This window comes from Leptodactylus fuscus (assembly GCF_031893055.1).
Source record: "Leptodactylus fuscus isolate aLepFus1 chromosome 10 unlocalized genomic scaffold, aLepFus1.hap2 SUPER_10_unloc_1, whole genome shotgun sequence".
NCBI classification, from domain to species: domain Eukaryota; kingdom Metazoa; phylum Chordata; class Amphibia; order Anura; family Leptodactylidae; genus Leptodactylus; species Leptodactylus fuscus.
Window position 1 is genome coordinate 499,543 of NW_027439814.1, and position 70,062 is coordinate 569,604.

The following is a 70,062-nucleotide window of genomic DNA, read 5'->3' on the forward strand; positions in this document are numbered from 1 at the left end:
TTCATGCGGCTAAACTACTTTGCCTTCGATCTGGCTTTTATGCCTCTCGCACATGCCTCAGATTGGAGCTAAGTGCAGATCTTGGCGATACCTGAGACTTTCTTGATTTGGATAAACTTATGGCTTGTCCATCTTGGTGTTACAGTTTCACTGTTGAGTGTATTTCCATTATGGCTTCACCATCCTGAGTTAGCGGCTTCAAGACCGAATATTACTACCTCATCAGATGACTTATGGATCTTCCCCAATAATATGATGTATGACAGCTACATACTGTATGGAAGGAGCCTGTTACCCTATAACACTTACACCTTCTAATGGGAAACTGTAAGAGACCTACCTCTTGCCATAGAGTCTACAGGTGTGTGTACTTTCCCACCTCCTCCTCTCTACCTCTTTAGCTAGTCTTTGACCCTCGTAGTTGTAACACCAGTGACTTAGTTTAAATCATACAACAAAAACCCACTTGAGATACCCTAGTAGGGCTTCTGCTCGCATCCATCTGACATTATACCCAAGTCTAAACGTACTTTTATACTTAGTTACTCATGTAAAGGCTTGTTTTTTAGCAGAAACTGGTGTCATATCCGATATGTAACTCCAACAGTTATAAACACTAGTAAACTTATCTGTTTCTCATTCGTTGTAACCTACAAAACCAAGAAATACCGTATATACTCGAGTATAAGCCGACCCGAATATAAGCCGAGGCCCCTAATTTTACCACAAAAAACTGGGAAAACTTATTGACTCGAGTATAAGCCATGGGGGGGGGGGGGGAATGCAGCAGCTACTGGACAATTTCAAAAATTAAAATGGTCGGAGTTTTTGGGTGCAGTAGATGCTGGGGAAGGGGAGGGGGTGTTTTGGTTGTCTGTCTGCCCCTTCCCTGAGCTTGAGGACTGTTTTTTTTTCCCCGCACTGGGAATTCAGCCTGGCCGAATATAGGGGATCTGCAGTGCTCCTATTAACCCCTTCTCGACTATACTCAGTAGACCGGGCACTGTCAGACACAGGGATACCTAATCTGTTTGTATTTCATAGTAAATTTCGGCTTATACTCGAGTATATACGGTACATGAAAAACTATCAAGTGATATAATGTTGAAAATGTGTACATTGAAAATGAATCTTAAAAAAATCGATATGTGCAAAAATAGGAAAAGTAGGTAAAGAGTAGTTACATAGTCCAGCCAGACATGTGCATGAGAAAAATGCCATGAAATCCTTCTGTCACATAATAACTAGGTAGTAAGGCAATGACAAGCTCCATAAAGTGAAGTGTAATACTCATTGCCGAATCCTGCAATAGGGGCTGATGGCACCATCTGTAACCCGGGGGTCATTTACATCCAACACTTGCCCAAGTGAATGTGATGTTTGAGGCCTTATTTTTGCAGGAAAAGTTGTAGAATTTTATTTTCTAAATTTTGGGGTAAAATAAATAAGTTCAGGTGCAATGTATAGTATTGGGCTAAAGTTGTAGGCAGGTGTAGAAGAATGCTGCAAAATAAGTATACTTTCAGAATCAGAGGGGTTAAGGCAGGGTTCACACTACCGTCGGATTTCGTTATGAAGGTAAGGTGACAATAGCTACAGACACTTCTGACACCAACAGTAGTGTGAACGCCCCCCTAGAGAAATGTAAATCCTATCAATATTTAGTGTGACCTTTGCCCTTTGGAGGAGGAGTCCTGGAAGTGATGATATGGCCCCCATAAAAATAGCCCTAATCTCAACATCATCCAGTCTGTCTGGGATGACATGAAGAGACAGAGGTATTGGAGCAGGCCTTCCCTTCCTTCCTTCAAAAATAAGTTTGCAAGTACCAAGAAGAACTGAAGAAAGGCAAAGGTCATGCCAAATATTTGTAGACAAAAATATATTAAAGGGTTTTCCTATGTAGATAACCATATTTAACTTTGTAGACAAGTAAAAGTTAAACGTTATTGCAAAGCAATTAAAATTTTTGCAGAATTTTATAGATTTCTCTGACCATCTTAGGCCCGATTCACATATGTTTGGGTTTCTGTTTGGGAAGTCCGCTTGGGGACCACCCCGGAATGGAAACCTATATGCATGAAAAAGCGCTTGCCTAAGGAAACCCGCGGACCACACAGACTATAGTGGGTATTAATATACCCTAATATATACCCTAATATACTTACCGTCTTGCCTAGGGAGACGTGTTTAAGTCGTCCCCTGTTTGGCTGCTGTCTAGGAAAACTTGTGTTCTAGCCTGTACCGATTATCTCGATTTACCTATTTTTTAAATCTGTAAAATCTTGTTATATTCGGTCATATAAAACACCTCGGTCATTGACACATCTTCTTTTGTGAAATGTAGCCCCTTGTTAAGAGACAAAGACCATGTGATCTAATTAAGATGGGGAATTGAGCTTCTTTAGGCGTGGGGTCTGAACTTGAAATTGTATTTTAAGTTTAGGTTTGGTTTCAATGTATTGAGCGCTATATATTGTAACTTAGACAATACAGTTTTGTGCGTGTATATCAAACTATACTTACCGTCATGCCTGGGGGGAGGTATTTGAGCCGTTCCATCTTAGCTATTGCATAGAAAACTCATGTCCAGGTTCGTATTGATGGTCTTGATTCTTAATTCGGCCATATTTGACTATGCAATACATCCCGGTTATGGATACATCGTCTCTAGATAGTTGTAGTTCCTTATTGGTGGATAAAGGCCACGTGACCGAATGAAGTTTGTGAATGGAGATTCGCTACACAGTCCCTTATTGTTAGATGGAGGTCACGTGACCTAGTGGAAGTTATGAATGGAGCTCCGCTATTCAGGTCTAAGCCGGGTATAAGATGTACTACATCTCCAGGCTATGTATTACATATCAGTGAAACCATTTCTATGTTCCGTATATATTTCTCCGTATCTCTTTCTATTTTATATTATATGTTTATAGTTTTATTTATATATTTATTCATCAATGTATTTTGATGTTTATAAGAGCACGGAAGCACTTGAGTTTGGGAGGATACTTTTGAAAGGAAGTGTAATTAGAAGCAGCTGTGACGATCTGTGGATAAGAGTTTAAAAACCAAGGCGAAGTTATTTGTATAGAAATGACAGAGAGGCTATGATTAAGAGACTTAGTGTCTTGAAACGCGTCAGCCAGATATGTAAACAACTAGCGTTTTTTTAACCACGTTTATGTTTTCTTCACTTTTTCACTTGTTCGTCATGGTTTCTGTACCGTACTTTTAACATGAAGAAATAAAGGACATTTTTTAGTCTGAAAAAGAGCTGCGGATCTCATCTGTATTTATACTTGAGACTATAGTGGGGTCCGTGTGGTTTCCGCATGGAAAATGCGTAGAGAAATGTCTTGCAAGCAGCACTTTTCTTTCCGCATGTTTCGAGCGGAAAGCACACGGACCCCATTATAGTCTGAGGTCTGCGGGTTACCTCAGGTCAGGGGTGAACCTGCCTTTTTTCACCACCCGGGAAAGATGACAGAAAACCGCCCCCCCCCCCCCTTCCCCCCAGGAGGAGGGGGCGGGGCAGAGCGAAGGGGGCATGGCGTTAGCAGGCACGGAGAGGACCTGCTCTCTGCCTGAACATGAGGGGAGGCCGCTGGAGCAGCGCTGCGTCCACAGGGCCTCCCCAATCCACCGCTCAGTGACGCCAAGCCAGTCCAGGACAGCTTGTCCTGGACTGGCTTAGGTAAGCAAAAATGCCGCCCTCCCCGTGGCTCTGGCATAGCGCCGCCTGACGCGGTCGCTTCAGGTCACCTCATGGGAGGTGCGGCGCTGCCTCAGGTAACCACTTTTTTATGTATACAGGTTTCTCTTCGGGGTGTCCATAAGCGGATTTCCTGAACGCAGATATGAACCGGGCCTTAATGGTGATATCTATTGTCTTGATCGATTGCCAATGGATACGACCATGAGTGCAGGAACTATATAGGATCTCGGCCATAATTTCCTTATAGTGTTCAGGTTATATTCTCATATCTGTAGTGTCCCTGCCCGATATCCTATCCACATTGAAGAAATCATGACCATAGAAAGTTCCTGCATATCTTATCCATTGGTAAGCTATTGAGATAAGATATCATCACTAAAACCTTTAAAAGTGTAAAATTTTTAATTCCTTAGATTTGCAAAAATGTTTAACAGTTATCTTTTTGCACTATAAATTACAATTTTTTTTTACTTTGGCATTAAAAACTCACTTCTGACATGGCTATTTTGAGTGAGTCTTATATGGCATTGACGTTAAGAGATTTCTTACGCTATGTAAATGAGTATGGGGGCGACTAATAGCTGTAGGGGTTTTTTACCGTCTAGAAATGTTTATTTAATAAACATTATTTATTTTAAAAAATTGTGTTTCTGACTTTTTAAGACTTTTGTATTCCACCTAGCAGATATAAGGCATATCCACGAGATGATACACGTGGTTGCCATTCGGACCCACATCGATCTCATGAATGAAGGTCCCGCGGTTAGAACAAAGAGATGGATGTGCATGTAACAATCTCTTCATTCACTTCTGTGGGGGTTGTAAAATTAGGCAAGATCACCTCATGTCTATCCACTGGAAGCAGAATTAGTGACACCAAGCAGAGATCTAGAAATCTGTGAGGAACTGACAAAGTATATTGGAAAATTGTACACAAGAGAATTCATCAAAGGATAAGAGCAACAGACATCAAGTGATTGATGCAGACAGAGCCAGTAAAAAAACATCATGGAAGCATTATTCCGACATGTTTTTTACTTTCCTGATGAAAGAAACGGTGGCTCATAGGAAAGATTGTCATGTTTTTGAGGCAGATGGAGAGGGCTCCATTGGTGTCCGTCACTCTACTACCGATAATGTCTGATATACACCTCCCATGGCACAAAAATCAGATGCCCTCAAACAAATTTCTATGTCCAAGTGGGGGCCGTCCTAGTCATAAACCCACAATCACGTACAGGTCCCCAAAATTGTTACATACCAACAATTTTGTGCGGCCCTCCAAAGAAATGCCACCCCACCCCATTACCCACAGCCAAACCGGTCATGCTGATGGATGTTGCAGGCAGCAGATCACTCTCCATAGTGTCTCCAGACTCTGTCACGTCTGTCACAAGTGCTCAGTGTGAACCTGCTTTCATCTGTGAAGAGCACAGGGCGCCGGTGGTGAAGTTGTGAATCCTGGTGTTCTGTGGCAAATGCCAAGCATCCTGCATGGTGTTGGGCTGTGAGCACAACCCCCATCGGTGGACATCGGGCCCTTCATACCATCCTCATGGAGTCTGTATCTAACCGTTTGTGTAGACACATGCACATTTGTGACCTGCTGGAGGTCATTTTGCAGGGTTCTGGCAGTGCTCCTCCTGTTCCTCCTTGCACAAAGGCGGAGGTAGCTGTCCTGCTGCTGGGTTGTTGCCCTCCTACAGCCCTCTCTACATCTCCTGGTGTACTGGCCTGTCTCCTAATAGCGCCTCCAGCCTCTGGACACTACGCTGACAGACACAGCAAACCTTGACACAGCTCGCATTGATGTGCTATCCTGGATGAGCTGCACTACCTGAGCCACTTGTGTATATAGAGTCCGTCTCATGCTACCACGAGTGTGAAAGCACAACCAACATTTAAAAGTGACCAAAACATCAGCCAGAAAGCATTGGTACTGAGAGGTGGTCTGTGGTCCCCGCATGCAGATCCCTCCTTTATTGTGTCTCCATAATTGCCAATAATTTCCATCTGTTGTCTATTCCATTTGCACAACAGCATGTGAAACTGATTGTCAATAAATGTTGCTTGGAGTTACATTGTGTTGCTTAAGTGTTCCCTTTATTCGCAGTGAGACAGCCGCTGGTCACTAAGTGACCTCATTTTCGGAAATTACACCCATTAGAGAGTCTACTACCACCAATATAGATTGTAAATCACTTATATGGTGTTGTAGGCACCATTTTCTTTTGAGGTTGCCACACCCTGATGCCTCTCAAACAGAAGACTGACAAGTCCCATGGAGTGAGCACAAAAGAAGATGGTGGTCCAGTAGGTGCGGCCCTGGGCTGTCGACACAAGTAATGTTTATTCACCATGTCACTAACCAGCCCTGTCACAGTATATAAGTGGTATATGAGCAGTTGTATTTGTGGTACACTCCCTTTAGGTGTGTAGGGAGGAATTTCAGTATTTTCACTTCTGTGATTTCATTGTCTTATTATGTTGTTCCCAGTTTGCACCAATAGAAATTTATCCAAGAAGATTCCCACATGATCTGTTGCAGAAGTGAATCTGCACCATGTTCTGTGCCACAATTTGTTATGTTGGTGCGCCTGGGTAGAGCAAAACTCCACCAAAGTCATATTGTGCGGCCTGGGCAAATGGAAGAGCTGAGGAGGAAAGAAGCGAAATGTCACTAAACTGTAGAGGACATCAGGGGAAATCATGAAGAGGGACCGACTTTGTAATGGCAATAAGATTCCACAGTGAACAGGCAGGGTCACACGACGTCTTAGTAAATTGACCCCCATCTCAGATATCTCTAGGAAGTCTTCAGAAGATACTAGACAATGTTTCTGAAATATCTGAATGTTAAAAGATCATGTCCTGCAACGCTCCACCCCACCAATAGAATGATATGTTATATGACATTAGACATTAGTATGTTACGACAGGCCATGAATAGTAGATCAGTCCGGTCTGACTCCACATCCCTGCTGGATAACTGTTTATACAGGCTGTGGTGAATCCCTTTACCAGGCACCGATCCACTTTAGTAGTGAATGATGGAGCAGTGTATGGTGAACAATATAGCAGAGGAGACTCATGATCGGTGATGTGCCAAGTCCCAGGTTCACAATATAGTAATATAGAGTTTACCCTTAGAGTACACTATCCTATGAATATTATAAAGGTGAAAGTTGTGAGTTTGGATGTTTGTGGGTTTGTGTGTTTGGATGTTTGTTCCTCAATCACACCCGAACAGCTGAATGGATTTCCTAGAAATTACACACACACCTGCATATTGGCCAGGAAGGAAAAATGGGCTACTTTAAAAGTGTCTCACTCACCCCCAAAACGCCACCGCGATCCTCAAAAGTTGTCTCCTGCTCCGCTGTCGGCCCGGGCATGACGTCACCTCAGAGAGTTACACGCAACTGCTATTGGTGCATGCCGGTGTGTGGGCGGGACAGGGAGACAGCACAGCGGCCCATAAGTTGGCACTGAATTGTGGGCATGGCTAGCGCATGGGGACCCGTCGCTGAACATGGCTGCCCGCATGGTTCCGAACACCGCTGACATGCCAGCCAGCCACACATTGCCTCAGGCCGGCGTAGCATGCAGCAGCGCACCCGGCCCGAACAAGCCCAGCCGCACCTACCCGCAAACTGTGCGACCGGGAACACACACAGCACGGAAAGGACCGCACATGCTCGCTGAAGCTGCGGCAACGAGACACACACCTCCCCAGTATGTAAATGGTGAGTACTGTGGGAACAGGGATCGGCGGGTTGCTTAAGGGAGGGGGCGGTACAACAGGTGATGGGTAGGGGCTGGGGGAGTTGCTGATTTGGAGGAGGTGCTGGTGGTAGGGGTTAGGGAGGGGGCCAGTGGGAGTGGGTTTGGCACCAGAGGGAAGAAGGTAAGTAGGGGGGAGGGGGGTCAGATTGCAAATGTGGAAAGGGGGGAGGGGGAGATGTAGGAGGTGACTGTAATCTCTAAAGGGGGGAAGGGGGCCGAGAGCACGGGTGGGGGGAAAGGGGAGGGCCGGAGGTGCAGCAGCAGGGCCATGGGGTCCCGGCCCAAGATGCTGTGGGAGGGGCCCGCGCCGGCCGCAAGGAAAGGACCGTGGGGGGCACTGCAGGTGGTTCGCGCAATGGTGAGGGGACAGTGGATGAAGTGGCGGGTTATAGCTAGTTTATTAAAAAATCCCAATGACCTCTCTTTACCTTTTATAGCCACATACCTCCTACCCAGTGTGGGCAACTCAGTAGGATGAGACAAGTCTCATTTCTTCAACCTTGTACTCAGATGGTACAAAAACAGTACATGCTAGTCATCTGGGGATCTGGCTTTATATTCCCCATCCTGGATACTTATCTTATCCATATTATAACCATAAGCTTCTGGTACATTTATGAGGAATAGTCTGAACTCAAGTGATTTTTAAATGTGAGAAGAATGAAGGAATTCCACTTCAAACTGCCCCGTGGTTGGGAACCCTCCTCTCTGACTCCTCCTATTATCCTATCTTGGAGAACCCTAGGTTTTCACCAGAACTTCTTGATCGGGTATTCCTTCACTGGCGCCGCCAGGGGATCTATCTTCGGGATGACTCAGGGTGGCGTACAACATTGGGCCCTTAACCCCCCGACTGTCTTGCCCCCATTGGACGCTTGGCTTGAGATGCAACTCCGCCATTTTTTGAACTCTCTCCCAGCCTCAACAGAGTTTAGGTCTGAGCCCATGCCTTTGGAGAAGATTTGTGTAAGGGATGGCCTCCTCCGCCATTCTCTTCCATTAATCTATAAGCTTCTGATAGACCCCTCAGAGGGGTGTGTACCTCCTTTCATGCAGAAGTGGGAGACAGACTTATCTCTTTCCCAGGACCAGAGGAGGAGTATTTTTTGTCTCTCTTATGAAACCTCTGTCAGTTGGTAAGGTCCCTACAAAATTACACGTTCTTCCCAAAGGTCTCCCCGCTGTGCTGGAGATGTGGGCAGGTAGAGGAGGATATGCTCCGTATTTTCTGGTCCTGCCCTGCATTGTCCTCGTTCTGGGATCATGTTAACCGGATCATTTTGCAACTAACTGATACTCCTCATCACCTAGGCCCGGCTTTGTTCCTGCTCAATCACTGTGAGTTTTCGGTGAAAGTCTACCAGTGCTGTCTGCTTCAATTTTTGGTCCTCGCTGCCTGTGCTTGCATTCCACTCTACTGGAAGCGAGTTGAACCCCCTCTTCTCTCCCTCTGGATTTCGAAGGTCAATGAGATCACACTTATGGAAAAACTCACCTCTTTTCTACATGGTACGACTGAAACCTACATTAAAACCTGGTTTTATTGGTTTGAATTTCAACGCTCTGGGGACTGTCAGATGCTCCTGGGCTCTGGACCTTCCTCCTAGACCTGTGTGGTGCATTCTGTTCGTGGTTATCATGGGTGGATGTATCCTTCCTTCCACCATTTTGTTGACTGGTTGTCTTTGCAATGGATTTACGGTCCACCGAATATGAGTCTAGACGGTTTTTGTTTTTCTCTTGCCCCCTCTATTCGCACTCCCCTAATTACCCTCCCTCCTCCCACCCCTCTCTTCTTTTCTCCTTTTACCCCTCCCCCTTGCTGCGTCTCCTCTTTTTCTTCCGCCTCTTCCATTTCTTCTCCATTATTCTTCTGCCCTTCAGCACCTTCCATGGCCGAGCATCCTGGGACCTCCTGGCGGTCTGAAACCATTTTGTTTTGTTGGTATTGTTTGTATATTTGTGTAACCCTTTTTTGTTTCTTTGTGTTTTAGGTCTATTTCAGACCCTGTTATATTGTTAAACATTTGCAATAAACATTTGAATTTAAAAAAAAAAAAAGAAAAAGAATAGGCATATGTGCAGGTACCTACATGGGAGACTTATAGCTGGCATGTCTTTCTTATGGATACTTCATTTAAAGGGGCTCTATCAGCAAAATCATGCTGCTAGAGCCCCACATATGCGTGAATAGCCTTTAAAAAGGCCATTCATGCACTGTAAAAGTTAAATTAAACAACCCCCCCGTTTTAAAATAATAACCTAAAAAAGAATGTGCTTTCAGGGTGTGCCTTCATCTTCTTCCCCGCCTCTTCTTCCTCCGATGTCTTCGGTCCCATCCTCCAACGGCGCTTGCTCACGGACACTGATAAAAAAAATAGCTTGGGCGCATGCGCAGTAGCACGCGGCTTCTACTACGGCTACTGCGCATGCGCCCAGGCTATTTTTTTTTTATCAGTGTCCGCGAGCGAGCGCCGGAGGAGGACGGGACCGAAGACATCGGAGGAAGAAGAGGCGGGGAAGAAGATGAAGACACACCCTGAAAGCCCACCCAGGGTGCACGATCCGTAAGTAGAGCACATTCTTTTTTAGGTTATTATTTTAAAACGGGGGGGTAGTGTAATATAACATTTACGGTGCCTGAATAGCCTTTTTAAAGGCTATTCACGCATATGTGGGGCTCTATCAGCATGATTTTGCTAATAGAGCCCCTTTAAAGGTATTATGTGGGGATAGAACTTTTTTTTTTACAATGCATTTATTGGAAGAGGAGGGGCGACCATCAATCATCAAGTACAATGCACAGACAGGGGAAATACATCCTGTGTGGGGCACTAATGGGGTGTTTTACTATATGAGGGGGTAAATACAGAAACTAATGGGCACTAATCAGGCATTGTCCTGTATAGGAGCAAAAGTGGAGAACTATACTTCAGGGGGGGGGGGGGGACCTGGAGAATTATCCAGTGTATAGGGGGCGCTGAGGAACATTATATAGTATATAAGTGAGCAGATGAGTGTTATGCAGTGTGTGTAGGGGATGTTGAGGAGCATTATTCAGCATATAGGGGCACTAAGAAGCATTATACATAGTACCTCATTCTTGTTTTTTTATTTAGATCGGCACACCATACAAAAAAGGTTGCCTACCTCTGGTATAGCAGATGGTTCCCCGGCACACAATTATTAGCTCTGCAGCAGGGAATGGGGAAAGTCTTATTCCGCGGCCTCCACCGCTGTCAGTCTATGTCTCTTTATGACGTCACTATTTCTGCAGGTCCATAGAGTTTTGCTAATTTCAACTGTGTGTCCAAGAGCCAGAGCATCAGCAGGAGAGGCAGAGGAATGAGACTGCATTCTGTACAGATAACCATCGGGGCACCCGGGAACCATCTTTAATAGTCACCGCGTATATACAGTGTAGGAAAAGCATTGTAAAAAATTTCTATCCTCTTCCTTTAAAATCCTCCACAGGGGTATGGGTCTACTAGATATCAAAACATAATGTCATGCAGCACAACTTGCAAGGACCCTTGATTGGTTTCAGAGGAAGAATCTGAAGCTGCATGTGCCAGTGGAACAGGCCACTATAGACCTCCCCCTTACAGCAAATTTATGGCTCCCCCACCCCTAATATATTAACATCAGCAGTCTATGACTCGTGGCAGTTGGTTCGGCGACTACTCTCTACCGCCAGGCCTCTCCCCTCTCATGTCCGTTAAAGACTTAATCCTTATAGCAATGCAGCGTAAACAATTAGAGGAATAAGGTCACATAGCAGGCAAACAAAGCAGAATTTCTAAAGCAATATAATGTATTTAGAAAAAGGCTTCAATTTACATAAGCTACCAGTATAGACAGGATCCTTGAGATGTGACAACCCCTTTAATTTCCAATTATCTACAAATGTATGTATGATTATAGGAAAACCCATTATAAGTAAGAAGAATCCACAAAGACCAGCGGGGACTGCCTAAGCACCTGTGCTGGATCCACAGAGGATTGGTGAGAGTGTGTTGCACTGGATCTACAGAGGATTGGTGAGAGTGTATCGGACTGGATCCACAGATGATTGGAGAGAGTGAGTTGCACTGGATCCACAGAGGATTGGAGAATGTGTATTGCACTGGATCCACAGAGGATTGGAGAGAGTGAGTTGCACTGGATCCACAGAGGATTGGAGAATATGTATTGTACTGGATCCACAGAGGATTGGAAAGAGTGTGTGTTGCACTGGATCCACAGAGGATTGGAAAGAGTGTGTTGCACTGGATCCACAGATGATTGGAGAGAGTGTGTTTCACTGGATCCACAGAGGATTGGAGTGAGTGTGTTGCACTGGATCCACAGAGGATTGGAAAGAGTGTGTTGCACTGGATCCACAGAGGATTGGAGAATGTGTATTGCACTGGATCCACAGAGGATTGGAAAGAGTGTGTTGCACTGGATCCACAGACGATTGGAGAGAGTGTGTTTCACTGGATCCACAGAGGATTGGAGTGAGTGTGTTGCACTGGATCCACAGAGGATTGGAGAGAGTGTGTTGCACTGGATCCACAGAGGATTGGAGAGAGTGTGTTGCACTGGATCCACAGAGGATTGGTGAGAGTGTGTTGCACTGGATCTACAGAGGATTGGTGAGAGTGTATTGCACTGGATCCACAGAGGACTGGAGAGAGTGTGTTGCACTGGATCCACAGAGGATTGGTGAGAGTGTATCGGACTGGATCCACAGAAGATTGGTGAGAGTGTATTGTACTGGATCCACAGAGGATTGGAGAGAGTGTGTTGCACTGGATCCACAAAGGATTGGTGAGAGTGTGCTGCACTGGATCCACAGAGGATTGGAGAGAGTGTGTTGCACTGGATCCACAGAGGATTGGTGAGAGTGTATTGCACTGGATCCTCAGAGGATTGGAGAGAGTGTGTTGCACTGGATCCACAGAGGATTGGTGAGAGTGTATCGGACTGGATCCACAGAGGATTGGTGAGAGTGTATTGTACTGGATCCACAGAGGATTGGAGAGAGTGTGTTGCACTGGATCCACAAAGGATTGGTGAGAGTGTGTTGCACTGGATCCACAGAGGATTGGAGAGAGTGTGTTGCACTGGATCCACAGAGGATTGGTGAGAGTGTATTGCACTGGATCCACAGAGGATTGGAGAGAGTGTGTTGCACTGGATCCACAGAGCATTGGTGAGAGTGTGTTTCACTGGATCCACAGAGGATTGGAGAGAGTGTGTTGCACTGGATCCACAGAGCATTGGTGAGAGTGTATTCCGCCGCAGGCTTTTTCTGTTTTAGAGAATGAGCTTTTTTTGCAAGTAGCAGGACAACTACATGTTAAATATCTTGTATTTGCCGGTGAGACTTGTGTCGACTGTTAAATATCCGTACCTGGCCTTGAAATTGTGGGATAGACTTATGTCACGTGTAAATCATCTGGATATCTTGTAGTTACAGCTTGGTTCATGCTTGTCATCTGGTCTGGTCATCTGGGATATTCACGACATCTTGTCCAGGATGACAGAGAGGGATGGCAGACAGACCTGCCATAGATTCCCCATGGATTCCCCTCATGGATAACCCTCATGGATGACGACGACGACGTGTGTGTCTGTCACTCATTTATGTTCATGAGAGTGGGTGTTACCTTCCATCTTGTAGCTATGTAAGGAGATTTCTACTATGGTGCACTCTAACCGCACCCATGTACCCAAAATACAACAGATATGATGTCAGTAGAGTGTTAACCCCATGTCTGCTAGAGAATATTGTAAATATATAATATTTAACATTTCCCCCTTTTGAGAGTGAAATATCTGTTTGAACTCTCAAGATATACCATACGACAATATTCATACAATTAGATTATATCTTCTTTCTTCTTTGCTGGAACTTAATTTTCATTGATTGTCCATGTAACAATAATTTCATCAATTTGCAATACATTTTGACATTAATAAATGTTATGGTATGTTATGTTATGGTAAACTGTGATCAAACATGAAAACAATTTGATACACTATCTAACCTACACCTGATGAAGGCTCTTCTTTCATCGTCTGGTCTTCTGGTCATCTTCTTCCATCATAATAGAAGGCTTATTACCACAAATGTAGTTCTTGACTTAAAGTCCTTTAGATTTCCTCCGTGTTGTGCAGATATTATAACATTGTCCATTAAAGTTCATATTATGAAGATATTGATATAACAACAAAGTCCATATGTTTCACTTTACCAAAACATAGACTGTTAGTGGAGGTTTCCTTTTGTCATTACCTTGACCACCTGTCACTTTAGAATCATGTGACACTTCTGGAGCAATACTGCAAAAGCAAGGCAAGTGTGAATTCTGACATCATCCCTGCTGCTTGTCAGTAAGGTTCAGTCCTGGAATCTCAGTCTCTTGGATACACAATATCTGTGTTTGGGCCTTTTGCTCACCAAACAACTTGAAGTCTTGAAATAGAGAGGATTCCACCAAACAATGATGAGGACATCTTTATATCTGTCCAATCATCCGCTGGTCAAAGGTTCCAACCTCCAGCAATAATTTTTAAACACAGTCCTTGGCATAAGCTTAAGCATATAGCATCATACCTTCAGATTTTGTCTTTTCCCGCACATCTTCTTCTTGTAACTGTTAAAGTCTTTTTATTAACATTTGATATCAAACTTTATCACAATCTTGGACTTGATTGAAGATACGTTTTCTTTCCCTAATAGCTAAGCCAAATTAGGCAATTAACTAAACTATAATATCACAGTGTACCATACCATTCATTTATATATCATACTTCTCTTTATATTGTATCAATATTTATATTTGACTTATAAAATATTGATATTCAATACATTTATCAAACTATCAGATAATAGTACTTTGGATACAATAATCTATATAAACATCATATATCAACATATATATATATATCTTTATATCTATATGTATGAATATATATGTGTACTTTACTTGTGATGACAAATTGCAACATGACTTTGAAATATGTGATTATTAATTACCATTCTATAGACAATCACAATATTTATTCTTTAGTTAGAACTTATCACCAATTATACTAAACATATGTTCCTATATGAATGTGTTATCATACTTATCGTACATTTTCTAAAGTTTAGTCACTTTATTTTCCTTTTTAATAAGAAATAATTTTATTTTGAACATTACTTTATTAAATATCATTGTGTTCTTTATCTGAGACACAATATTAACCCTTTATTCATAAAAACGTATGTGCCTAAAGTTTCCTCTTAACACCTCGTCTCTTCACAGACTCCTGTGACCTTTTTCACCTTTCAGATACCTCCAATACCAAGAATAGAGACAAGACTTAACTCACTTGACTCTGTCTTAACTTAACTGTATATATTCTTGTGTACTGGCTGTATGTGAACACCATATATATGAAATAAGTATATAAAACATAAACATTTCAAAATATGTCACATCCTATAATCAGAAGTTTAAAGAATAAACCAGAGACTATCACTCTTGATATCCCATATCCTTTGATGATATTATACTTCTCCCTTCATGAAGATGATTAGCTTATCTCATTTGCATATAAGACATTTATGTTTTCCCAATGTTTGTTTTCCCAATGTTTGTAGATGTTGATGTGTGTAAGTGTATGCAAGTGTGTGCGTACATGTAAGAATACATAATCAATAATAATACAATAAAACAATACTGGCTATAGCTAACTAGATTCTTCCACCATACCTAATATATTTATTATCCCATGATCCAATTACCCCAATAAACCTTCATTGTTTGTCAGGTTTAAACAAATATATTGAAGATTATCTGTATCTTCTCAAAAGCTACTTTTTCCTACAGAATGTTCACCTAAAATAACCTTGCTTTGTAGTGCAGCTGTCACCTCTTCTCTCAGCTCATGTGACTTAAACACTTGGTTTTCCTGTAGGTATAAACATATGAGGTTCCTTTCAATGGATTTCACATATATTTGCTAATTTCCCAATTTAATATAGAGGATCACATAAGATAAAAAAAAGTAGAAAATAGAAAGAAAATAGAAAATAGACGTCTTTTTGTTGGATAGATGTTTCTTTTTCTTTTGTTGGATGCATCCTGATTTTCTTAGGCCTATTTGTGATGTCACAGATCTGTTGTATACACCAGTCGACACATAACACACATAACACTTATACTGACCAGCCCATCAGGGTCACAGGTCACAATGTGTTGCTGTCAATCGACTGACCACATGAACGGACATTGAATCACAATAAGAGCTCCATGCCTAGTTGCATGCCTTTAAACACAATGGATTATAACTTGAAAATCCTAAAAACATGGACTTTACATGAAACTATTGAAAAACATGCTTAAGGTAAGTTATAACTTCTATCACTTTATCATGCATTATCAGTCACATCATGTTAATTTGTTTACTCATTAATAGTTAGACACTCCATGCATTCTTTTAGCTAGAAGGAAAGAATGATGAACGAATGATGAATGAATGGACATCACTGATTGAACTGCTGCCTTTTTTCCATATATCTATATCTGAAGAGAAAATAGATAGACTTTAGCAATAACCAAATTAATATAATAATGATTTTAACCAATGGAAAAATTAATAACTTTATGGATTCCTAATACTATTTGATCATATTCATATATTGTACATATATTCATATACATGTCATATATTCATATATTGTACATAACATGTTCCTCCTCTCCCTGCTTCCAGAGAGTGGACTATGACAAAAATCTGTCACCACACATCAGGCTCTCCTCCTGTGTGTGTGTATATTATGATTATGATCCATAGTATTATTCACAATAGCATAATTATGATTATTTTGCAAACATTATCACATAATCATGTGGATTATACCTGATCATTGGACTTCTCCTCATATAAAAGGGATTTCTCTTTATATAGCCAAATAGTACGTAAGTAAAACTCAGTAGACAGTCATTCCTTCAGAGATACTTTTAAATTTGATCCCTGACCTCCTTTCAGATATATATTTTTAAGTTAAACCCATGAACTTCCTGTCAACACGTCCATCCATAATAGCCTCGCCAGGTCATGAGAGAATGCCAAGCTTGCCCTTTTCCTAAGAATATAAGACAGGTCAGATGCCATTGGGTTACTGAAAAGATCTGACATTTTGGAGACAACTGGTACATTCCCAGATACAATCTTTTGACTATCAATAGATTTGGTTGGCTGCAATTCTTTAATTTCAGTTAATACTGGAATTTCAATGTGTGGATTTTCCTGCATGGCATATGGTTTATATGCAACATGTAATTTCCTACGTTTCTCATAGATTTTGTCACTTTCCCTCCTATAGATAGGGGACACTACAACCTGATTTGACAGATTTCTTTTAATAGGCTTTGCTTTTTGCTTTGGACATACTTGGTTTGCATTTGCCATTTGTCTCTCATGTGTTCTGGCCATGTCCAATAAACTAGCAGCTTCAAATAAAGTCTTCTTATCTGAGGCACTGACAAGGGTGACTGCATCCAAGAATTTGAACTTTTTAACAAAACTTTTCACCATAGATGAAGAGTTCACCTTTGGAATGACAGTTTTGTATGTTCTCTCAAATTTAGACATGAATGCAAAAGTACATTCTTTTCTGCCAATCTTTATCTCATTCAGTATGTCAGGTGTTGGCACGCTGTCACCTCTCGTGCACCAGATTAGTTTTTTTAATCTCTCCACATCACTGTCTTTTAACCATTCATTTGGCTCGTTATCATAAGTCATTTTTGCAGACAAACGCTCTGTAAAATCAATAGGAAGCCATAATTTAAATAGTTTATTTCTCTGTTCAATATTTAGATCAAATTTCTCTGCATGGCTTTCAAAAATTTCTGAGTTTCTACACACATGGATCTTTACATCATATGTGGGAATGGCTTTACTCAGATTGATCAAATATTCCTGAGATTTTAATTTCAATTCAGTTTCTTGTATCATTTGTTCCTCACCATCTATGGCCATTACTGCCACATGGTGCTCTTTATCAACATGTTGAGATTTCTCATTATCTGTCTGAACAGATTTATGCATACTATTACTTAATTTCTTCTCTGTTACCACGTCATTAAAAATCTTTACTAAAGAAGCTATATTCCTAAATACCTGCTTCTCTTTTGTAGAACAAATTCTATTTTCAATCTTAGAATTTGCCTGCTCACATTGTGTATACAAATCTTGCCATATACTCTCTATACTGTCACTAGACACAATTTTATACTCAAAGTTACACTTTTTAGACAATGACTCTAATTTTTCCATACTTTAAAAGTAAAATCTTTACTCACCACTGTAGAAAGCTTTATCCTTGGAACAGTTGGTCCCTGTCATCAGAACGTCTCAGTACGTCTGGCACTTGTGGTCCTTCTGTGTTTCCTCACAGGCTTTCCTCATACAGGCTTCCGTATCATATAACACGTGCAACAGTCATCTATATCTCACCAATATAAGTTCTTTTTCGAAGTCTTCCTGAATCTTGCAATTCATACAACTTGCAAAATACTCCTCTCTTCCCCCTTAATTGCAAGTGAACGGAACAAGAAAAACAGGAAAAAAACGACCGTGCTTGGCTCGCCACTGTTAAATATCTTGTATTTGCCGGTGAGACTTGTGTCGACTGTTAAATATCCGTACCTGGCCTTGAAATTGTGGGATAGACTTATGTCACGTGTTGTAGGCCTTATCCACGATAGGAAGGAGTCAGCTTGTTATAAATCAGTGTAGAGGTTTATTAATATCTTGAAGAAAAACACAGGAACAGGGAAAATGTCCAAATAACACAAATATCAGTCAATTGTCAATAGCTTACATCTTCAGAGAAGTTAAATCATCTGGATATCTTGTAGTTACAGCTTGGTTCATGCTTGTCATCTGGTCTGGTCATCTGGGATATTCACGACATCTTGTCCAGGATGACAGAGAGGGATGGCAGACAGACCTGCCATAGATTCCCCATGGATTCCCCTCATGGATGACCCTCATGGATGACGACCCCGACGTGTGTGTCTGTCACTCATTTATGTTCATGAGAGTGGGTGTTACCTTCCATCTTGTAGCTATGTAAGGAGATTTCTAAAATGGTGTACTCTAACCGCACCCATGTACCCAAAATACAACAGATATGATGTCAGTAGAGTGTTAACCCCATGTCTGCTAGAGAATATTGTAAATATATAATATTTAACACTACAGTAGTTACTATGGTGAGAGCAGACGTAAATGAGCTGAGGTATATGAAACATTGAATGCAGTCAGTTCTGATACCATGGTGTGCTACCCTTGAATATCCGATCCCCACCACTTATTTTGTGATGCATTATATTACAATAGGAAACCCTGATGGTTTGGTACTCTCTACCCTCCCTGACAGTAGGATATTTACCATAACCTATGACTGTGACTGCTTGGATTCATTGCTTATTGCACTGGGATTTACATTACTTTGTTTAACCTGTGCAAGCCTTTGCCTTTTGTTGAGTGCTCTCTGCACAGGAAACTCCATGTATCTGCCATGTTTTTCTCTTTCTTTACATACCATACATACCTTTGACATAAATAAATAATAACCCAGATACCATTCTCAGTTCCTAATAATTTAATGAGAAAATGACACCATTGCCAGAGTCTGAACACTATAGTGGCTTCTCCCCTCTGTGACGCTTCTGATGTTTAGCAAGTGCTGATCTATGGTTGAAACATTTCCCACACTGTGGACACGGAAATGGTCTCTCTCCTGTGTGAATCCTATGATGTGTCACAACATCTGATTTCTGACAAAAACCTTTCCAACATTCTTGACATGAATATGGTTTCTCCCCCATGTGAATTCTCTCATGCACAACAAGATGCGATTTCCTTGTGAAAAATTTCCCACATTGTGGACACGGAAATGGCTTCTCTCCAGTGTGAATTCTCTGATGCTTAAAAAGATCGGACTTCTGAGTAAAGGATTTTCCACATTCCAAACATACAAATGGCTTCTCCCCTGTGTGAATTCTCCGATGTTTAGCTAGATCTGGTGTCTGTCTAAAAATTCTCCAAGATTCTGAACATGAAAATGGCTTCTTCCCTGTGTGAGTTCTCTGATGTTTAACAAGATCTGATTTGTGGATGTAACACTTCCCACATTCCGAACATAACAATGGCTTCTCACCAGTGTGCAATCTCTGATGTACAATAAGATTTGTTTTTGTATTAAAACCTTTCCCACATTCTGGACATGAATATGGCTCCTTTCCTCTATGCCGTTTCTCATGTTTAAACAGATCTGATTTCTGAACAAAAAGGGCCATAAAGGGCTGCAGAGCCCGCACTTCAGGGCAGATACTGGGAGGAGAGGAAGCAGCTGGGTCTGTCCTGACACTGAGAGCCTTGTGTACGGTACAGTGTTGGTTTTGTTGATTATTTTGGCTGACAGTAAGCCACATGTACAGTTAGTATATTTGTTTAGTTAACGCTCAGACCAGCAGGTTTTGTTTTGCCTTTTTTCCCCTGAATTTAAGGCTGTATTTTAATTTACTTATCCGGTACCTAACTTAAAGGTTTATAAATTTTGCTGCTTTTTAAATAAACCGATTTTTGCTGAAAGATTTGTGTCCCTGTCTCTGAATGGTTGGGTTCGCACCACTGATTCTATGGTTTGGCACTTTAATTTTTTTTTCCTACTACAGCGTTTACAGTATGGGAAAATATTTTTATATATTTGTGGACTGGGCATTTTCACACACATGGATACCTAATGTGTAGGTGTTTCACAGTAATTAAGTACTTTTGTATGTGTTTTAGGGAAAGGTGGGTGATTGGAATGTTTAATACTTTTTTTTCTTACTTTTTTTAATTTTTTTTTTGTGCATTTATTAGATACCCTAAGGGTCTTGAATCCCAGGGGATTTGATCACTAATGTAATGCATTACAATACTAATGCACTGCAAAAAAAAATCTGACTCTTCAATTGCAAGCTATATAGAGTAGCCTGCAATAGAAGTTAATGAAAGACAGGCCTTCACAAGGCTCACAGCTGTCATACCAATGGGATGCCAGCCCAGGAGCTTGCTCCAGGTGCCAGCGACCCGCGGCAAAATGGCGGCACCTGCGCTCCGCCGGTAAAGTGGCTCTTTGGTGAGCTTTGACCGAGGCACCAGTGGAGTTAATGCCTACGATCAGTGCAGGCACTGATCGCGGACATTAGCGCTGGGTCTCAGCAGTATAAAACAGCAGAGACTCGGCAGCTATGGAGGATGTCATCTATAAACACCAAGCATCCACAATACTAGTACGGCGGATGTTGGGAAAGGGTTAATTATGTGGACCTTCCTAAGTAGGTTTCCTTTAATTGGACTCACATGTTAATATAGTAAAGATCTTAGCCAGACAGGCAAATAAACAAGAAGTCAGTTTCTGCTGAGCTAGAGGTCAGTAATGGTGGCAGCGTGTATTTGGGTTGCATGGACTGTGCTGCGGTGTGATTTACATTCCATTTGCAGCCTGAGTAAAGGGTGAGTGCTATATTGAGTGAGTGGAGTGAATTCACCTCTGACCGCCATACCCATGTAACATCCTAGGATGGTCTGTATGTGACAGAAGGATAATGCTATGGAATTGTTTTTCAAAGGATGCGCTAGACCTCTTCGTTACATTGAAGGGAAATTTTAATCCTTAATATACCTAGACAATTATATGCTTCCAACTTTATGGGAACCGTTTGGGCAAGGTCTTTTGTTCTGTGTCAAAATGACTGTGCACAAGTGCACAAATCAGGTCCATTAAAGAGGATCTTTCATGGATTTGGGCACAGGCAGTTCTATACACCGCTGGAAAGCACTGTCGGCTTTCCGGATCTGTGCCCCGTGTGAAGAGATATCGGTCCCGGTACCGTAGCTCTTCACAGTCAGAAGGGTGTTTCTGACACTGTCAAGAACGTCCTTCTTCACAGCAGCGCCTATAGCGCTGTACAGGGTATGCGGGGAGGAACGCCTCCTCCCTCTCCTCACAGTACTGGTCCATTCACGAGCACTATCAGGAGGGGAAGGGGGAGTTCCTCCCCAGTCTCACAGTACAGCGCTATAGACGCTGCTGTGCAGAAGGACGTTCCTGGGGGGCGGAGCCTGACCGAGTAGAGTGATGGCAGCTTAGTCTGTGAGCTCTGTCACAAGGGTCTATATATTTGCCGTTATTTCAGCATTTTTTGGCGTGAAAATGGTCAAGATAGGTGGCAACAAATCTAGTGACCAGCAGGAATCCAGGGGACCCGCACATCAACAGGTAGCCATGCAGAAATACCTGAAAAAACAGCTCTCCAACTCTCCGGCTACTACTACCAGAAAGATGGCCCCTGCAGAACGCAGTGTCACGGAGGACATTAACCCTGACTCTGATGGGGACTGTTCTTCAATGGACTCTAACTCTGCTAGCATCTCCAGAGGTTACCTGAAAAAGACCCTGGCTTCAGCGCTGACTAAAGCACTTGCCCCGGTAATGAGTGAGTTAGCGGAGCTTAGAACCGACTTGCGGAGCATGTCCCGGAGGGTGGACGTGATTGAATCCCGGCAGGATGAGACGCTGAAAGTGGCCTCATCCATGGCGAGCAGATTTGAAACACATGCTGATCACCTGAACACCACTTACCTGGCGATGGAGGACTTAGAAAATCGCAACCGTCGGAGAAACTTGCGCATCAGAGGCTTGCCTGAATCATACCCTCCGGAGCAGCTGCCGACCATTGCCTCCGCTATCTTTGTCACCCTGGTCGGGGGTGAAATGGCTTCCAAAATGTGCATTGAACGGGTTCACCGAGCTGTCCGTCCGAAGCCCGGTCCTGAAGAGCTGCCGAGAGATGTGGTGTGTGCGCTCCTGTCCTCTGCCCACACCACGGACCTGCTACGAGCTGCAAGGGATTGCCCTGATCTCCTGTATGAAGAATGCCCACTTCGGATTTTTCAGGACCTGGCACCTTCCACCCTACAAAAAAGGAGGCTGTTAAAGCCTCTGCTGGATCAGCTTAGAGCTAAGGGCCTGCGTTATGCCTGGCTATTCCCCTTTGGAATTTCTATCATCAAAAATGGGAGACGCTACAATGTGCACTCGCCTGCGGACCTGGACCCGCTTTGGGCACAGCTGGATATCCCACCGGTAAACCTGCCCTCGTGGCTGCCAGTGCATGAAGAACCGATAATGATTCCCACTGCAGCTCCTGACCGACTAGATTCTCCCCGCAGGCAAGGTAGACGCAGGTCTCCTAAAAGTTCAACATCTCTGCTGAAGTCTCCGGACCTGTCGGCTGTTACAGATTCCTAAACTGACCTCCGTAAGCACTTTACTACTTGCAATTATTCCCCTCGTTACTCTCTTTTTCTCCCCTCCTCACGCCCTTTCACTCCAGTGGACTGACAGTGTTCAGTGCCGACATGTGCATGGTGCCGGGACATTTTCTTAATGAGCTGCCCTTAATTGTATTGTTTTATGCTTCACCGCAGTTCTAATTGATATTATACTGCTGCTCTGTGTCATTTTGCCTGATTTAACTGTGTTGTAACAAGTATTTATTGCCACAGGGACTTAATAAAATGGCTGCTATTTAGCTTAATTGGACTATTGATGTTGTTTAGCTGGGCGGGAACTTTCTCTCTTCTTCTTGCTTTGAACTCCTGTTTTCCCGCTTTTCCAAGGTGTTCTCCTCTGTCTTGTATTCTACTCGCCCCCACTACCTCCCCCACCTCTTCTCTCCCCCGTAGTGCCGCTCCATGCTGCAGCTCAGACTGAGTGTGGTATCTGCTTCTCGTTCTCCTGGAACGCCTCTGAGTCTCTCCATGGCACCTGTCACTCAGGTTGCCGATGCTCTGCTATGCAGATACTGTATATGAGTCACGATCCATCAGTATGCTCCCGTCTCACTTTCTCCTCTCTTCTCTTCCTTTCTGCTCCTGATCTTTACTGCTGCCTCTCCTGTGTCCCTCTATCTTCTCATTCTGGCTTATCTCTTCACTTTCCACTTAATTCTGACCTCCAGCTGTCACACTGTAGTGAAGCACACATTGATCTCACCTTCATAAGGCAATGCCTGCCAGCATCAGCTCATAACCACTGAGCTGCTGGTGAGCATGGCTTACTCCTCCTAGATTTTTTGTGATAGTGTCAGAGAATGTCCCCTATCTCTTGGCTGGTTTGGCCCGCCTGGTGCATGTTGACTACCCTCCATACCTTGGCCCACACTGTCATGTTACGGAGCGCTGTAATGCCCACTATAGCCTCATGCCTCCATAAACTAATTGCTGTGAGAGGGACGGGTGGAGGGGGTCTACTGTAGTAGTTAGCTTATCTCACAGACCTTGAACACTTCCATATCAGGACCTATATGCTGTAGATTCTGTCCCCAGCTAACGTGCGCCTGCTTGTCCGCGTCTTGGTGGGCTCCAGGCGGATTATCCTGTTCATCCTGATCCGAGACATCCCTTGCACTCTTGATCTTTTACTTGCCCGTATCTCGAACACCGACGTCCACTCAGCCCACCTCACCTGCTCACTGGAGTTCCGGAATAGGGTTCAAGTTCGACGGATTTGCTGTAGATTGCTTATTGGTTGACACTGACAGCTCCTGTCCTCACTCCACCTTTACTTGTTATTTGCTATCTGTTCTCGATTCTGATTTATGTTATATACGCAGGTCAGATGCAGACTGCATTTGCTGTAACCGAGCCTTGATCCTGTTTACATTTTGCGGGATAGCGCTAGGCTCTCCTTTTTGCTCCTGCGTAGATCTTTAAGTTGTTTGGACCGTACCGCGTGCCATCACGCGCCATTGTTTCTGTTAGCTCGGCAAATGTTTGACCCGTTACACAGACTCCACTGCCTGGTTCCCATTGGTAGCAGTCTCCACCTCGGACTCGCTAAGAGTCGATCTGTTCGGACTGTTACCTCTGTTCTCATTGCTCTGTAGGTGGTTTGTTTTCTTCTGTGTGTACTTGTTTTTTTGGTCTTTGTCCGTCTCATCCCTTGTCCTCCGTCTACTCCTCCCTTCTGTTCCTCTCTTGGAATTCCCTTCCCTCCTCCCCCCTCCCAATGGCCAAATTGACCTGTTCATCTTTTAATGTCAAGGGATTTAACTCCCCACAAAAGAGGCACCATGCACTGTTATTGCTGGGTAAACAAAAAACAAATGTTGTATTCCTGCAAGAAACGCATTTCAAAGGCACCCGTATCCCTGCCCTCCCTAAGTCTTCATTCTCACAATGGTATCATAGCACTCATCCTTCCTCGGCTTCGAAGGGTGTCACGACACTGTTCCACAAAGACACTCCCTTTGAATGTAAACAACAATTTAAAGACTCAGACGGTAGGATCCTACTTCTGAAAGGCACTATAGAGTCGAAAACCTTTACCTTTGCTAATTTCTACGCACCAAACCATGGACAAATTGCTTGGGTCTTGGCCGCACTCCAAACATTGCATCTTTTTGCTGAGGGTACCATTATTCTTGGAGGGGACTTGAATGTTTCCTTTAACTGTGCTCTTGATTCCTCCTCTACCAGACCTGTTTTTTCTCAGAAGGCTTTGCGAAAGGTCTCCCTGGCGCTGCAGGACTTGAATTTGATTGACGTTTGGAGACTCCAACATCCAGCAGAAAGGGACTACACTTTCTTCTCGCCCTCTAAAGGCTCCTACCATAGACTGGATTATTTGTTTATCTCCAAGGACATGTTGCCATGTGTTACTTCTTCTTCCATAGGCCTCATCACAATCTCCGACCATGCTCCAATCTACATTGACCTCTTGCTACAACATCTCCCCAAGCCGGACTGATCTTGGAGATTAAATGAATCATTGCTGGATTCTGCAGACCATATCCAATTTCTCTCTAAACACTTGACGGACTTTTTTGAACTTAACTCTTCTCCCTCTATTAGCTTCACCACAGTTTGGGAGACCCACAAGGCGTATGTCAGAGGCCTTCTCATCTCCCTGGCAGCAAAAGTTAAACGACAGCGGCAGAAGGAGATAGATAGCGTATTGTCTCGTATCTCGGACATTGAGCGCGCTCACAAACGAACGCATCTTCTATCCGCACTAGCGGAACTGACCCAGTTGAGGGGGAAACTACTGGACATACTCAACTACAGGGCAGCCAAGCGTTATCTGCATTACAAGAAACTCTTATATGCTCATGGTGACAAAGGAGGGAAGTTAATGACGAGTTTGCTCCGCAAAGAGAAACTGAAGTCCTTTATCTCTTCGATCAAGGACTCTGCTGGTATGGCTTGTAATTCCACTGAGGAAATTGCCGATGCATTTGTTGCTTTCTATTCTGCGCTGTACAACCTCCCCACTGGACAGCAGCAGCCCCCTGGTCATGACAGAGCTGCCGACATACAGCTATTTCTGGACAGTTTGGACTTACCTAGCCTCACTACGGAATCGGCACAATCTCTTCTGTCACCTGTTTCTTTGGAGGAGGTGGTTGCCACCCTGAACAGTTTCCCAACTGGGAAGAGCCCGGGGCCTGATGGCTTGCCCTTACAATATTATAAAAAGTTCAAGACGGTATTGGCCCCCCAGCTCTCTCTATTCTGCAACGCTCTCTTGAAGGGCACCCCCCTTCCCAAACAGTCACAGGAGGCACACATTGTTCTAATCCCGAAAGAGGGGAAAGACCTACTTCACTGTGGAAGCTACAGACCCATCTCCTTATTGAATCTGGACATAAAGGTCTGGGCGAAAATACTGGCCAAGCGTCTACAACCTTTCGTTCCATCACTAGTTCGGGAGGAGCAGTCTGGTTTTGTCTTGGGGAGAAAGGGTCGCCACAATACCGCCAAACTACTCCCGCTAATTCACCTAGCTCACAAACGCAAAATCCCGCTGGTCTTGCTGGGTGTTGACGCCGAAAAGGCGTTTGACAGGGTGGCGTGGGACTTTATGGTGGCGGTCCTTAAGCGATCGGGAGTTCCTGAGGCCTTCATCGCCGCAATCCTTACCTTGTATGCTCAACCCACGGCCAGACTAAAAATAAACGGAATTCTCTCTGACAGCTTCAATATCTCCAATGGAACGAGACAGGGCTGCCCGCTTTCACCCACATTGTTTGTATTAGCTCTGGAACCCCTTCTGCAAGCGGTTAGACAAGATAGTAAGATCTGTGGGATGGAAACTGGCTCACACTCGCTCCAGGCAACGGCTTATGCAGACGATGTCCTATTCGCAATTACTAACCCCACTGTTGGCCTCCCCGCGCTTGTGGACCTTCTTAACCGCTATGGCACACTCTCTGGCTACAAAGCTAATTTCCACAAATCGGAGGTACTGAATGTGACCCTACCTCCACACCTTGTCCGGTCGGTACAATCAGCTACACCTTTTGTCTGGTCCTCCGCACCTCTGAAATACCTGGGTATTCGCCTCACCTCCTCCATTGACAATCTATATGCAGCGAACTTTCCCCCTTTACTAGAGGAGTTAAAACGATCACTACAGGAATATGAGTCTTTGCCACTATCCTGTTCGGGAGGAAAAACTTGGTCAAGGTTTACTTGTTCCCCAAGATCTTGTACAGATTTGCCATGTTGCCGATAGCCATACCGGACGCTTTCTTCAAGTCTCTGAGAAGCCTTATTTCACGCTTCATTTGGAGAGGGAAACCTCCTCGTATTTCCTGGTTACAACTGACTAAAGGGAAGAGACAAGGAGGCGTCGGTCTGCCAGATGTGAGACAATACCATACTGCCATCCGCCTGCTGTGGTGGTCTGACCTAGCTGTCCCACTGCTCTCCCAGGTGCCGGCAGCCTTTTTACATGCCTGTGAGGACTCACCGCTTCCGGCGACTTTGTGGTTCCCGAAACTGGCATCCAAATCTCCCAGGAACACCTGCCCTCTTCTTCCGGTCTCCTCAGCTGCCTGGTTGGACTTATTGGAGACGCTGATGCCGAAGCCCTCACCCCTCCTACCACTCAATCTTCTCCCTTACCTGTGTTGCCGGGGCACTACGGTCAACAAAGACATGTGGGATAAATTCAAATCCCTTTCCCTCCTTGACATCACCACTCCCACAGGCTTGCTACCAGCGACCGATGTGTGCCAACTTCTTTCGGAGGTCAAACTGACGTTCTTACATAGACAACATCTGTCATCTGTCCTTGCAGATCTCCAGGGAAAATTCTCTTTCCGCACCCACCTAACGGAGTTTGAAAAATTATTGGCCTCCAAAACATTGCTACTTTGCGGTGTATCTACCTTCCTGCATCGCTTCGTGGCCCCTCCGGACCACTTCAAACCTAAGTTTGTCTCGGCGTGGGAGAAGGAACTCGGCCTGTCCCTGTCGCCCGACGACATAGATGCCATCCTTTCCGCCTCTCATGGCTTTTCCCCATGCATCAGGCTTCAAGAAAACAGCTACAAGCTACTTGCCCGGTGGTACCGTACTCCGGAATGGCTATTTGACAAGAAACTTCACTCTTCGGACAGATGCTGGAGGTGCTTGACAGGACCCGGCTCCTACTTACATATTTGGTGGAACTGTCCGGTCATAGTCCCCTATTGGGCTGAGATCCAATCTTACATAAGGCTAGTGAGCTACCCCTACTTTCAAATCACCCCTGAGATGATTTTTCTTTCTTTACCCTCCAAGGAGTACAGTCCTTCCGAAGACAAACTTGTAACACATCTACTGTCTGCGGCAAAATCATTGATCCCGCTTTTCTGGATGCAGAGAGAATCTTCAGAATTTCACTTTTCAAAGACAAGGTCAATCAGATCGCCAGATTTGAAGAGCTGCTTTGCTGGTCCTCTCGCACACACGATAAGTACCTTAGGATCTGGACACCATGGCTGACTTAGCGACTGGCCTACTCCCCCTCCCTCTCCCCCCCCCCCCCTCGGTCTTTGTCTCTTGTCTTACGTCTCCTCAATGTTCCTTCTCTGTCTGTGTCCTCTTTCACCTTTCTCTTTACTGTCTGTGATTTTGAAATGCTGCCTATTTGACGACTTTGTAATGTTTTCTATTTTACGCCCTTGTGAATATTGAACTTCTGCTGATTGTGTGTTGTTTTAATTCCATACACTCTGTAAGCGACAGTTCTTACGATTTCTGTATTGTTATCACTTTTTGAAAATAAATAAAACTTTTGAATAAAAAAAAAAAAGAAGGACGTTCCTGGCAGAGTGTCAGAAACGCCCTTCTGACTGTGAAGAGCTACAGTACCGGGACCGCTAGCTCTTTACCCAGGGCACAGATCAGGAATAACACCACATGTGCCCAAATCCATGAAAGGTCCTCTTTAAGGCATGGTTTAGTAAGTTTAGTGTAAAAGAACTTGACTAGTCTGCACAGAGCCCTGACTTCAACCCTATCCAGCATCCAAGTGATGAACTAGAACAGAGATTGTAAGCCAGGCCCTTTCATCTAACATCCGTGCGTGATCCCACAAATGATGACCAAAAACACATTCCAAAATCTTGTAGAGAGCTTTCCCCATAAGAGTGGAAGCTGTTTTAGCTGAACAATCAACACCATATTAAAAGGGGTATTCAAAGACATTTTTTTTTAATTGTTATATTGGTGCTAATAGGGCAATAAACATAAGAAAAAAAGGACTCCCCACTTTCTGGGCCTGCGTCTCTGGCAGCAGCACGTTCACTCATCTGTATACAGGTCTCTAGGCAGTTTGTTCCTGGTGACCACTGAAGCCAATCCCGGTCATCAGTGGTCACCTCTTCACACATAGCAGGTGACAAGACTCATGTGCTGTCTGTAAAGAGGTCACCGTTGAGGCTTCCAATTGGCTACAGTAGTCCCCTCGCATAAACAGGACACTTCTGGTGAATGCCAGCCAGAGGACCTGTATACAGAAGAATGGAGCGCCTGCTGCTACGGAGTGTATACTCACACCTTTGAAATAATTTTTTTAAAAAAGTCTCAGCTCACCCCTTCAATGCTTGTTGTTCATGTGGATGTGCCCAATACATTTGTCCATATGTTGTATGTTACTCCTTTGTGTAAATAAGTACTTGAGGTTATCAAGACCATAGTACACATACTTACCGTATATACTCGAGTATAAGCCAAGGGGGGGAAATGCAGCAGCTACTGGAAAATTTCAAAAATTTAAATGGTCAGAGTTTTTGGGTTCAGTAGGTACTGGGAAAGGGGAGGGGGTGTTTTGGTTGTCTGTTTGCCCCTTCCCTGAGCTTGAGGACTGTTTTTTCTTCTCCCACTTGGAATTCAGCCTGGCCGAATATAGGGGATCCCCTATATTCAGCATACCTCCCAACTTTTGAAGAACCGAAAGAGGGACAAAATGTGCAAATTTAGCCCCGCCCACTTTTGTGTTGACTCCGCCCATTCTCATTAATTTTTCATGTGTCCGCACACAGTATAATCCTCCTACAGTCACCCGTAAATTATATGTCCCCCCTCTATCTCTCCCCCAGTTTCATATACACCCTTCCTCTTCCCCCAGTTTCATGTCCCCCCTCCATCTCTGCCCCCAGTTTCATGTCCCCTCCATCTCCGCCCCCAGATTCATGTCCCCATCTCTGCCCCCAGTTTCATGTCCCTCTATCTCTGTCCCCAGATTCATGTTCCCCATCTCTGCCCCAGATTCATGTCCCCTCCATCTCTGCCCCCAGATTCATGTCCCCCATCTCTGTCCCCAGATTCATGTCCCCCCATCTCTGCCCCCAGATTCATGTCCCCTCCATCTCTGCCCCCAGATTCATGTCCCCCATCTCTACCCCCAGATTCATGTCCCCTCCATCTCTGTCCCCAGATTCATGTCCCCCATCTCTGTCCCCAGATTCATGTCCCCATCTCTGCCCCCAGATTCATGTCTCCCATCTCTTCCCCCAGTTTCATGTCCCTCCATCTCTGCCCCCAGATTCATGTCCCTCCTCCATCTCTGCCCCCAGATTCATGTCCCCCATCTCTGCCCCCAGATTCATGTCCCCCATCTCTGCCCCCAGTTTCATGTCCCTCCATCTCTGTCCCCAGATTCATGTTCGCCATCTCTTCCCCCAGATTCAGGTCCCCCATCTCTGCCCACAAATTCATATCCCCCCTCCATCTCTGCCCCCAGATTCATGTCCCTCCATCTCTGCCCCCAGATTCATGTCCTCTCCATCTCTGCCCCAGATTCATGTCCCCTCCATCTCTGCCCCCAGATTCATGTCCCAACATCTCTGCCCCCAGATTCATGTCCCCTCCATCTCTGCCCCCAGATTCATGACCCCACATCTCTACCACAGATTCATGTCCCCTCCATCTCTGCCCCCAGATTCATGTCCCCTCCATCTCTGCCCCCAGATTCATGTCCCCGACATCTCTGCCCCCAAATTCAGGTCCCCCCATCTCTGCCCCCAGATTCATGACCCCTCCATCTCTGCCCCCAGAATCATGTCCTCTCCATCTCTGCCCCCAGATTCATGTCCCCTCCATCTCTGCTCCCAGCCTCATGTCCCAACATCTCTGCCCCCAGATTCATGTCCCCTCCATCTCTGCCCCCAGATTCATGACCCCACATCTCTACCCCAGATTCATGTCCCCTCCATCTCTGCCCCCAGATTCATGTCCCCTCCATCTCTGCCCCCAGATTCATGTCCCCGACATCTCTGCCCCCAAATTCAGGTCCCCCCATCTCTGCCCCCAGATTCATGACCCCTCCATCTCTGCCCCCAGAATCATGTCCTCTCCATCTCTGCCCCCAGATTCATGTCCCCTCCATCTCTGCTCCCAGCCTCATGTCCTGACATCTCTGCCCCCAGATTCATGTCCCCGACATCTCTGCCCCCAGATTCATGTCCCCTCCATCTCTGCCCCCAGATTCATGTCCCCTCCATCTCTGCCCCCAGATTCATGTCCCCTCTATCTCTGCCCCCAGATTCATGTCCCCCCCATCTCTGCCCCCAGATTCATGTCCCCTCCATCTCTGCCCCCAGATTCATGTCTCCTCCATCTCTGCCCCCAGATTCATGTCCCCTCCATCTCTGCCCCCAGATTCATGTCTCCTCCATCTCTGCCCCCAGATTCATGTCCCCTCCATCTCTGCCCCCAGTTTCATGTCCCCGCCATCTCTGCCCCCAGTTTCATGTCCTCTCCATCTCTGCCCCCAGATTCATGTCCTCTCCATCTCTGCCCCCAGATTCATGTCCCCCCATCTCTGCCCCCAGATTCATGTCCCCTCCATCTCTGCCCCCAGTTTCATGTCCCCTCCATCTCTGCCCCCAGATTGATGTGCCGTCCATCTCTGCCCCCAGATTCATGTCCCCAGTTTCATGTCCTTCCCATCTCTGCCCCCAGATTCATGTCCCCTCCATCTCTGCCCCCAGTTTCATGTCCCCTCCATCTCTGCCCCCAGATTGATGTGCCGTCCATTTCTGCCCCCAGATTCATGTCCCCCCATCTCTGCCCCCAGTTTCATGTCCTCCCCATCTCTGCCCCCAGATTCATGTCCCCTCCATCTCTGCCCCCAGATTCATGACCCCACATCTCTGCCCCAGATTCATGTCCCCTCTATCTCTGCCCCCAGATTCATGTCCCCTCCATCTCTGCCCCCAGATTCATGTCCCCGACATCTTTGCCCCCAAATTCATGTCCCCTCCATCTCTGCCCCCAGATTCATGTCCCCGACATCTCTGCCCCCAAATTCAGGTCCCCCCATCTCTGCCCCCAGATTCATGACCCCTCCATCTCTGCCCCCAGAATCATGTCCTCTCCATCTTTGCCCCCAGATTCATGTCCTCTCCATCTCTGCCCCCAGATTCATGTCCCCTCCATCTCTGCTCCCAGCTTCATGTCCTGATATCTCTGCCCCCAGATTCATGTCCCCGACATCTCTGCCCCCAAATTCATGTCCCCTCCATCTCTGACCCCAGATTCATGTCCCCTCCATCTCTGCCCCCAGATTCATGTCCCCCCATCTCTGCCCCCAGTTTCATGTCCCCTCTATCTCTGCCCCCAGATTCATGTCCCCCCATCTCTATGTCCCCTCCATCTCTGCCCCAGATTCATGTCCCCTCCATCTCTGCCCCCAGATTCATGTCCCCTCCATCTCTGCCCCCAGATTCATGTCCCCTCCATCTCTGCCCCCAGTTTCATGTCCCCGCCATCTCTGCCCCCAGTTTCATGTCCTCTCCATCTCTGCCCCAGATTCATGTCCCCCCATCTCTGCCCCCAGATTCATGTCCATCTCTGCCCCCAGTTTCATGTCCCCTCCATCTCTGCCCCCAGATTGATGTGCCGTCCATCTCTGCCCCCAGATTCATGTCCCCATCTCTGCCCCCAGTTTCATGTCCTCCCCATCTCTGACCCCAGATTCATGTCCTCTCCATCTCTGCCCCCAGATTCATGTCCCCTCCATCTCTGCCCCAGTTTCATGTCCTCTCCATTTCTGCCCCCAGATTCATGTCCCCTCCATCTCTGCCCCCAGTTTCATGTCCCCTCCATCTCTGCCCACAGTTTCATGTCCTCTCCATCTCTGCCCCCAGATTCATGTCTCCACATCTCTGCCCCCAGTGTCATGCCGTCCTCTCCTTCATCTGCCCCCAGTTTCACGTTCCACCTCAGTGTACACATTACACTTACCTTCTCCTCGCTCCCCCGCCGCTCTCTCCGCGCCTCTCTCTCGCACACAGTTGTAGACGCGATGTGACATCATCACATCGCGTCTACACAGCCAGTAGGCGGCGTGCAGCGGCGAAGCAAGGAGCTGAACTGTGACAGCTCCTTGCAGCGCCGCACCTCCCATGAGGCGACCTGAAGCGACCGATTCAGGCGGCGCTATGCCAGGGCCTCGGGAGGGCGGCATTTTTGCTGACCTAAGCCAGTCCAGGACACGGGAAGCGAGCGGTGTATTGGGGCAGGTCCTCTCCCTGCCTGCTCTCTGCCTGCGAATGCTGCTCGCTCCGCCGCCTTTCTGTCCAACTCCGCCCCCTTCCTTGTGAACCCTGCCCCCCCCCTCAGCTCCACCCCTCCTCCGGGGGGGGGGGGGGGGGCGGCTTTCTGATGCCGCTTCAGGCGGCAGAAAGCCCAGGTTCACCCCTGGCTCCTTGCTTTAGCCGCGTATGTGTTCAACTCAGATCTGCGTCCTCTGGACGCAGATTTGAGTTGAAATCGGGACATACCTCCCTCCCTCCGGTTGGGAAGTATGTATTCAGTAGACCGGGCACTGTCAGACACAGGGACACCTAATGTGTTTGTGTGTCACGGTCATTTTCTAGTTTTATATGTATTCTAGGGAAAGGAGGGATTTACAACTTTTTTTTTTTTTAAAGCTTCTTTTTTTTCCTACTATCTTATGGGAGATTCTATACATTGATATTGCAGTTGATCGGCTTATACTCGAGTATATATGGGTATATCCCTCCGAGGGCTACATGTGGCAAACAAGTATTAGGGTAAAGGCTTTATGCCAACTTTGGCTATGACTCGTGGATCACCAGGTTGCCCTCTGGCTCCTTTGCTAATGTTAATGATTGGGATCGAACTGTGACCCATAGAGGGCTCCGCTAATTATAGGCAAAAAAGAAAAAAAAAACAGTATTGCAGTAAAGCAGTGTTGTATCTTTCTACAAGTAGAATTTGGGGTACACAAGGGGCTGCAGCGAGACTCCATTCACTAACATTTACTATCATGGTGTCTATCATACATATATCACTATGATGGGCACCATGATAGCACTTAAGGGTTAAGGAAGAAGATGCAGGGAAGAATTCAGAGTGACATGGTCACCATAAACCAAGGGGGGCGCTCACTGGTCCTTGTGACTTCTGCCTAGCACCTGTCTCAGGGCACCAGCATACATGTATATGTCAGGCAGGCAGGGTGTATAACTGGCTACTATTTAGTTGGAGGGAATGCTATCAGTTACTACAGCTGAAGAAGGAAGCCATGTTCTCCTCCTCAGGCTTTCCTATGACACGTTGTCCATCTTATAACATGACGACGTTCCTATCAGCAACTCTGTCCTGTCTGAGGTGAGTTTCCCGCGCTTTAGTTGATGACGTCAGACTCAGCCTGTACAGGACGCCGCCGCTGTGGACTTCCTGTTTGCGGCTCAAACGACGGAAGTGACGCAAAAGAAACGAGCGTGTGGAGCCGGAAGCAGGAAGATGCCGGAGTTCTGCGTGTCCTGCTCATTGCCCATCTGATGAGACCTTCCCGGAGCCCCCGTCGTCACCCGCACCCGGTAATTTACCGCATTACAGGCACTCCTGACCTCATAGTCACATGACAGCCCTGGAGGACCATTACTGACATGTCCCTCCCCCACAGGTTCACACAATACGCTCCTCCCCTCAGAAGTCATGGCCTTGGTGACTCCGCCCCCTTCCCTGTCACCTAAGGTCACAGTCCCTCATTTTTACCTCTCCCTCCAGATGTCACATGTTTGAGTCCCCATTACCAGTCACTCTCCTGCACCAGGGACTATTCTTGTGTACATACCTCCCAACCGTCCCGATTTCTGCGGGACATTCACGATTTGGGTGACGTGTCCCGCGGTCCCGGTTGGAGGGAGGTATGTCCCGATTTCAACTCAGATCTGCGTCTGGAGGACGCAGATCTGAGTTGAATAGAGATGTGGCTAAAACAAGGAGTTGTCACAGCTCAGCTCCTTGCTTTGCTGCTGCTAGTCGCTGTGTAGACGTGATGTAATGACGTCACATCGCGCCTACGACTGTTAGCGAGACTGCGGAGAGAGAGCGGCGGGGGAGCGAGGAGAAGGTAAGTTTAATGTTTAACACTGAGGTGGAACGTGAATCTGGGGGCAGAGATGGAGGGAACATGAATCTGGGGGCAGAGATGGAGGGGACATGAATCTGGGGGCAGAGGTGGAGGGGACATGAATCTGGGGGCAGAGATGGAGGGGACATGAATCTGGGGGCAGAGGTGGAGGGGACATGAATCTGGGGGCAGAGATGGAGGGGACATGAATCTGGGGGCAGAGGTGGAGGGGACATGAATCTGGGGGCAGAGGTGGAGGGGACATGAATCTGGGGGCAGAGGTGGAGGGGACATGAATCTGGGGGCAGAGGTGGAGGGGACATGAATCTGGGGGCAGAGGTGGAGGGGACATGAATCTGGGGGCAGAGATGGGGGGACATAAATCTGGGGGCAGAGGTGGAGGGGACATGAATCTGGGGGCAGAGGTGGAGGGGACATGAATCTGGGGGCAGAGATGGGGGGACATGAATCTGGGGGCAGAAGTGGAGGGGACATGAATCTGGGGGCAGAGGTGGAGGGGACATGAATCTGGGGGCAGAGATGGGGGGACATGAATCTGGGGGCAGAGATGGAGGACATGAATCTGGGGGCAGAGATGGAGGACATGAATCTGGGGGCAGAGATGGAGGACATGAATCTGGGGGCAGAGATGGAGGGGACATGAATCTGGGGGCAGAGATGGAGGGGACATGAATCTGGGGTCAGAGATGGAGGGGGGACATGAATCTGGGGCAGAGATGGAGGGGACATGAATCTGGGGTCAGAGATGGAGGGGGGACATGAATCTGGGGTCAGAGATGGAGGGGGGACATGAATCTGGGGGCAGAGATGGGGGGGACATGAATCTGGGGGCAGAGATGGAGGACATGAATCTGGGGGCAGAGATGGAGGGGACATGAATCTGGGGGCAGAGATGGGGGGCATTGGAAAAAAAAATGCATACTCCCGATGCTCCGTTGTCCTCCCATGTGACCTAGTTCTGCTTCAGCGGCTTCTCCCGGGTCTCTCTTGGAGTTTTGTTGAAACCACTGATTGGCCTTGGGGGTCACGTAACCGCTGAGGCCAATCAGCGGCCTCAGGAAGAGGACCCGTGATGTCACAAGTAGGGACATTGCAGGTCCTTCACTGATTGCCAGTCAGCAGCTTCAACAGAACTCCAGAAGAGACCTGGGAGAAGCCACTGAAGCAGAAGAATTGGGATGTGTGGGAAGACACCGGAGCATCGGGGACAGGTGAGTATCCTTTTTTTTGTCATGCCCCTGGCTGAGATAAAAGTAAAAAGCGGCCATTTTTCCTGGACAGCCCTTTAAGCAACCATTGAAATCAATGGGTATTTGAAGGGATCCATTCTAATCAGTTTTTCTGAATTTTTTTTCAAGACAACAGAAGTGCAGATGTGGATACACCCTTACGGGAGTGTTCACATGTGGCAATTTGACCCTGAATTTGTCAAGCAGAAAAATTCTACATCAGGAATTTGAAGCAGATTATTTTTGCTTGACAAAAACTGACTCCGATTTTAATGCTCAATTTGAAGAAGAGTTAGGCTGTATTCACACAGAGTAACGCCAGGCGTTTTTTGTGTGTTTTTTGCACATAGCGCCGCGTTAACGCCGCGCTATTTAGCGGTGGCATTGCCCGGCGTTAACGCGACGCTACGCGGCGTAAACGCAGCTCTATGTGCAAAAAACACACAAAAAACGCCTGGCGTTACTCTGTGTGAATACAGCCTTAGGGTGCATTCACACGGAGTAACGTGCTGCGTGACCTGGCACGTATACGCCGTGTGAGATTTTGAGCGCCGTATACGCTCCCATTGATTTCAATGGGAGCCTGGATCGTATATGCCGCGTTATTTTGCGGCCGTGATTTTGCGGCCGCAAAATAACGCAGCGTATACGAGACTAACTCCCATTGAAATCAGTGGGAGCGTATACGGCGCTCAGAATCTCACACAGCGTATACGTGCCAGGTCACGCGGCACGTTACTCCGTGTGAATGCACCCTTATACTGTATTTTGCATTTTGCCTTTATTGACCAGGTCCAAATTCCAATCCAAATTGGACTGACAGAAAAGCTGTATTTTCCGCCTCGCATTCGTATCAATGTGCGTTCTCAGACAGCATGCACCTGGATTACAAGCAGGATACTTATTTTTTTCCGCTAGTTGAATAATCCGCTTCTGTCTCCTATTGGAATGAATAGGAGGCAGAGTCATATTTCAGTCAATAAACTGTGTGCACACCAAGACGTACTTGTATATCCTGGTGCGCGGTCAGAAGCAGAACGGGTACAGACGGGCTCCATTTCACACCCAAGGGGATTCTGATCACAGGCATATAAACTCTCAGATACTGGGGTCAAATATGAACATGGCATCTGGGTGGTTACCTTCACTCGCCCTATCACTGTTGGTAATGGGACGGCCCCCCAATGCACGGTCGCAGAAGCCATCTCGTTACCATGATAGCCGGGAGCCTTCTCATACTAATAGGGAATGTACGATAGACGTTAGTACAGTAGTATTGGAGTATTGAAAAGCTGGCCGAGGAGCCATTTTGCCAGGGATCACCAGCACCCGGAGCAAGTTCCGCGGCTGACGTCCTGTTGCTGTGTCTTTAGTATCCTTCTATTGCAGGCTGCTCTATGCAGCTTGCTGTGCATTAGCATTGTAATGTATTGCATTAGTGATAAGACCCCTAGGGGTTCTAATAAATGCAAAAAAAAAAGTTCAAATCACCCCTTTCCCTAGAACACATATAAAAGTACTTAAATACTGTGAAACACCTAAAAATTTTAACAAAAAGTGATCAAAGCAATAGCAATTCCCCAAAAAACGCCCTATACATCCCCGTACATGGAAGTATAAAAAAGTTAAGGGTGTCATTATATGGTGACTGTTAGGGTCCATTCACATGGAGGAAGTTGGTGCTGATTCTGGTGCGAAACTCGCGTCCAAATCAGCGCTGAAAAATAAGCCTTCCATTGACTTCAGTGGGTTCCGTTTTCCACGTGGAACCCATTGAAATCAATGGGAAAAAATCCTCCCATTGATTTCAATTGGTTCTACGCAGAAAACGGAACCCATTGAAGTCAATGGGAGTCTTTTTTTTCAGCGCTGATTCTGACACTGATTCGGAGCCAGCTTCCTCCGTGTGAATGGAACCTTAGAAAAAAAACAAACACCTTACACAGCTCGGTACATTATAGACATAAAAAGTAACAGGTATTAGACTACGGCCACTCAAAGAAATTGTATTTTTCCATTACATCCACCATGACGGCTACACAAGGAGGTTGACCTCTGACCCGCTGTAGGGACAGGAACTGAGAGACTCTGTTAAATACACCACTCCCACCACCATTCACCAGTGTTTCCTGTCCCTACACAGGGTCGGAATGAGAGGCTCTCCTCCATCTGGGGGAATAGGTAAGTATTACCACCGTCCGGCCCTCGGTCGTAGTCAAAGGCGCCTGCCTCCCTGGGCCATTAAGGACACGGGGGTATCGCTCCGGCCTGCCCCCGGGTGGAAAACTCCCCCCTTCCAGCGGTCTGTTATGGCTAATGCAGGGGGTAGAGTGGATGCCGGCTTCGGCCAGCACACAGGGGAGGAACGGCCAACCTAGGCGTACTGGCGTTCCAGGATGTGACATAGCCAGGCACAGTGGCGTGCGTCCCAGCTTCCGCTGAGGCTGCAGGATCAAGGAACTTCTGGCTACACAAGGGATGAATGCCGGGCGGTGAGTGAACGAGGCGGCATTCCTGCAAGGTATGTGATGTATCACTGTATGTTCCAGCATGTTGCTCTCTGAGGCACAGCTGTTGATCACAGATCCCCTGGCTGTTCCAGCTCCCTTGGTGTTGTGAGTACGTGGAACAGCGGCTCTGTACCTGAGAATTTATTTATTTATTTTCCCTTTTTCCTTTTTATGGGGCAGAGTGTAATTTGGGCTTCCAGTCTCCAATTGTGATCGGAGACGGAAGGTTCCCATAGGAGCAAGGGTGTATTAAAAACTCCAGAGAATGACCACTTTGAGGGAAGGAGTTGGCATTCCTGTTCTAGAAGCCCTATGCTCAGGAAGTACGGCGAAGGCCCTTAAGGGGGTAAGCCGACTTGGGAGGACTTAGGCCTTTCAGTATAAAGAAGTCCAGTCCTCCAGTTCTAGCCTTGTGCCCTGTCTAGATGACAGAAGGAAAAGTAAGTTTATTTCTCTTAAAAAGCTTAGCCAGGGAAAGCATAGGGGGTAAAGTTCTATTGAGAGGCAAATTCCCAGGATGCCTAGTGTATAAGGGTGCATTCACACTGAGTAAACGCTAGCTTATTCTGAACGTAAAACACGTTCAGAATAAGCGGCGTCTAAAGCAGCTCCATTCATTTCTATGGGAGCGGGGATACGAGCGCTCCCCATAGAAATGAATGGGCTGCTTCTTTCACTCCGTGCAGTCCCATTGAAGTGAATGGGGAGTGCCGGCGTATACGGCAAGCTCTGCTCATGCCGGAGCGTACACGCCGGCACTCCCCATTCACTTCAATGGGACTGCACGGAGTGAAAGAAGCAGCCCATTCATTTCTATTGGGAGCGCTCGTATCCCCGCTCCCATAGAAATGAATGGAGCTGCTTTAGACGCCGCTTATTCTGAACGTGTTTTACGTTCAGAATAAGCTAGCGTTTACTCAGTGTGAATTCACCCTTACAGAGTAAACCTTGGTAGCAGTTTGCTGATTATCCTGCTAGGGGGAAACGCCCAAGGTGAGAGGCTTATCTCAGGTGAAGCCTTGCTAGCTGGGATTCTGACAAAACGGTTTGCACAGGTACAACATTGTTTGGCGTGGCCTCATTTAAAATTTGGTCTGGTCTGATCACCACCTGCCACATCCTAAAAGGGCGCGGTGAGTAAGGTCAGGGCTGAGGCCTGATCAAAACCGGCTATTCTGCTGTGTTAAAAACAGAATGGTACATATGGATATAGGTAATGGATGCATTATGTCAGTGCTGGATGATATATACTAAGTGATATATAGCAGGCATAACACCATTGTTAATGGTAGATACTGATGATACCTTTGCCTTATGATATATATGGATAATGCTCATTGATGCATGGGTGTACACTGATATATGTATGTGTATATATATGTATGTGTGTGTGTATATAGATATGGCAGGCATAGCTCTTTGCGGTGTGGGTTAATCCCATTGTGGAGTCATATGTACTGATAGCATGCATAACACCATTGCTGGTTTGATATATGTGGTTCCTTTTGGAACAATATGTGCTGAAGGTGGTAGGCCAGGGTGTGCCATTTTGGAATGAGTTCTTACAGAGTCCCGGGACTGTGCTTGTTATATGCTCTTTGACATGTGAACAAAGGCAAAAATTAACTGGATGAATACAAGCTATTTACTAACCTGTATGGCCGCAGGGCTAAAAGGCATTTACTAACCTGTATGGCCGCAGAGCTAAAAGGCATTTACTAACCTGTATGGCCGCATGGCTAAAAGGCATTTACTAACCTGTATGGCCGCAGAGCTAAAAGGCATTTACTAACCTGTATGGCCGCATGGCTAAAAGGCATTTACTAACCTGTATGGCGGCAGGGCTAAAAGGCATTTACTAACCTGTATGGCCGCAGAGCTAAAAGGCATTTACTAACCTGTATGGCCGCATGGCTAAAAGGCATTTACTAACCTGTATGGCGGCAGGGCTAAAAGGCATTTACTAACCTGTATGGCCGCAGGGCTAAAAGGCATTTACTAACCTGTATGGCCGCATGGCTAAAAGGCATTTACTAACCTGTATGGCCGCATGGCTAAAAGGCATTTACTAACCTGTATGGCCGCAGGGCTAAAAGGCATTTACTAACCTGTATGGCCGCATGGCTAAAAGGCATTTACTAACCTGTATGGCCTCAGGGCTAAAAGGCATTTACTAACCTGTATGGCCGCAGGGCTAAAAGGCATTTACTAACCTGTATGGCCGCATGGCTAAAAGGCATTTACTAACCTGTATGGCCGCATGGCTAAAAGGCATTTACTAACCTGTATGGCCGCAGGGCTAAAAGGCATTTACTAACCTGTATGGCCGCAGGGCTAAAAGGCATTTACTAACCTGTATGGCCGCATGGCTAAAAGGCATTTACTAACCGGTATAGCTGCATACTAACTGGTATATAATGATAAAGATATAGATATATATATGTATGCAGGGCACATATGGCATACATAACACCATTGTGGAATGGTATATAATGTGGGCTACAGATAGGTGTATATATATAGCATGCATGACACCATTGTTGAATGGTATATAACGGATGCAATACACCAGTATTGAATGCTGTATATACGAAAGATATAGCATGCTCAATACCATTTTTGAACGGTATATAATGATATAGCATTCATAACACCATTACTGAATGATATATAACGGTGTATGGGTATATAGCTTACATAACACCATTGTCGAATGGTATATAATGGATGCAATATGCCAGTATTAAATGATATATACGGAAAGTTAGAGCATGCTCAATACCATCTTTTGAACGGTACATAATGATATGGCATGCATAACACCATTACTGAATGATATATAATCTGTATATATATATATATATATATATATATATATATATATATATATATATATATGTAGAGAGATATGTGTATGTAGCTTGCATAACACCATTGTTGAATGGTATATAATGGTTGCATTACACCAGTATGGAATGGTATATATGCATAGAGGTATAACATGCTTAACACCACTGCGGAGTGGTATATAATGATATAGCATACACAATGCCATTATTGAAGGGTATATTATGTGGTATATAGATAGGTGTAGCTAACATGCATAAACACCATTGGCGAATGGTATAAGGGATACAGTACATCAGTACTGAACAATATATACAGATAGAGATATAGCATGCTTAACACCGTCATTGAATAGTATATGGTATGGAGATATATGCGGTGGTGTGTGTATATATATATATATATATATATATATATATATATATATATATATGTATATGGCACGCATAACGCCATTGTGGAATGGTACACATTGATCGGTGTATATAGGACTGACGCCATTGTCGAATGGTATATGCTAGAGATGAGCGAACACTAAAATGTTCGAGGTTCGAAATTCGATTCGAACAGCCGCTCAATGTTCGTGTGTTCGAACGGGTTTCGAACCCCATTATAGTCTATGGGGAACAGATACTCGTTAAGGGGGAAACCCAAATCCGTGTCTGGAGGGTCACCAAGTCCACTATGACACCCCAGGAAATGATGCCAACACCTCTGGAATGACACTGGGACAGCAGGGGAAGCATGTCTGGGGGCATCTAACACACCAAAGACCCTCTATTACCCCAACATCACAGCCTAACAACTACACACTTTACACACTCAATACCACCTCTCTGACAGTAGGAAAACACCTTGAAACATGTGTATTTGGCACTTGCAGTGAGGAGAGCTTGTCACCAGCAGTGAATTTGGCCCTTGTAGTAAGTTGAGGTTGGCACCAACATTTGTTTTGAAAATCAGGGTGGATTGAGCCTCTAACCAGCAGAGTTTGGGCAAATTCATGGTGGAGGGAGCCTCTAAAAACCCCAGTTTGGGCAAATTCATGGTGGAGGGAGCCTCTAAAAACCCCAGTTTGGACCAATTCATGGTGGAGGGAGCCTCTAACCAGCAGAGTTTGGGCAAATTCATGGTGGAGGGAGCCTCTAAACACCCCAGTTTGGGCAAATTCATGGTGGAGGGAGCCTCTAAAAACCCCAGTTTGGACCAATTCATGGTGGAGGGAGCCTCTAACCAGCCCAGTGTGGGCAAATTCATGGTGGAGGGAGCCTCTAAAAAACCCAGTTTGGACCAATTCATGGTGGAGGGAGCCTCTAACCAGCCCAGTTTGGGCAAATTCATGGTGGAGGGAGCCTCTAAAAAACCCAGTTTGGACCAATTCATGGTGGAGGGAGCCTCTAACCAGCCCAGTTTGGGCAAATTCATGGTGGAGGGAGCCTCTAAACAGCCCAGTTTGGGCAAATTCATGGTGGAGGGAGCCTCTAAACAGCCCAGTTTGGGCAAATTCATGGTGGAGGGAGCCTCTAAACAGCCCAGTTTGGGCAAATTCATGGTGGAGGGAGCCTCTAAACAGCCCAGTTTGGACCAATTCATGGTGGAGGGAGCCTCTAACCAGCCCAGTTTGGACCAATTAATGGTGGAGGGAGCCTCTAACCAGCCCAGTTTGGGCAAATTCATGGTGGAGGGAGCCTCTAAACAGCCCAGTTTGGACCAATTCATGGTGGAGGGAGCCTCTAAAAAACCCAGTTTGGACCAATTCATGGTGGAGGGAGCCTCTAACCAGCCCAGTTTGGGCAAATTCATGGTGGAGGGAGCCTCTAACCAGCCCAGTTTGGACCAATTAATGGTGGAGGGAGCCTCTAACCAGCCCAGTTTGGACCAATTAATGGTGGAGGGAGCCGCTAAACAGCCCAGTTTGGACCAATTCATGGTGGAGGGAGCCTCTAAAAACCCCAGTTTGGACCAATTCATGGTGGAGGGAGCCTCTAACCAGCCCAGTTTGGGCAAATTCATGGTGGAGGGAGCCTCTAACCAGCCCAGTTTGGACCAATTAATGGTGGAGGGAGCCGCTAAACAGCCCAGTTTGGACCAATTCATGGTGGAGGGAGCCTCTAACCAGCCCAGTTTGGACCAATTCATGGTGGAGGGAGCCTCTAACCAGCCCAGTTTGGACCAATTAATGGTGGAGGGAGCCTCTAAACAGCCAAGTTTGGACCAATTCATGGTGGAGGGAGCCTCTAAAAACCCCAGTTTGGACCAATTCATGGTGGAGGGAGCCTCTAACCAGCCCAGTTTGGGCAAATTCATGGTGGAGGGAGCCTCTAAACAGCCCAGTTTGGGCACATTCATGGTGGAGGGAGCCTCTAACCAGCCCAGTTTGGACCAATTAATGGTGGAGGGAGCCGCTAAACAGCCCAGTTTGGACCAATTCATGGTGGAGGGAGCCTCTAAACAGCCCAGTTTGGGCACATTCATGGTGGAGGGAGCCTCTAACCAGCCCAGTTTGGACCAATTAATGGTGGAGGGAGCCTCTAACCAGCCCAGTTTGGACCAATTAATGGTGGAGGGAGCCTCTAAACAGCCAAGTTTGGACCAATTAATGGTGGAGGGAGCCTCTAACCAGCCCAGTTTGGACCAATTAATGGTGGAGGGAGCCTCTAAACAGCCAAGTTTGGACCAATTCATGGTGGAGGGAGCCTCTAACCAGCCCAGTTTGGACCAATTAATGGTGGAGGGAGCCGCTAAACAGCCCAGTTTGGACCAATTCATGGTGGAGGGAGCCTCTAAAAACCCCAGTTTGGACCAATTCATGGTGGAGGGAGCCTCTAACCAGCAGAGTTGGTGGAAATCAGGGTGGAGGGAGCCTCTAACCAGCAGAGTTGGGGGAAATCAGGGTGGAGGGAGCCTAGTATTAGCAGAATTGTGCAACGCTTATGGTGGATGAGTATGAGGATGCGGAGGAATTGGAGAGGTTGAGTACAGACATGGAGTTTCATGTTGGGGTGCTTTACACAGGTGGGCACAAAAATGACGGCTCTACCCAGTGGTGGTTCATTTTTATCAAAGTGAGCCGGTCGGCACTCTCAGCTGACAGACGGGTGCGCTTGTCAGTGATGATGCCACCGGCTGCACTGAACACCCTCTCAGATAGGACGCTGACGGCAGGACAGGACCGCACCTCCAAGGCATATAGGGCAAGTTCAAGCCACAGGTCCAACTTCGACACACAATACGTGTAGGGCGCAGAGGGGTCGGAGAGGACAGGGCTGTGGTCGGAAAGGTATTCCCGCAACATGCGCCTATACTTCTCACGCCTGGTGACACTAGGACCCTCCGTGGCGGCACTTTGGCGAGGGGGTGCCATCAAGGTGTCCCAGACCTTAGACAGTGTGCCCCTCGTTTGTGTGGACCGGTGAGAACTTGGTTGCCTACTGGAGGAACTGCCCTCCCTGCCGCCAACGTCACATGCTGGAAACATCTCCATCATATTCTGCACCAATTGCCTGTGGCAAGCATTGATGCGATTGGCCCTCCCCTCTACCGGAATAAAAGACGAGATGTTGTTTTTATACCGGGGGTCAAGGATAGCAAAGATCCAGTACTGGTTGTCCTCCATGATTTTGACAATACGCTTGTCGGTTGTAAAGCACCCCAACATGAACTCAGCCATGTCTGCCACAGTGTTAGTTGGCATGACTCCTCTGGCCCCACCAGAAAGTTCAATCTCCATTTCCTCCTCATCCTCCATGTCTACCCATCCGCGCTGCAACAATGGGACGATTCGAAGTTGCCCGGAAGCCTCCTGTATCACCATCACATCATCGGACAACTCTTCTTCCTCCTCCTCCTCCTCCTCCTCCATTAAACGCAGTGAAGCGGACAGATGTGTGGACCTACTCTCCAGCTGTGACGGATCGGATGCTATCCCTGACTCCTCTGTGTGATCTGAGTTATCCCTGATGTCAATCAGGGATTCTCTCAGAACACACAAGAGCGGGATTGTAAGGCTCACCATCGCATCCTCAGAGCTCACCCTCCTTGTGGACTCCTCAAAGACCCGTAGGATGTCACAAAGGTCTCTCATCCATGGCCACTCATGGATGTGAAACTGAGGCAGCTGACTTTGTGGCACCCTAGGGTTTTGTAGCTGGTATTCCATCAAAGGTCTCTGCTGCTCAACCACTCTATTCAACATCTGAAACGTTGAGTTCCAGCGTGTGGGGACGTCGCACAAAAGCCGGTGTTGTGGCACATGCAGGCGTTGCTGGAGAGATTTTAAGCTAGCAGCGGCTACTGTCGACTTGCGAAAGTGGGCGCACATGCGCCACACTTTCACCAGTAGCTCTGGAACATTGGGGTAGCTCTTTAGGAAACGTTGCACCACTAGGTTGAAGACGTGGGCCAGGCATGGAACATGTTGGAGTCCGGCAAGCTCCAGAGCTGCTACCAGGTTCCGGCCGTTATCACAAACGACCATGCCTGGGCCCAGGTGCAGCGGCTCAAACCATATTGCCGTCTCATCGAGGAGGGCATCCCTCACCTCGGAGGCAGTGTGCTGTCTGTCCCCCAAGCTGATCAGCTTCAGCACAGCCTGCTGACGTCTACCAACGCCAGTGCTGCAACGTTTCCAACTCGTAGCTGGGGTCAATCTAACAGCGGAGGAGGAGGCGGTGGCGGAGGAGGAGGCGGTGGCGGAGGAGGAGGCGGTAGAGGAGGAGGAGGAGGGGGGTGTTCTTCTCGTGTCCCTGCCAGGAATGTTAGGCGGGGAGACGAGGTACACCGGGCCAGTTTGGGAAGCAGTCCCAGCCTCAACTACATTCACCCAGTGTGCCGTCAGTGAAATGTAGCGTCCCTGTCCGCATGCACTTGTCCACGCGTCGGTGGTCAAGTGGACCTTTGTGCAAAGCGCGGAACTAAGGGCCCGCCTGATGTTGAGTGACACGTGCTGGTGCAAGGCGGGGATGGCACACCGGGAGAAGTAGTGACGGCTAGGGACGGCATAGCGAGGTGCCGCAGTTGCCATCAGGTCCAGGAAGGCGGGAGTTTCAACAAGCCGGAACGCCAACATCTCCTGGGCCAGCAGTTTAGCGATGTTGGCGTTCAAGGCTTGCGCGTGTGGGTGGTTAGCAGTGTATTTCTGCCGCCGCTCCAATGTCTGAGAGATGGTGGGTTGTTGTAAAGAAACGCCTGATGGTGCCTTTGATGGTGCAGGAGAAGGAGATAAGACAGGACCAGGGGAGGATGAGGTAGAAGTCAACAAAGTGGCGGAGGCAGATGAAGTGGTGTCCTGGCTCGTCCTCTGGAGTGCATCGCCAGCACAGTCAGCAGTGGCAGAGGCAGTGGCAGTGGCGTGAACGGCAGGCGGCCTTTGTCCTGCCGTTGCTGCCTGCCACTGATTCCAGTGCTTGGATTCCAAATGACGGCGCATTGAAGTGGTGGACAGGTTGCTCTTCTCAGAGCCCCTAATCAATTTCGAGAGGCAAATTGTGCAGACAACACTATATCTGTCCTCGGCGCATTCCTTGAAAAAACTCCACACCTTCGAGAAACGTGCCCTCGAGGTGGGAGTTTTTCGGGGCTGGGTACGAACTGGAACATCTTGGGAGATTCCGGGTGTGGCCTGGCTTCGCCTAAGCTGCTGACCTCTGCCTCTGCCTCTAGCTACCCTTTTTGGTGCTGCACCTGCCTCAACATCCACACTACTTTCCCCGCTTGACATCCCCCCTGTCCAGGTCGGGTCAGTGTCCTCATCATCCACCACTTCCTCTTCCAACTCCTGTCTCATCTCCTCCTCCCGCACAATGCGCCGGTCAACTGGATGCCCTGACGGCAACTGCGTCACATCATCGTCGATGAGGGTGGGTTGCTGGTCATCCACCACCAAATCGAACGGAGATGGAGGAGACTCTAGTGTTTGAGCATCTGGACACAGATGCTCCTCTGTTAGGTTCGTGGAATCGTGACGTGGAGAGGCAGGTTGAGGGACAATGAAAGGAGCGGAGAACAGCTCTGGGGAGCAGGGACAGTTTGGGTTATTGTTCTGTAAAGCTTCGGAATTTTGGGAGGAAGGAAGACAAGACTGTTGGGTAATAGGAGGAGAGGAGGCAGAGTCTGACTGGCTGCTGGACAATGTGCTGTAAGCGTTCTCTGACAGCCATTGCAAGACCTGTTCCTGGTTCTCGGGCCTACTAAGGTTTGTACCCTGCAGTTTAGTTAATGTGGCAAGCAACCCTGGCACTGTGGAGTGGCGCAATGCTTGCTGCCCCACAGGAGTAGGCACGGGACGCCCTGTGGCTTCACTGCTACCTTGCTCCCCAGAACCATTCCCCCGACCTCGCCCACGGCCTCGTCCACGTCCCTTTCCGGGAGCCTTGCGCATTTTGAATTCCTAGTTAGAAATTGGCACTGTATACCAGTAGTAAAAATTGTGGGTGCACGTAACCCCAATATATTCTTTGAATTCCCAGTCAGACAATGGCACTGTATACCAGTAGTAAAAATTGTGGGTGCACGTAACCCCAATATATTCTTTGAATTACCAGTCAGAAACTGGCACTATATGGCAGTAGCAAGAAATGAGGGTATTTGTATTCCCAATATATTCTTTGAATTCCCAGTCAGACACTGGCACTATATGGCAGTAGCAAGAAATGAGGGTATTTATAACCCCAATATATTCTTTGAATTCCCAGTCAGACAATGGCACTGTATACCAGTAGTAAAAATTGTGGGTGCACGTAACCACAATATATTCTTTGAATTACCAGTCAGAAACTGGCACTATATGGCAGTAGCAAAAATAGTGGGTGTATATAGCCCCAATTCTATTGCTAGGGGACTTGCAGGGTATTTCTGGGGTGAAGGTGGGGGGGCACACCGTTGGAACGGGTATCGGGGGTATATATGGGGTATACGGGAATACACTGACAGTGTATTCCATTCAGGATCCTGGGAAAGCTGGGTTGCGGCGATTGAGCCCGTCAGTGCCACGTTACACTGACAAGCTTCTCCCTGGAATTTAGCTCTTATAAGAGCTGTTGGTTGTCTTCTCCTTCCTATCCTAGCCTGTCCCTGCCTACCCAGAATCTAAGCCCTAGCTAGCTGGACGGAAACCTCCGTCCTCGGTGAATTGCAAGCTCAGAATGACGCGAACCTGGGCGGCGCTGTTCTTTTAAATTAGAGGTCACATGTTTTCGGCAGCCAATGGGTTTTGCCTACTTTTCTCAACGTCACCGGTGTCGTAGTTCCTGTCCCACCTCCCCTGCGCTGTTATTGGAGCAAAAAAGGCGCCAGGGAAGGTGGGAGGGGAATCGAGTAATGGCGCACTTTACCACGCGGTATTCGATTCGAACATGCCGAACAGCCTAATATCCGATCGAACATGAGTTCGATAGAACACTGTTCGCTCATCTCTAGTATATGCCTATTGCGCAAGGACATAATATTCATTACAGGTTCCTGCTTATATCAGGGCAGATCTCTATTGATTGGAGAATAAAACCCCTTTCTGACAACAGTGCAAATGGCTACAGTCTTCTGCGGTTTATAATAGATCCGTCTGTTCTGATAGTGTATGTTATTATACAGGCGGCCTGTTCTGATAATAGTGTATGTAGGTTACACTTTATGCCTGTTCGGATGAAGGGGTATGTTCATAGATATTGGGCAGGCCCGGATAATGGCCTATATACATTCTGCCTGTTCTGCAGCAGGGTCAGTGTCCAGATCTTTTCTACGGAGAGAAGGTTCTCATTCTATCCTTCTTGGATTCTGAGCAAATGATTATATCTATGGATCCTTATCCTATCAGTCTCAAAAAGAAATTCCACTCCTGAGGACAGGGATGAAGGATTCAATGCCATTAGGTAAAGCCATGAACATTGAAGAGGATTCTTTAAGGCCGGTGCCAAAATTTTATGCCGGAGGCAGGGGCAGAGTTCCTCAGAGAACTACCTCCTTTTGCTCAAATCCCTCTTCTTCAAAAGAGAGGGAGTAGCAGGCCATGGACGTCAGAAGGGCAGTGGTCGCCTACCTGGAAACTACCTCCTCCTGGAGAAAGGATGTAAATTTATTAAATTAAATTTGTGGGTACCAAAATAAAGGTCATAAGGCTTCCAAAACCACCATTGCCGGGGGATTAATGTGCCAATCCTGCAGGCTTTCCTGTTAAGGAATCTACCAGAGCCAGGGAACATCAAAGCTCATTCAACTGGGGCAGCTTCCTCTTCTTGGGATGAGAGACGGGAGGCTTCCCTGGAGCAGATATGCAGGGCTCCCACTTGGGCTAGTTCGCGGACCTTTGCTAAACACTACAGGTTGGGTTTGGTAAGTGATTTAGCCTTTGGACGTAAGGTCCTTTCGGCGGTAATCCCACCCTAGGAGTTGTAATCTGGTATATCTCCTTGTGTAGCCGTCATGGTGGATGTAATGGAAAACCGGAGTTAGAACTTACCGGTAACTCTATTTCCATGTAATCCACCATGACGGCGTCTAATTACCCTCCCTAGTTAATATCTTTATGTAAGACAGCATACTGTAGTTTATATTTCGCACCTTTCCTTTGTAATTTGGTAAACACTGGTGAATGGTGGTGGGAGTGGTGTATTTAACAGAGTCTCTCAGTTCCTGTCCCTACAGCGGGTCAGAGGTTAACCTCCTTGTGTAGCCGTCATGGTGGACTACATGGAAATAGAGTTACCGGTAAGTTCTAACTCCGGTTTTTCTGCACAATTTAGAATTTTTGTAAGTGTTTTAAAAAATGAAAAAAGACTAACTTTGGTATTACAATGATCGTACTAACGCAGAGAATCATCCTAACATGACGTTTTTGCTACACAGTGGAGACCTAAAGGGTTAAATCTTATGTGGTGCAGGAGGGCGGTCTGTTACCCGCCATATTATGTACATGAACGTGACCTGTAGCATACCGCCCATACATATATTCACCAGCACAGGACGTAGCTTTCTCCTAACCACAGCTCAGGGTTGTTCTTTGTTCTAGTGTGTCCACTCTCGTCTGTAAGGCGTTAAAAGATTTTCCCAAATCTATCCTTTACAGAGACGGAACGGAGCAGTGCCCAAAGAGCGATAATGGAGACCCACCAGGACCAGATCCTGATCGACTTCAAACATGAAGCTATAGAAGGAGAAGATGAGATCTGTGTGAAGGTTATCCAGGAATTTAAAGAAGAGGAAAAGCCTACAGGTGAGAATCCACCTCTAAATAGACTGGCGGAGTCCTAGGCCAATGCCAGAATGAGAACCAACACATTGGCAGCTTAAAAGAGCCTGCTGTGTCTGAAGGCAGCTGGGTAGTATTTAAGGCGTATCTCCAGTCATAACATAACTTTGCGTCAGTGCTTAGCACTGCAGTCTTACAGCGCTGGAGTCCTGAGTTCTGATCCTGCCAAGGACAACATCTGCAATGAGTTTGTATGTTCTCTCTGTGTTTGCGTGGATTTCCTTCATACTCAAAATAGGGAAAAATGTTGCCTTATATGGGGCTCACAAACTACATTATAGAAAAAAAACAACAACTTTGCATCAGTGAATAGTATAGGTGAAAATAAGAAACTTTGTAATACATCTTCCTCCTCCATTTATCGGGCTGAGTTACTTTTCATTTAGAAGTCTGGATAGGTGAGGAGAAGATACTACACTGTGAGTGAGACAGCTAAGATAAGACCTAATCACTGCAAAGGATGAGGCCATAAATCAGCCAACTCTCCATAGACTTCTGTGTGTGAGGTGAGTAAAGATGGATGATAAACAGCATGAGTGTGGATAACCGCCTTATTTAACTCCTTCCCCCTTCCTTCCAAAAACACTGCTTTTTAAAGGCTCTACTCACTCCAAGGGCCAAAAACTAAATCTCTGCTGGTTAAAGGCTCAACTCACCCAAAGGTCCAACAAATCTCTGCTGGTACAAGGCTGAACGAAGTTAAAGGGCCTCAGTCTCTGCAGGTAAAGGGCTGAAGTCACCTGAAGGGCCTCAATCTCTGCTGGGAGCTCAGCTTAAGGGCCTGGAACTTAATTTTGAAGGGCTCATGTTAAGGGCCTTAAAAGTGAATTTTGGAAGGTCTCACCACATCACACACACAAACACACACACACACACACACACACACACACACGGACAGTTCAGGGTGGGGACTGTTGGATATCCTATTGCCTATTCCATCTGTGGTTGTCATGGGCAACGTGATTTAAAGGGGTGCTTGTTAATGTTTCTTTACCATCAAATTTGGGTTTCTGTCCATCCAATTGGGGACGAAAGAAGGTTTCCAGGTATTTTCCCACTTTGATAGAGGTTTGGAGTGTGTAAAGTGTGTAGTTGTTAGGCTGTGATGTTGGGGTAATAGAGGGTCTTTGGTGTGTTAGATGCCCCCAGACATGCGCCCCCTGCTGTCCCAGTGTCATTCCACAGGTGTTGGTATCATTTCCTGGGGTGTCATAGTGGACTTGGTGACTCTCCTGAGGTGAATGGTGGGATCCCCTGAAATGAAGCATTTTTTCCCATAGACTATAATGAAGCTTGATATTCCATCGAATAGTCGGATATTGAGCGGCTATTCGGAACGAATATCGAATATTTTACTGTTCGCTCATCTCTAGTTTTAACTCTTTAAAAAAATCTAAAATGTCTTTTTTGCGTGGGCCAGATGTATGTTTTACTTATACCATTTTGGAAAATGTCCGATGTTTTGATTGGTTTGTATTCGGCGGCGATTTGGCTCTTTAGATTTTTTTTTCCATTACAGCGTTCACCATATGAGTATAATATTTGGGATGTGGGGACATATAATTTGTTTGTTTTTTTGTTTATTTTTATTTCAAATTTAAGGAAAGGTGGTGATTTGAATTTTTAGTTTTTTTTATATTTTTAAAAAACTTACATTTTTTTAAATTTAAATATTATTTTTGGCCTCCCCTAGGGGGTTTGAACCCACTTTTTTTTTTTTTTTTTTAAAATAACTGTCTCACAGTCTATGCTAGATTTACTACATAGCCAGTGAACTGTTATCGTGGGCATTAGCAATACAGTAGAGACCCGACGGCTATGGCAGTCGCCAGAGTTTCCACCATCTTTAAAGGTTCGGTGTCAGCTGTAGTAGTACAGCAGATGTTGGGAAAGGGTTAATAAGATGTATTACAAAATGTCTAATATTCACCTGTACTAATTGGATGTATGTTTTAATATGTAAGATCAGGTTTGGTTCCAAAGAACAGTGCTGGAGGTTCCTGAAATGAACTAGTAGTAATGGATTACTTATTGAATTGGGCCCCTCGTTCTGGAGGACAGGTCTCAGTTCTTGGACTCCTAAACAGTAAGAAACTGTCCAGGATAATATTCATCTTAAGACGTCTTTTATGGTGCTTTAATAATACAGATCATACTGACATACACTTACCAAAGTACCTTAGAATCTGAGCATGGACATGTGGCGGAGCCGTGTTTAGCATTTGTGTTTGCTTCTTCCAGATGGATCCAGTAACGGAAATACACCAGAGAGGGGCTCCAGTCCTCATTATTCCTGGGATAGTTCAGATGACAACCAGGACATCCTACAAGATCATGAGGTAGATGGGGCGGAAGTTTTGGAGTGGTAAATCTTATTATGTCACAGCAATATAATAGTAAAGCCAGCCCCCATAGTAGAAGTAAATACCTGTCAACAGAGAGAGGAAGGAGGAGATGGAGCAACCTGGGTGCCAAGTGCTGATTCCGATTATGTGCCCCAGAATCTGAATCGGCACCTGGAAACCCAAGGTAGAAATAGAATGCGGAAACAAGCAAGTATAAGAAAGGCCATTAATCCAAAAATAACCCAAAACCAAATGTCAACCTGGATAAATCTTGTTATTTTGCGCACATTGGTTATTTCAGTTCAGCTATTACAATATTTACGAGTTCCATCAGACTAAAATCATCCAAAACTGCTATTATTAGAGACCCAGAGAATAATAAGTAGAGGCCCAGGGAAGGGGATCAAATATAAACATCAGTTACTCACCTCTCCTTGCCTCCGGCATTGCTCCCTGTTCTCTTCATGATTGCGCCTCAGTGGTCCCTGATGTCACTCAGGAGGTCCAAAGAGAATGGGAGCCCAGATGAGGTAAGTAACACTGTTTTTTTATTTTAAGTTTGATCACTTCCTTAGGGCCATTGCTAATTATACACGGGGGCCTGAAGAGAGCCCACACTGTAATAGTAGTTTCCGTTCGGATGTCTTTGGCTTGAACAAAACCACTAGGTAAACCTCACAAGAAGAGATGAGCGAGTAGTATTCGATCGAGTAGGTATTCGATCGAATACTACGGTATTCGAAATACTCGTACTCGATCGACTACTACTCGCTATTCGAATGGAAAAATTTGATGCAGAACCAGTGTTGATTGGCCGAATACTATACAGTCGGCCAATCAACGCTGGTTCTTCTCCTACCTTTAGAAGTCTTCTCCGCGCAGCGTCCCCGCGGCGTCTTCCGGCTCTGAATTCACTCTGCCAGGCATCGGGCCTGGGCAGAGCAGACTGCGCATGCCCACTCTACAAGAAAATGGCCGCTTTGACTGTAAGCGGCCATTTTCTTATAGTGCGAGCATGCGCAGTCTGCTCTGCCCAGACCCGATGCCTGGCAGAGTGAATTCAGAGCCGGAAGACGCCGCGGGGACGCTGCACGGAGAAGACTTCTTGGAGAATCCAGCCCGACCCTCACTCGTGGGCTTGGTAAGTTCAATTTGTTCGAATGTTGCCTACCCCTGAAATGAGCATTTTTCCCCCATAGACTATAATAGGGTTCGATTCGAGTAGTCGAATATTGAGGGGCTACTCGAAACGAATATCGAGTATTTAACTACTCGCTCGTCTCTACTCACGAGTCAAATCTCGCAAGGTTTTCTCAGCACATACTCCGACTTTAAAAGGGGCGTGACCTAAATAATCGCCATTTATTGTAATCGAGGTAAAATGCCCAATTGATTGCAATTTTTATTTACGTCATATTCACCCACCTTTAACCAGCTAGTGGTTTACCTTACATGTTAAACTTTCCTCTGCTGTGACACTTATAGACAGACGTCCCTCTACAATTAGATTCTCATTGCGACTGTCACTTTTTAGAGTAAAGACTTGGTTATTGTTAAAGTAGAAGACATTGATGACGATGAGTATGCCAGAGGAGATCTGCTATGGAAGGAGGAGGAAGCTCCTTCAGATACAAACACAGGTGAGTCAGACAATATCTTAATATGTACATAGCTTGCAGACTTCCATTGTACCATTGTAACTGTTCTCAGACTCCATTCTGTCCAGTCTGGACAATGTTCTTTGAGCTAAACAGCTTGGACTCCAGACTAACACTAGGTTCACACCTGCGTTCGGGTCTCCGTTCTGTGGTTTCCGTCTTCTGCATGCAAGAAGACAGAAACCACAGACCAGGTCCGGCGGTGAGCGTTTTAGGCTCTCCGCTGCGAAACTGTTGTTTTAAAACTGGACACAGAGTATTGCATGTCCGACTCTGTGTCCGGATTAAAAAAAAACGGTTTTGCGGCGGTGAGCATAAAACGCTCACCGCCGCACATCTTTCTCACCCATTCAAATGAATGGGTGAGAGAGTCCTGCAGGTTTCCGTCTCCTGCCTCTGTTTTGTGCAGGAAATGGAAACCTGCAGAACGGAGACCGGGCGCAGATGTGAACGAGCCCTGATCCTTTTTATCAAACATGTAGAAATAGGTGTGCAGCTGAATGCACAATGGGGAATAAAGGACTCCCCTCCCCCCCCCCCCCCCCCATAAAAGGGACCCCCCCTATTCTCTGGAATAGGGCTAAATATGTTTCTATACTGACAAAGCACTTTTCCCAGTCAGCGGTAGAGCTGTGTGTTTGCCCTCCCCCTCCCTGACCCACGCTGATCTATCATATCATTGCCGGATAGACAAAATAAAGCAGCTCCAAGTGTCCAGACCCCTGTGCCCTCATACTGACAGCAGCTGGGAGATACTTACCTCCCGACCCCTGTCCTCTTAGCCTGGATACATTACAAGAGCAGCAACAGGGAACGGTAATCAACATATTACTCATTACACAAGACGATTACTGATCCCTACTGTCCCTATTGTAATGTATTAGGGCTGCAAGAGGTGAGTGAGCGCTGTAAGTGAAGTGTCAGTTATGTGTGGGGTCGGGAACATCATTCTGTGTGGTGGGCAGTAACATCTTGTTAGTGTCCCACATACTGTGCAGTGCTCCATTAGCTGGACCCCCCAGTATAGTGCTTATACTATATGGAGGCACCAGCAGGACATTATACTGCTAATAGGGATCTTTGTGAGCCTTAGGAGTAACCTGTTAGCTAGTAACCTCCATGATCCTGCAGAGTTACTGATTGTAACTTCTCTACTGCATCTGTCCATCAGGGAAAGTTGAATTAATATGAAATATTTTTCCTAACATGTGGTACGTCTTATAGTCAGATATGGTACATAGGATATCTTTGGGCGGGGGTGGCAGATGACTTTTAGTATACCACACCTTGAGAAACACTTGTATAAGCAATCCAGAGATCTCATGGTCCAACCCTGAACATCAGTAAAACAAAACAAAAAAAAAATTGAAACCCCGTTTCCCATAGAAATGCTAAATAAGAAAAACATAATTGGTATCACCAAAATACCTAAACTATATAGTAGATGAGGTTGGATAAAGACATGAGTCCATCAAGTCCAACCTATAACCCTACAATCCCCTACAATGTTGATCCAGGGGAAGGCAAAAAACCCCATGAGGCTCATGCCAATTGCCCTATTTCAGGGGAAAAAATTCCTTCCCGACTCCAAATCTGGCAGTCAGTACAAAACCCTGGATCAACGTGTCTTTAAAATCTAGAGACCATAACCTGTTATATTTTTCTCTTCAAGAAAGACATTCAGGCCTACTTTGAACTTGGTCAGTGAATCCGCCATCACCACTTCCTGGGGCAGAGAGCTCCAGAGCCTCGCTGTTCTTACTGTGAAGAATCCCTGCCTATGTTTCTGGTGAAACCTTCTCTCCTCCAGACGTGGAGGATGTCCCCCTGTCACTGTCTCTGGCCTAGGAGTGAAAAGATCCTTAGAAAATTCTTTGTATTGTCCCGTCATGTATTTGTACATTGTTATTAGATCTCCCCGTAGACGTCTTTTCTCTAAGCTGAATAACCCCAAGTTTGTTAATCTCTCGTTGTCCTCCAGTCCACCCATTCCCCTAATCATTAAACTATGAAAAAATAAAACTATCCAGTATGGTGTACACCATGGCCGGAGAAAACTCCCAGTGCGCTTATGTAAGCCGTGAACATATGCTTAAGGATAATGGTTCAGATTGTTACAGATGGGAGGACATCCATTATTCATACAGGTTGGGATTTTCGCACTTTTAGGCGATACAAAGGAGCCCCCGTCCTCTGAAACTACTTTGATGCTGTGGTCGCTTCAAAGAGGTTAAAGTTCTAATTCATAGGGTGTTCTATTTGGGTCAAACCTGGTATTTCCAGGCTGGTTCCGACCTTGAATCATGTGATTGGAACCAGCATCAGACCCCCAATGTCTCCTCTAGTTACCTGTAATTTAGGGGCTGACTCTAGCATTAAAGTGATCTAGTCTGTTAGGGAGCGTTCACACTACCGTCGGTGTCCGACATGTAGTGTCCGCTCCTAGTGTCCGCTCAAAATCTGTCACGGACACTAGGAGCGGACACTAGATGTGTCCGTGACACCTTCCATTCACTTGAATGGGCATCGGGTGCGTTCTTTTGCACTCCGTGCCCGTCCTTCTCTGTCCGCAAGAGAAGATGTCCGACTTCTCAAGCGGACAGAGGAACCCTGCATGCAGGTAGGACCAGGGAAGACGGATTTGTTTAAGTCCATAGCAGCGGTCAAATGCCCGGGATCAAATTGGTACAATAATAAAGGACTAGGACGTCTCTCTTTTGTGTCCTGACACTTTTCTATTTTCTTAAGGTGAGCATGACGATCTATCAGAGCAACACTCGAGTCTTTATCATGACGCTGAAGACGATGACCTCCACCATTATTCCTCACTGGAACGTTCCTCTGATCCCTGTAATCTCGAGAACTTTGATATCATTTCGCACAACCTTGATAATGGCAAAATCTATCCTTGCTCTGAATGCGGAAAAAGATTCAAGCAGAAATCGCACCTTCTGAGACATCAGTTAATTCACACGGGCGAGAAACCATTTTCTTGTCCTGATTGTGGAAAATGTTTTCCCCAAAAGGCTAAACTCATTCTACATCAGAGGACTCATACAGGGGAGAAGCCGTTCCCTTGTCCTGTGTGTGGAAAACGGTTCACAATTAAATCCAATCTCGATGCCCATCAGATCGTCCACACGGGGGAGAAGCCGTTCCCTTGTCTGGAATGTGGGAAATGCTTTACCAAAAAATCCAATCTTATCAGTCACCAGAGAATCCACACGGGTGAGCAGCCATTTTCCTGTTCAGAATGCGGGAAAAGTTTTACTCAAAAAACTGCTCTCCTCAAACACCAGAGAATCCACACGGGCGAGCTGCCCTTCTTCTGCTCTCATTGTGGAAAATATTTTCGAAATAAATCCAATCTGGATAATCACCTTAAAGTCCACACCGGCGAGCATCCGTATTCATGTTCTGAGTGTGGCAAAGGCTTTGTGCAAAGAGCTAAACTAGTGCAGCACCTGCGAGTCCACACCGGGGAAAAGCCATACTCTTGTCCGTTGTGTGGAAAGTGTTTCACGATGAAATCGAGCCTGGACGTGCACCAGGAGGTTCACAGCGGCCAAGATACCTTGTCTTGTCCTGACTGCGGGAAATATTTCAAGCGCAAGTCTAATCTGATCATCCATCAGAGAATCCACACTGGTGAAGAACTCTTTTCATGTGCGGTATGTGCAAAGGCGTTTACACGTAAAGAGACTCTCGCGAAACACCAGAGGACTCATACAGGCGAGAGGCCCTATCCCTGCACTGAATGCGGACGATGCTTCACTCAGAAGTCTCACCTCATTAAACATCAGCAACTTCACATATATCCGAACCCTCTGGGCGAGTCAAGTGAGTCTGCGAGTGCATAGTCTCCTCCAAAGATCCATTACCTTCGCCACACATCCCACATACACAGACTCCTCACTGGTTTCACATTTCTTAATGGCGTCACAATGATATCATTTTATAATAGTATTATTAGGGTGAAATCTGACATGGCAGCTATCTTGCATACATTTCTGTGACTGTTTTGACTAGTGGTTCTCATCCTGGGGTACGTGTACCCCCGGGGTATGCCCCACTATCTCAAGGGTTGTGTGCCGGAGTGAGAGCACACTTACCTCCATGATAATATGGGCTCTCCAAATCCAAATGCAATCCAAAATGCACTAACTTTAGTTTCTAGAGAAGGGTCACCTAAACATGATGGCTGATGTCTCTTAAAAGAAAAGGTGAGCACTGCTTCATAGGGTATCATGTGGGTGTAGAGCTGCCCATTCCTGCAATGTATAACACCCCCCATGGTTATAGAGCCCTGGATCTGAGTGAGTACTCGCTCCTCCATCAGCCTTGGATGTTGTTATTGTCATCCCGATTATGACTCTCGAGGGTATGTAAAAGATGCTTTACAAACATATCCAAATCATCTGTACTATAGTGCCTAGGCTCACTATACCTGAAAAAAGCGTCCCCAAATCTTTCCTGCACTGTAGGTTAATGATCTGAATCGAGCTCACTGGGTGTGTCAGCCTCGACGCTAAGCGCGTCCCTATATTCTCCTCTTCTTTCGATGAAATCCCGTAACTGTGACATTGCTATGAAATCAAGTAACTGTGCGTGCAGGTTCCGGCGGCAGATCACAAGCACACATGCATTGCAAAAGGAGGAAAATCTAGATGTAAATCACAGAAAGGGGACGTTGTTAGTGCCGAAGCTAATCCGAGAGCTGGGCTCAAGTGCCAGTAGAAACGCCCAGCGGACCGCAGACTCAATTCAAGTCATGAACATACCGTGCAAGAAAAGGTTTGGAGGAGCCCAGGCGTGACATTGCATATGCTTTGGATATATTTGTAATTTATTTATTTTTCTTAAAGTTTTGGATTTTTGTTAAGGGGTTAAAACCTAGAATACAGGTGACATGCCATAAACATGAAGCCCATAAGAAAGCCGCCTAAATGCACTTTTTCTCCAATTCCACCCCGTTCAGAATATTTTGTAGGGGTAATAAATGGTACTTTTATGAAGAACAATTTGTCCGCACAGGTGTATTCCATACACGTAATACAGAACTGTATGTTGCCTCTCTTTCCAGTCTTGTAGCGTCTTGGTCATCTATGATGCTGTGAGTCACTGCCTCACCACAGGACTACAGGCCTAAGGAAGCGGCTACCAAACTCTATACCGTTATTGCTGCATCATCCTGGCTCCTCTACCTCATAGACATCTGACCTCTTTCCTGAAGGGCTGTTGTGTGACACTGCCCCATCAGATTTATCATCCATTACTCCAGTTTTATGAAGTCTACGCCGGCTATGAGCACGACCGCAGTGGATGATACGCCTGATTTATGAGGAGTCATGTGCGTTGTCATACATAAGGCACATCGGTTATCAAGATGGCCATACTAAATGTTGTCCTTGATAATCCACCCCATTGTCCTTAACCTTGCAACAAAGACCTTTCACTTTGGTACACGCAACTGTTCAAACTTGTGTTGGAATATCGTGATCTAACCGTGTTATTTATGTCCTTTCCGTTTTTGTTATTCTAACTTTGTAATGATGTCCGTTAAATCTGGATGAAAAGAGATCTGGTTATGTGCGGAGGGGGCACCATGTGTGTAATAAAACATCTCGTGTGGGTGGGGAGTTCTGGAGAAAGTCTGTGCTTCCATCTTCTTTGAAACAATGTACATGAAAATATACCACTGTATAAAGCAGTGGTTCTCAACCTTTCTAATGCCGTGACCCCTCAATACAGTTGCTCATGTTGCGGTGCCCCCATTCAGTTTGGAACAGGCATCCATAACGGCGTGCGTTCCAGCTGAATAGCGCTGCTGCAGACAGTAGTGCCGGCTTCTCAGTGGCTAAAGCCATCGGAAATATGTATTTTCTGATGGCTTTAGGCATACCTCCCAACTTTTGAAGATTAGAACGACTGACAAAATATGCGGCGCACCACAGTGAATTTTGATCCGCCCACTTTTATGTTGACTCCGCCCATTCTCATTCATTTTTCATGTGCTCCCACACAGTATAATCCTCCTACAGTCACCCGTACATTATATGTCCCCTCGCCATCTCCCCCCCAGTTTCATATAACCCCCTTCGTCTGCCCCCAGTTTCATGTCCCCCCATCTCTACCCCCAGTTTCATGTCCCCCCATCTCTGCCCAGAGCTTCATGTCCCTCCATCTCTGCCCCCAGTGTCATGCTGTACCCCCCCTTCATCTGCCCACAGTTTCAAGCCCCCCATCTCTTCCCCCAGTTTCATGTCCCCATCTGTTCCCCAGTTTCATGTCCCTCCATCTCTGCCCCCAGTGTTGTGCCGTCCCCCTCCTTCATCTGTCCACAGTTTCATGTGCCTCCATCTCTTTCCCCAGTGTCATGCCGTCCCCTCCTTCATCTGCCCCTTCATTATGTTCCACTTCCACCTTAATGTTTAAAACAGAAAAAAACCACACCTTCCAACGCTCCCCCGCCGGTCTCTCCGCAGTCTCGCTCACTAGTTGTAGGCGCGATGTGACGTCATCACATCGCGGCTACACATACAGAAGCTGCAGCACAGAGTTATAGCAGGAGCTGGCTGTGACAGCTCCTGCTTTAATCGCCTGTGTGTTCAACTAATCGGCATCCTCCGGGCGCCGATCAGTTGAAACCGGGACATACCTCCCACCGACCGGGACGTTGGGAGGTATGCTTTGGGCGACCCCTGTGTTTTGGTCGTTCGACCCCCGCTGGGGTCGCGACCCACAGGTTGAGAACGTCTGGTATAAAGCTATATGACCGTGTGCATATAGCCGGGTGGAGGTATAAGGCTGTATTCACATGTTGAAAAGTAATCGCCATGAAAGCGGACAAAATGGTCTGCTTTCACAGCCTTTTTGCATTTGTTGCCCATTTTCACAGATCAATCGTAGATTTCAGACAAAGATCAGGTATGTTCTATTTTTTTTTTTTATGGTCCTTTATAAAAATGTTAAAAAGCAAAACGGACATGTGAATAGGCAATTTGAAATCAACAGGGCAGGTTTATCAATCCCTCCATGCCAGAAAAGTCCCGTAGAGGGATGATATTGTGGTGCTCATTTGGCACCAGGCTCTTCTTTGCACGTTGCCTCACTCACTACATTATGAGAGTGTAGGAAGAGCGGGACAGGGACATCTCAGTCCGACATATTCATCAGACCCCATGCACATGACCGAGTGTGCATGCAATGTGGGACTGAGTTTGCATTGGAACGCAGTCAAATGACACTTGGAGCGGGATCCAAGTGCATTCACATCAGAGTGAGATCCATGATACATTCACGTCTATGGACCTGTTGTATAATCATTATAGATGAGCGAACGCCATTCGATCGAATATCAGGCCGTTCGGGATATTCCATTACAATCGAATACAAGGCCGCAAATGCAGTAAAAATTCGTATCCCCTCCCACTTTCCCTGGCGCCTTTTTTGGACCAATAACAGTGCAGGGGAGGTGGGACAGGAACTACGTCAACGTAGGCATTGAAAAAAAATCGGAAAAAGCAATTGACAGCCGGAATAAGGTGACCTCCAGTTTAGACGAATGGTGGATTTACCATTCGACTAATTTGGGACTGTGAAGTATGTGACTGTGAGACAGGGACAGATCTACGGGCAGGGTTAGCTAGGGATTACCTTTATTTAGGGGGGAATGTCACGGAGCAAAGGTATACGTCTTCCTCCGGAAGGTCTTTTGAATCAACACGGACGCAAGAGGTCGGGAGACAACAGCAATTTATTGTAATCCACAAAGTTAGTAGCCGGCGGCGGTCACATCAACCGTAATAACAATAAGTCCACAGAAGTCACAACTCAATGATAGCTTTGGTTCCTTGGTCCTGTAACTAAATCCTGGCTCTCTTCAGAGCTGTTCACAGGCCGGCTAACACATACTAACTGCTAGCTACAACTATATACTAAGACTGTTACACCTATATCTGTGGGTGGGAAGGGCTGAGTCACAGATCCTTCCCCCCTCACCTATACCAAGGAGAGCAGACTCCCTGTCTACTATGGACAATGCACCATCCAACATCTTCTTGGAGACACTGATCAGATTATCTCCACCCATTGTCCTCACTGGTCCTCACTAGTTAGAGGTATTTGCATACAATGTGCTAACACACTAAACCCTAATCAGCCAACTACACATTGATGTATATAACAGGTTAGAGAATACATTCCACATGAAATATATATTACACATTGCCTATAGTATAGACTCTAACCATCCCGTGACAACCCCTCCCCCTCTCAAAACATGTGCATAACACAATTGGCCTACACAGGTAAATTGGGGAATGCACATCAGTCTCTATAGCTCATATGTCCTCCTGCCGGGATAACCCATCCGCGTTCTGGTGTTGGTTCCCTCGGCGGTACTGAATGGTAAAGTTGTAGGGTTGAAGGGCTGGCATCTGGCAGAAAATCCGGTGGATCCATGTTGGCTTCTCCCTGAGCTTGGCTTCGGGTCACTGCTCCCACAAAGTGGCACTGTAGATTTCCAACATCGTTGCCTAACAGAACATCGGCCGGCAGCCCGCTCATCACACCAATTGTGCATCGTTTTGGTCCATAACCATAGTCGAGTTCCACGTTAGCTTTAGGAATACGTCTCCGAGTACCCCCTGCCAACTTGATAGAAATGCCAGGGCCCTCCTCTAGGGCCTCGGGTCGCACCACTCGGGGGTCTGCTACCGTTAGGAAAGCTCCCGAGTCCCGGAATCCAACAACTGTTCGGCCATCCAGGAGGACCTCCTGCAAGTGCTTCCGCTGAAGGTTTGCGGGATGTGTGGCAGAGGGCTGAATCCCATAGACCCCTGGAGGTGGAACAGATGGGTCATTCATGGAGTCATCTGGAAATGGGGCCAAACTTTCTGTCCTAGGGGTGGTTCCCAGGTAGTGAATAGGCCGGGATGCCACGGTGGCCCGTGCCCCCATGTTAGCAGGGCAACTAGCTTGCAAATGTCCAGGCCGCCCGCACCCAAAACATCTGCGCTCTAGCATTCTTCCAGTAGGTCGTTGTCTAGGGACAGGGTTGTTCATAGCTGGAGGCCGATGGGCTGGGGCAGGGGTAGAGGGGGAATTGTAATCCTGAGGCCGGACACGAAAGGTGGGTGGCTGGCTGAAGGGTGTCTGGCGGACTGTGGTAGTTTTCCGCTCCTCTGCAAACAACCTCTTCCACTGCGGCTTGATGGTCAGGCCCTCATCTGCAAGGGAAGCAGCTTGCTCAACTGTGGCTGGGTTCCGTTCCAGCACCCACTCACGGATCTCAGCGGGGCACTGGGAAAAGAACTGTTCCTTAAGTATGACTTGGAGGATCTTATCGACTGTGACAGCCTCCTCTCCTTCTAGCCAGCGCTTGCATGCTTGCTTCAACTTGTGGGCGAACATGTGGAAGGAGCTTCCCCCATTGTAAGACAAAGAGCGGAACTGAACTCGGTAGGTCTCTGGAGTGACTGCATAATACTTCTGCACCGCTCTTTTAATGGCCTCATAGTCCCGCTGACCACTAGGGTCCATGGCTCTGAGAGCTTCCGCAGCCCCATCTCGTAGGTGCCCCACCAGATACCGGACCCAATCCTTCTCTGGGACTTCCATCAGGCGGCACTGGTGTTCGAAGTCCTGAAAATATCCATCAACATCCCCAGCCGCTTCCTCAAAGGTCTTGAAGTGTTTATGGGAGACATATGGTGGTTCTCTCACTGTTGGGCTGGGGGTCAACGTTTGATTATAATTCCGCATAGTTATCTCAGCCATTCGCATTTCATGCGCCATTCTTTCCTTTTCATACGCCATTCTCTGTTCCTCCTTCTCCGTTTCCTGAGCCCTCTGTAATGCTCTACTCCTTTGCTCTGCAGTTGCTCCTAGCCCCAGCACTGCCAATTCCTCCTCATACAAAACAACCCATCTGCTCTTTTGGGTCTGTACCTGCCGCTCCCATATCTCTACTGTCTCCTGGGGGCAGCCCTCCTCATGGTCGCTTTGCAGGGTCATCTCCTCCAGTGCCTCGATCAGTTGCTCTTTCGTTCTTCCCTGGTAACTCAGGTTTAGTTCCCGGGCCCTTAATTTTAGATTTGCCATAGTCCAGTTCCTGTATTCTGAGGTTGTGGTTCCATTAATCGCTGAGCTGTTGTGGTCCATCTCGCTGTCCGCTGTTGATCCCACCGCTGCCAACCAGTTGTCACGGAGCAAAAGTATACGTCTTCCTCCGGAAGGTCTTTTGAATCAACACGGACGCAAGAGGTCGGGAGACAACAGCAATTTATTGTAATCCACAAAGTTAGTAGCCGGCGGCGGTCACATCAACCGTAATAACAATAAGTCCACAGAAGTCACAACTCAATGATAGCTTTGGTTCCTTGGTCCTGTAACTAAATCCTGGCTCTCTTCAGAGCTGTTCACAGGCCGGCTAACACATACTAACTGCTAGCTACAACTATATACTAAGACTGTTACACCTATATCTGTGGGTGGGAAGGGCTGAGTCACAGATCCTTCCCCCCTCACCTATACCAAGGAGAGCAGACTCCCTGTCTACTATGGACAATGCACCATCCAACATCTTCTTGGAGACACTGATCAGATTATCTCCACCCATTGTCCTCACTGGTCCTCACTAGTTAGAGGTATTTGCATACAATGTGCTAACACACTAGACCCTAATCAGCCAACTACACATTGATGTATATAACAGGTTAGAGAATACATTCCACATGAAATATATATTACACATTGCCTATAGTATAGACTCTAACCATCCCGTGACAGGGAATGTTACTCATCCAGCTCTTTGGGACTCCATCTCGTCGGGATCCCTGTTAGCTTGCGATATGCGGGAGCTGACTTTTTCCCATAGGAATGCATTGGCCAGCATTGATTGGCCGAATGCCATACAGAAGTACGGCATTCGGCCAATCAACGCTGGTCAATGCATTCCTATGCCGAGATGAAGCAGAGCTGAAGCTGCTACACACTCAGCTTTACCGATGTAGCAATCCGATGCAGCAGCGCTGAGTGTGTAGCAGGTCCAGCTCTGCTACATCAGACACTGCTACATCGCTAGCACTTAGGGTTGAGCCAATCTTGACATTTCAGGATCATTTTTAAAAGCCAATTTCCGATCATTCGGAGATTGGATTTTAAAAACGATCATATTCACTACACAGCATGTAGTCCAAAATTTATTGGACCCCACGCAGTGATTAACCCTCCCCCACCGTTGTCCACTTGCCTGCATAGCTGCAGCTCCCAGCTCTTCTTGGTCCGGTCCTCTGTCCTTTTGTCTTCAGAGTCTTCTGGTGTCTCCCCGCCCACACTCTCCAGCCGCACTACGCCCCACCTACTCCCTGCATCTCTACAATACTAGTCTAGGGAGGCCCCCTCCCAGTACCCGCCCACACTCTCATAAGCCCCGCCTTCTCTATAATACTAGTCAGGGGGAGGGGGGCAGGGCGCTCTGAAGACCGGACAGAGGACCGGATCAAGAAGAACAGGGAGCTGCAGGTAAGTGGACAACGGTGGGGGGAGGGGATTAATCCGATACTGCACACTCAGCTCAACTACTCTGGATGTAGCAGAGCTGGCAGATATAGCAGTCTGATGCAGCAAACTAACACACTCATCTCTGCTGCAACAGATTGCTAACATCGGCCAGCTCTGCTACATCTCTGGTGTACCTGCACTACTCCCAACCATCCCTCCAGCTACTCCTCCTGTCACACACATCTTGTGTGTAGCAGAGCTCAGCACATACTCAGCTCTGCTACATCTCTACAACAGAGTGTAGAGATGTAGCAGAGCTGAGTGTGTGCTGAGCTCTGTTACACCAGAGATGTGTGTGACAGGAGGAGTAGCTGGAGGGATGGTTGGCAGTAGCGCAGAGCTGTGTGTGTGACAGGAGGAGTAGTTGGAGGGATGGTTGGCAGTAGCACGGCTAGCTCTGCTTCATCTCGCCATAGGAATGCATTGACCAGCGTTGATTGGCCAGTGTACAGCATTCAGCCGATCAACGCTGGTTCTGACGGAGGAGGCGGAGTCTAAAATCGGACCAGAATGGAAATTGCTGTGGACCAATTTTAGACTCCGCCTCCTCAGGCAGAACCAGCATTGATTGGCCGAATGCTGTACACTGGCCAATCAACGCTGGTCAATGCATTCCTATGGGAAAAAGTCCACTGACATATCGCAAGCTGACAGGGATCCCGACATAATAAAGTTACTTGATGCCCCCAGACATGCTTCCCCTGCTGGCCCAGGTGCTTTACAGGGTGTTGGCATCATTTCCTGGGGTGTCTTAGTGGACTTGGTGACTCTCCTGAGTCGAATGGTCGGATCCCCTGAAACGAAGCATTTTCTCCCATAGACTATAATGGGGTTTGATATTCGTTTGAATAGTCGAATATTGAGCGGCTATTCAAAACGAATATCGAACATTTTACTGTTTGCTCATCTCTAATAATCATCTGTGTCATCGGAACATAATGGAAGCCCCCATAAACATGAAGGTATAACACAATGCATTCCAATGTCTCTCTGAGTGTCACCAAATGCATTCAGCTACAATCTCGGCCTCACATTGGAAGCCCATTCTGGGCATGAGGTCTAAGAACTGATGCTAGTTGCCTGGCAGAAGTTATAATGGGAATCTACATCAGACCCTAACTGCTTTACATTTCCATTCTGAAACTGGGACGTCGGAATGATCCTCTTCATAAATTTCTAGGTGCCTGTGCTAAACAAGGTCATTATTAAGACTGGTGTACGATACGCCAGTCTTAATAAATCTACCACTATGTTTTTTAAAAACTGATGTCATATGGACATTTTTGACCTTTGTGTGAATATAGCCTTAGGGGGAGTTCACATGGAGTAACATGCCGCGTGATTTTGCGACCACAAAATCATGGCCGCAAAATAACGCGGCGTATACAATCCTGGCTCCCATTGAAATCAATGGGAGCATATACGGCGCTCAAAATCTCACACGTCGTATATGTGCTACATCACGCGGCACGTTACTCCGTGTGAACTCCCCCTTATATAGAAGTCAGTCCCAGAAATGTTTAGTAGGGATCCACTCAGCTGTCTAGGATAAAAATGGAGGACAGAGCCAGCACGGCAGCTGAATCTGCAGTCGGACTTGGCATAGTTGAGTCCGTTAGATGCAGGGAAAAGTTCACAGTAAACCGGATGACTAAGAGACTTTATCACCATGTTGAGGCAGGAAGTTGGCCCATTGTAAAGGTGGTTGACACTTTACTCCTCCAGGGATTGGCTGTTACTGACTGAAGGGCCTGACATTTCCCCATAGAGTTTGCAGAAAGCCAATGCTATGGAATTGCCTTTTGAGCAATTCCCCAGTGGTTGCTGCTAAAACCAAGAAGGAAGAGAATGACAGAGACAGTGAGCTCTAAACTTGACCCAGCCCCTGCCTACTTGCCTCAGCTACCCTAGGAGATAGAGGACAACTGGGCGACAGTCCCTTCTCTGAGTAAGTGTCACACAGGACAAGACGAACAACGCAGAAGCAGAGTCAGCAAGCTGAGGTCAATCCACAGAGACAAACAGTACCACATCGCAATCCAAAAGAGTAGTAACAAGTAAAGCCAAAGGTCAGAAGTAAGTAAATACAATACAAAAGTAAGAGAAGCGCCTAGCAAGTACAGAGTCTCAATAAACAACAAACCTGTGTGGGCTGATGATCTGTTTAAAGGGATTCTATCATTAAAATCACATTTTGTTCTTGATCACACGTAGGAATAGTCTTAAGAAAGGCTATTCTTCTCCTACCTTTAGATGTCTTCTCCGCGCCGCCGTTTGGTAGAAATCCTGGTTTCTGTCTGTATGCAAATGAGTTCTGTCGCAGCACTGGGGACAGTGTGCAGCGCTCAAGCAGCACTGGGGGCGTCCTCAGTGCTGCGTGAGAAATCTCCAGCACCGCCTTAATCTTCTTCAAGAAAGCCTCTCTGCGTGTCTTCTTTCGGAGCTGGGTTCAAACTTCTTTGCATGCTCAGTCGGTTCTGCTGTAAGGGCTCAGGCAGAGCCGACTGCGCATGCCTGCCTGGTGTAAGTGGCCATTTTCTTGTGGCCGCTAACACAGTAAGCGGCCACAAAAAAAATGGCTGCGCTCATCTGCAGTTGGCTCTGCCCAAGGCCCGACAGCAGAGCCGACTGTGCATGCGTAGAAGTTTGAACCCAGCTCCGAAAGAACATGCGCAGAGAGGCCGTTTCTGAAGAAGATGGAGGTGGCGCTGGAGATTTCCCTCATAGCATTGGGGACGCCCCCAGTGCTGCGAGAAAACTCATTTGCATACAGACAAAAAACGGGATTTCTACCGAATGGCGGCGCAGAGAACACATCTAAAGGTAGAAGAATAACTATTAGAGGAGCAGAGGGAAACCAAGGTGAGGGAGATGGGTGTGATGGAAAATCAATTACAAAGATGAGGGAATAGGACAGTGTTCAGACAATAAAAAAAGATCCTAAAGCAAGGAATAATAACTGAACACACCTCCTGCGCTGCGGCATGCGAGTAGAGGGCGGCGTAGAGGCCTGAGCAGGCAGACGTTACAGTACCCCTCCCTTTTATGAGGGGCCACTGAACCCTCACCAAACAAACCAGCCTTAGAAGGATTCAGTATTTGCCTCATATGCTAGATCTCCCTGAACAGCACTTATTTGCCTGGTGTTTCCAATACTTTCAGGGTTAAGACTAGAGGGGCGTTCCCAACCTTTAGTAGCCAAGACGGTCTCCTCACTGACACAATCTAAGGTGTGCAAAGCAATACAGTAGGATAGGCACCAAGCTCCCCCTTTTTACCAACTCTCTTTTACCCCAATCAAAAATAGGGTTATGGAGGTTCAACCAGGGGAGCCCCAAAATAATATTAGAAGATAGATGCTCCATAATGAAAAAGCTTA

At 46.5% G+C, this 70,062-nt stretch overlaps 2 protein-coding genes across 2 annotated transcripts; one reads left to right on the forward strand and one right to left on the reverse strand.

Moving 5' to 3' along the window:
- Positions 1 to 19,194: 19,194 nt before the first annotated feature.
- On the reverse strand, positions 19,195 to 19,854 carry LOC142186407 (uncharacterized). The gene has a single exon (XM_075261260.1). The coding sequence runs from the start codon at positions 19,852 to 19,854 to the stop codon at positions 19,195 to 19,197; it is 660 nt and encodes a 219-aa protein (XP_075117361.1).
- A 14,794-nt stretch (positions 19,855 to 34,648) lies between these two features.
- Positions 34,649 to 60,723, forward strand: LOC142186403 (uncharacterized). Its single transcript, XM_075261253.1, has 5 exons — positions 34,649 to 34,731; positions 50,933 to 51,079; positions 53,357 to 53,454; positions 54,995 to 55,100; positions 57,867 to 60,723. Exons 2-5 carry the CDS (start codon positions 50,965 to 50,967, stop codon positions 58,976 to 58,978), a joined length of 1,431 nt encoding a protein of 476 aa, XP_075117354.1. The 5' UTR covers positions 34,649 to 34,731; positions 50,933 to 50,964; the 3' UTR covers positions 58,979 to 60,723.
- The last annotated feature ends 9,339 nt before the right edge of the window (positions 60,724 to 70,062 follow it).

What these genes read in the sequence shown, in the direction of transcription:
- LOC142186407 (XM_075261260.1), bottom strand. Translation starts at nt 19,854, where the DNA reads ATGGCCCTTTTTGTTCAGAAATCAGATCTGTTTAAACATGAGAAACGG.
- LOC142186403 (XM_075261253.1), top strand. Translation starts at nt 50,965, where the DNA reads ATGGAGACCCACCAGGACCAGATCCTGATCGACTTCAAACATGAAGCT. An exon ending in AGAAGAGGAAAAGCCTACAG is followed by an intron (nt 51,080 to 53,356) that starts GTGAGAATCCAC and finishes TGCTTCTTCCAG; the next exon opens with ATGGATCCAGTAACGGAAAT. An exon ending in ACATCCTACAAGATCATGAG is followed by an intron (nt 53,455 to 54,994) that starts GTAGATGGGGCG and finishes GTCACTTTTTAG; the next exon opens with AGTAAAGACTTGGTTATTGT.